The following is a 72089-nucleotide window of genomic DNA, read 5'->3' on the forward strand; positions in this document are numbered from 1 at the left end:
TATTAGTTTTATTTTATTTTGTTGGTCTTGGGGCCTGAACTCTGGGCCTGGGCACTGTCCTTCAGCTCTTCAAGGCTAGCACTCTACCATTTGAGCCATAGTGCCACTTCCGGCTTTTTCTGCTTATGAGGTGCTGAGGATTGAACCCAGGGCCTCCTACATGCAAGGCAAGCACTCTACCACTGAGCCACCTTCTAAGCTTAAATTTTTTAAAATATGTTTTTAATTGTAAAAATACTGTACAGAGGGGTTACAGTTACATGAGTAAGGTAATGAGTATACTCCTCTTTTGTTTTTCCCCTACCTTCCCTTCTCTCCCCATCTCCCCAACTCCTCCTCCTCCCCAAGTTGTAAAGTTCATTTTCAACATACTGTCTTGTACATCTCATTGTTACAATGGGTCAACCTGTATCCTTATTTCAGCATTTTGTTATTTCCCTTCTCCTCCCCAAATTAGAAAAAAATATATACAAGATGCAGGGCACCAGCATCAAATACAGTTGAAACAGGGGTTATATCATGGGGGAAGCATATAAAAGAAACAAAAAAAAATCACATAGTACATTTTAAATATGTTAAAAACAATAGCAAGCAAGAAAAAAAAAAAACGCTTGTGTCCCTATCTTGAGGTTCACTTAACATAATCTTTTTTTTTTTTTTTGGGTCTAGTCATGGGGCCTGAACTCTGGGCCTGGGAGCTGTCCCTCAGCTCTTCAGCTCAAGGCTAGCACTCTACCATTTGAGCCACAGCACCACTTCCAGCTTTTTTCTTTTTGCTTATGTGGTGCTGAGGACTCGAACCCAGGGCCTCATGCATGCAAGGCAAGCGCTCTACCACTGAGCCACCTTCCCAGCCCTCACTTAACATAATCTTAAAAAAATTTTTTTTTGTCGGTTGTGGGGCCTGAACTCTGGGCCTGGGCACTGTCCCTCAGCCCCTTCACCTCAAGGCTAGTGCTCTACCACTTGAGCCACAGCACCATTTCTGGCCTTTTCTGCTTATGTGGTGCTGAAGAATTGAACCCATGGCTTCATGCATGCTAGGCAAGCACTACCACTGAGCCACCTTCCTGGCCTAACATCATCTTATATGGTCATATGTACATAGCTTTTGACCTTTTCCTAGACATAGACTTTAGTTATTGCAAATAATGGAAACCATGGGACCTATGTTTTTCTGGGCCTGGCTTAGTTTACTCAATATAATTTTTTCCAAGTCTTTCCATTTCCTAACAAATGGGGCAATGTCATTCTTTCTGATAGAGGCATAGAATTCCATTGTATAAATATTCCACATTTTCTTGATCCATTCATCTACTGAGGGGCATCTGGGTTGGTTCCATATCTTAGCTATGGTAAGCAATGCTGTGATAAGCATGGTTGTGCTGGTAGCTTTAGTATAGCCTTGTTTGTGATTGTTTGGATAAATGCCCAAAAGTGGGATTGCTGGGTCATAGGGGAGCTCTATGTGGAGTCTTTTGAGGAACCTCCATACTACTTTCCAAAGTGGTTGAACAAGTTTACACTCTCACCAACAATGCAGTAGGGTTCCCTTTTGGCCACATCACTCCAGCATCTGTTGTTGTTAGATTTCTTGATTATAGCCATTCTGACTGGGGTGAGGTGGAATCTCAATGTTGTTTTGATTTGGATTTCTTTTATGGTTAGAGAAGTTGAGCATTTCTTAACGTGTCCATTGGAGATTTTTATTTCCTATTCAGAGAAGTTTCTCTTTAAGTCTTCAGCCCACTTATTTATCCGGCAGTTGTTTTGTTGAAGATTTGTTGTTGGGGGATTTAGTTTTTTGAGTTCTGAGTATATTTTAGATATAAGACCCATGTGCGTTGTATGTCTAGTGAAGATCTTCTCCCAAGCGGTAGGCTTTCTATTGATCTTGCTAGCTATGTCCTTTGACATGCAGAAACTCTACAGTTTCATGGAATCCCATTTGTTCAACCAGTCTTTGATTTGTTGTGTTTCTGGGTCTTTTTTTTTTTTTTTTGTAGGTCATGGGCTTGAACTCTGGGCCTGGGTACTGTCCCTGCACTCCTCAGTTCAAGGCGAGAACTCTACGTCTTGAACCACAGTGTCACTTCCGGTTTACTAGTGGTTTATTGGAGATCAGAATTTCATGGACTTTTCTGCCCTGCCTGGCTTTGAACTGTGATCCTCAGATCTCAGCCTCCTGAGTAGCTAGGATTTACAGGTGTGAGCCATCGGTGTCTGGCTGGGTCTTTATTAAGAAAATTTTGGTCTGTGCCAAGGAGCCCTAGAGTTTCTCCTATTTCTTCCTGTAATGTTTTCAGGGTGTCTACTTTGACTATGAGGTCTTTGATCTTTTTGGAGTTGATTCTGATGCAGGGTGATATATAAGGATATAACTTTAGTTTTCTACAGGTGTTTAACCAATTTTGCCAGTACTATTTACTGAAGAGGCTTTCTTTCATTTTATTTTTTTTTAGCTTCCTTAGTGAAGATTAGGTGGCTATAGGTCTATGGGTTTATTTCTGGTTCTTCAGTTCTATTCCATTGTTTCTCAGGTCTGTTCTTGTGCCAGTACAAGCTCTTTTGATTAATGTGGCTTTGTAGTAGAGTTTGAAATTTGGTATTGATATTCCTCCAGCATTGTTTTTTTTCTGCTAAGGATTGTTTTTGCTATTCGGGGTCTTTTCTTTTCCATATGAAATTTTGGGTTGCTTCTTCTATTTCATTGAAGAATGAGGTTGGAATATTGATAGGTATTGCATTGAATCTGTAGATAGCCATTGGAAGTATTGCCATTTACACAATGTTAATCCTCCCAATCCAGGACCATGGGAAGTTTTCCCACTAAGTTCTGCTTTAATTTCCTTTTTTAGGTTTTTAAAGTTTTCATCGTAAAGGTCCTTCACTTCTTTAGTTAAGTTAACTAAGATGATGTACAGAAAGGTTATAGTTACACACGTCAGACAATGAGAACATTTCTTTTTGGGCAATGTCACTTCTCCCCTTGCTCTGTCCTAGTTTTTCTGTCAATCTCTGTTGTTTCTCATGTCACTGCAGAGGTAAAGTGTGAAGCTTTCAAATGTGGTCAGTCTGGGAGGGTTGGGTAGATGGATGGTCGAGGGTGGAAAAGTCTGGGGGTAGAAGGAAGGTCTTACCTGAAATCCCTTGGATCTTTGCCTCAATCCGTTGTAACCTTTACTTGATAGTTGGTGTCTCCACATTCTGCCTTCCATTTTCTTCATTACTTCTGCCATTCCATAGTTATCTCTTACTCATTTTTCAGTACTTAGATTTAAATTCAGATCCTTGCACTTGCCAGGCAGGTGCTGTTACTATTGAGCCATGCTTCTAGTTGTATTATTTTTTTTTACTGAGATCACTATTTGATAAAATCACCATTTGAGAGAATCTCCATCTGATGATGGAATATTCTGGTATTCCTAGAAGTAGGGAGGCCGAGGCAGGAGGATTGTAAATTTGAGGCCAAAGTGGGCCACACAGTGAGATCTAATCTCAGAGATCAAACCAACCAACCAACCATCCAACCAACCAACCAACCAACTAACCAACCCACCCACCCCCCCACCCCCCACCCCTTCCAGTAGCTCAATAGCTTCTCATTATAAATAGAATATAATACAAATTCTTTTCTTTGATTTGTAAGGTCCTAATACTTTTATCTCTGTATATTAGATGCATTTTTTTTGGGGGGGTTGCTGGTTCTGGGGTCTGAACTCTGGGCCTGGGTGCTGTCCCTGAGCTCTTCAGCTCAAGGTGAGCACTCTACCACTTGAGCCACAGCGCCACTTCTGGTTTTCTTGTGGTTTACTGGAGATAAGAGTCTCCTGGACTTTCCTGCCTGGGATGGCTCTGACCACAATCCTCAGATCTCTGCCTCCTCAGTAGCTAGGATTACAGGCGTGTGCCACCAGGATCCACCAGTAAATGTTTTTATTCTGATGTTTTGACATCTAAGACCTCAGTGACACTAGGGAGACTGGCTCTCCCAAGGTCAGTTAATTCTCAGGTCATCACATTCTGGCAAGAATGATTTTCATAGGCAAATGAGCCAATACAGAATCCACACTCTAAGCTGCCTCTATTATTGGTGTCCTGATGCTCTGGGCCAGAATTCCACTCCTCCAATCATCAGGGTCAGGTACTGAGAGGCTCTTGGGAATCATGAACAATAGATTATTTTTTTTTTTTCGGTGGCAATTTTCTTCTGATCTGTTGTCCTTACCAGATCTGAATAATCATACCTACATTAATAACACCCCATTGTTGTGTGCTCTGCCAAAGCCAAATCAGCTCTTCTCTTCCCAAAACACCCTTCAAGTTCTTTTTGCATATCATCCCCTCTGGCTAGAATTTCTTACCCTAGACTTTCCCTGGAGACTTCTAATGAGGTCTTAGCTCAAATTTTACCTCTCTAGAAAGACCTTCCTTATTGAATAGTCCTAAATAAGATAAGGTACCCTACTTCATATTCTCTATCGTATTTGTTTCCATCAAAATGATGTATTTTGCTTATTTGGGTGTGCAGTGCAGGTCTCCTCTGCTAAAAGGGGGAGGCAGAGACCTTGCTTTGCCCATAGCTATTGCCTTAGAGCTTAAAAATGACTGACATAGCTTAGACAAGGTGCTTTAGACCATTTTTTTTTTGGTCGGTGTGGGGCCTGAACTCTGGGCCTGAGCGCTGTCCCTCAGCTCTTCAGCTCAAGGCTAGAGCTCTACCACTTGAGCCACAGTGCCACTTCCAGCTTTTTCTGCTTATGTGGTCCGGAGGAATCAAACTCAGGGCCTCCTGCATGGGAGCCACCTTCCCAGCCTACCCTTTTTATTTTTATTTTTTGACTGCTCATTCAAATGGGGTGGGCGGGGGGGGGGGGGGGGGGAAGGGAGGTGAGAAGGAGGCAGGAAGGGGAAGGGAATGTATGCTTTTCTATTCTGTAGTCAAGAAAGATTACATTCCCCGACCCCCTTAACAGTTCAGGTCATACTTATGATCTAGCTTCTGCTGAGCTGAAGTATCTGCAGGGCACATGAAAGCCAGAAGAAGCAAAGCGGAGGCTGTGCTTTTTATGATTCTGCTGATTCTCCCCACAAGTTTGGTTGTGGTTTGTTAGGGGCAGTGGTAGCTGAGATGTCAGCCCAGTGGATGTGAAGAGGCAGGGTTGGGGTACCCTTTGCCTGGCCTGGGTAGAGCTAGAAATGGTATGGTTTTTGGAGCCAGCAGTTTCCTGACGCTCTACTTTCGTCCTCTTGGCAGTGGTAGCAGATTGCTTGGCAGATTTGATCTGCAGTGTTGTTCCTAGCTGAGTGATGGCGGGTCACGCCCGTAATCCCAGCTACTCAGGAGGTTGAGATCTGAAGATCATGTTTCAAATCCAGCTCAGGCAGGAAAGTCTCTGTGACTCTTATCCACAATTAAACACTAGAAGACCTGAAGAGGGGCTGTGGCTTAAAATGGTAGAGCGCTAGCATTGAGCAAAAAAGCTTAGGAACAATGCCCAGACCCTGAGTTCAAGCTTTACAACCAACTAAAAAACAATAACAACAACCACAACCACAACAAATACCCATTCCTAGATTATCTGAGAAGCTGATCTTTCAGCACTGCCTTTATGACTGGTTGATGGAAGAGGAAAGATATTTGAGTCCAACCTACAGAAAACGCTGCAAAATCTGCTGTAGCTAATTAGAGATGGATTTTTTTTGTGGAATTACAATTCCAGTAAGGGGTGCCCCTAAGAAATAATAGAGAAAAGAGAATAATTCCCAATAAGTAAAAGTTTGATAGTAAACAGAGTCTACTCTGCTTGAAGAAAGATGGTCTGGGCACCATTTTCCTATTAGTGCTTAGTTGAAGATAAAAGTTTCATGAGCTTTCCTACCTGGCTGGCTTTAAATTATGATTCTCAGATCTCAGCCTTGTGAGTAGCTAGGATTACAGGTGTGAGCCACTGTGCCCAGCTTCAGCCACTGTATTATTATATCTCTTTGTTACATTAGTTAGTTTGTACCTTAAGCAAGACAGTAGGAATGAATTCTTGGGGAAGAAAATTATGGTTTGATTGAATTAGAAATTAAGGCTAACCCTGAACACATAAGCAAAAAAGAGGATACCTCATGTTGGGTTGATAGTGACTGATGGCAATTATCTCATTGATACAGGATTGTTGTTATGTAATGTAAGCAGGAAGGTACATATTCAGAACCCAACGAGGTAAAAAATGAAATAGCTCGCTAGATGGCTTACACACCTGTAATCCTAGCTAATCAAGAGGCTGAGATGTGAGGATAATGGTTTGATGCCAGAGCTGGCAGAAAAGTCTCTGTGAGACTCTTCAATTAACCATTCAAAAAAACAAACACAAAACAACAAACAAACAAACAACCCCCCAAAAACCTGTAAATGGAGCTGTCAAAGTGATAGATTGCTAGTCTTGAGCAATGAGCTCAGAGATAGCACCCGGGACCAGAGTTCAAGCCCCATGACCAACAAACACCACCACCATCACCACCACCACCACCACCAACAACAAAATGGCTATATGATACAACATAATGAAACCTAGAAACAGGGGAGGAGGGAAGAGAGAAATAGGAATGTAGGGAATGGATTCTACTGCATGCAAGTATTGAAGTATCATCAAGAAACCCCATCATATTATAAATATACGTTAACTCAAACATAAAATAATAAAGCCAGGTGCCGGTGGCCCCTGTGATCCTAGCAACTCAGAAGACTGAAATCTGAGGCTCATAGTTTGAAGTCAGCCAGACAGGAAAATCTGTGAGCCTTAGCTCCAATTCATCACCAGGAAGCTGGAAGTGGAGCTATGATTCAAATTCATGGACAAACCTTGACCTTGAGTTTGAGCTCCAGGACTGGTATGTGTATGTGTGTGCACACGTGTGCATGTGTGTGTGCACATACACACAGAGGAAAATATTCCAACCATAGTTAAGGGGCGTGGAGGGAAAGAGAAATAGTATTTCTAACAAAGACCAAACCCAGTTCCAGGGATTTATCTGGAGTGCGTGTCGGCAAAAATAGCACAGTAGATCTTTCAAAGATACACAATGTTCAGGAAAAGAAGATTTAAGTCTCCTCCATGAGGCAAAATATTTCTGGTGCTGGAAATTCTGGTGCAGTTGAGGAAGGAAAGAAGCTTCAAACCAACTACCACTTCATGAATCATTGTAGAAATAAAGATTATAGTGGGCAGCCTTGTGTTCATCCTTCTTTGCTGTGATATGTTTAGTTATGCACACCAATCAATTTTTGTCTGCATTTTAAAGTAGTGCATATTAGTGGTGGTTCACTTTTTAACAACATTCACAGTTTATAGGACATGAAGTAGGATTGTGTCTGAAGCAAAAGAGAAATGAATACCACCTAAAAATGGATGAAGTATCTGGTAAGACTTTAGATTTCTCTCTTGGGGAGAGGCCATGGCCTTTGTGAGAAGCTAGTGGATTTACATTGGGCAAAAGCCTGCCAGTATCTGGGCGCTGGTGGCTCATGCCTGTAATCCTAGCTACTCAGGAGGCTGAGATCTGAGGATTGCGGTTCAAAGCCAGCTCAGGCAGGAAAGTTTCTGGTTACGTAGGAGACTCAGGTCTTAAGATTGCGTTTGAACCAGCCCAGGCAGAAAAGTCCTGTGAGACTCGTCTCCAATTAAATACTCAAAAACTGGAAGTGGAGCTGTGACTCAGTGTGGTATATTCTTAGGCTTGAGCACAAAAGCTCAGGGACAGTGCCCAGGTCCTGAGTTCAAGCCCCACAACTGCCAAAAAAACCAAAGTAGAATGTTGAACTTTACATTGTTGAAACAAGTTCAACTCAGTCAGGCAAGTTTATTTCATTGCTGGATTCTGTCCAGAGTCATGGTAGTTTTGTTTAGAGACAGCTTCAGGAACAAAAAGAAAATGGAAATGAAATTCATATCACAATTAACATATTCCAATTGCCATGAGACTCTTATCTCCAAAAAAACCACCAGAAAACCGGAAGTGGTGCTATGGCTCAAGTGGTAGAGTGCTTGCCTTGAGCTGAAGAGCTGAGGGACAGTGCCCAAGCCCAGAGAGTTCAAGCCCCAGGACCCATTAAAAGAAAAAAAAAAAGCCTGCCAGTGTTAGCTAACGCTACTATTGGGCAACTTGAGTCCAATATTAAGAAGCAAAAGTTTTCTGAGACAGACATATGATGGTTTTCTCAACTTCCAATGCCTTTGTAGCATCCCTTACTTCTAAGTGGAAGTGGAGGCCTAAACACGATGGTTTTCCAACTGAGCCATAGCTTGGGCTCTGCACATTACATTTGTTTCTACTATAGAGTACCTTCACTAGGTATTTGGAAGGAAAATCAAGGTGGAAGCTGCCTTCTTGTTACACGATTTTGCTGGAAGCTAGAGTGAAAAGAATTTTCTATTTTTTTTTTTTTCACCAGCAGTGGCAGTAGAGATCTCCAGGTTTTACTTTGGAGGTGCAAGAGGCTTCATTTTTCTAGCATGGATCATGAGTGAGATGTATGGGCCCCAAACCAACAGCTGGGTTGTGACTTCCTGGTACTCACATCACGATGGAGGTGTAGTGTTCCGTAAGCAGCAGTTGGGAAAAAAGGTCCCTGAGTCTCTAGATTCCTGAGACTCACAGAGACGGCAGGGCCTTTTTCAGATTGGGATGCTTAATATCTAATACGTTCCTGCAGTCCTTCATTCACACAATCCTATATTAGACCTCTTCTGTTTAAAGTAGCTAGGTAGATTGCTGTATTCTGCCAGTGAATGCTGACTGCTTCAGCATCTGTGATAGAAGGCAGGTGGAAGAGTTGCTCACCCATGAGAGCCCTTTCCTGTGCACATATGAGGAAGAGGAAGTTGGTTGTGGTGACTTGGTTTTCCTTAACCTCTAAGCCATTACCCTCCCCCTTTTCCTTTCCTGTGTTTTTGTTTTCTTTTTAGATCTGTATTCTCTCCCTCCCACCTTCTCTCCTCCCCCCATCTCTCTCTGTCTGTCTCTGTCTCTGTCTCTCTCTCTGTCTCTGTACCTTCATTTCTAGCTTTTTGATAGTTAATGGCAAATAAAAGTCTCATGGGTTTTCCTGGCTGGTCTGGCTTTGAACTTTGATTCTCAGATCTTAGCCTCCTGAGTAGCTAGGATTACAGGGGTGAGCTACCAGTGTCTAACCTTACTGTATAGACATTTCAATGGCATTACATGGTAAAGATGAGCTCTATTCTTATCCTCACCCCCATAGGAAACCTTTCTGCTTGTTATTGCAAAGAAGGGAAAAGAAATGTGCCAGTTACTGTCTTCCAGATTGAGGTTTGATATGGTGAGAGCAGGTGTATAATCAATTATGACTTTTTTTGGATGCTGAGGATTGTACTCAGTGATGCATGCATTCTACGCATATGCTCTTCCACTGAACTACACCCTAAGCCCCACGACTACTTTCCTTAATAGTTACAGTTTGAGTGCTAAATTTTCATTCAGTGTCTTGTCTTTTATTAAGCAGTTCCCTTTAAATAGAGTTCCTCAATCTGTGAGTAATCCCTCAGTGCTTGGTCAATTGTAAAAAATAAAATAAAAAAAATCCTTATTAGAAGGAAATGTTTGACTAGTTCCTCAGAGAGTAATGCTAGTCCAGCAGAATTTCAGATTCTCTGCATTTTTGCATTACATGTGTGTGTAAAGGTGTGAGAAGAGGATATTCCACTAGAGGGAGCAATGTGCCTATATTATCTCTGGACTCTTGAGGCCTTGCTTTGAGAATGTTGTTCCCCTTGTATGTGCGTGCACAAGCTTTGTTCTAGTTCTCTGCCCCAACCTCTCATGCTACAGTTCCTGTGGGGATTTCTCACAGGAACCGCTTTCACACAATAATAGTTTTGAAGTGGATGATGAAGGAACAAACTTGCTAGCTACTAAGGCAGTCTACTGAGTTTGAGGAAAGGAAGAAAAATATCCAATTAAGATTGATTCAGGTTAGGCATAGAGTAGACCAGTATATCCTTTCTTGCCCTTTTTTCATACTTTCTGAGAAATATACACCTAGTCTAGGCAGTTCAGGTTAGCTTTCTTGTAGAGTGTTGCCTTCATCTGAGCATTTTATTTTTGGAACATCCCAAGGATATTGCTGATGAGAAGGTGGGAGCTTTGGAGCCCAAGTGGCTCCTTAGCTTTCTGGAGCTTTCTCTACTTTGCATAGGAAAATACCTTCAAGAAGATAGAATGCATGCTATGTACTTTATAATATTTAATGTACACTATATAATATGTAACATATACAATGTGTAATATGTCATATATAATACATGATATATTATAATACAGAATAAGTACAATATAGCATATATAATATAATATATACATAAAATTCCCAATCCTCAAAGATTTCTAAACAGAAATGTCACTTACTTAAAATAACAAGAACAATAGAATTATAGCACGCTTTTTCCCAAGGCTGACTTGACTTTGCCTTTATATACTCTTAGTTCCTTCAAATCACTCCACTTGGAGTGACCTGTAATTTGTCTATATCCTTTGTGAGTGATAAATTTGGGCTGTTTTGGGTGTTTGCTTATTTTAGTTTTCGCTTCAAGGCATATTCTCCAGCTCAGATTTACTAGTAATGAACCTAACATTTTGCTTCCTTATGAACTCCTGGGTATATTTCTTTTTTTTTTTTTCCCCTGGGTTTATTTCTTATTTGGGAGAGATCTCAGAAGGAAAAGACACATGGGCACAGTTGGAGTATGTTCTCCAAGGGTTGTTGCAGTGAAGAGCTTTGGAGAGATAAGCTCTGCCCACTTCCTCAGAAGCTAACACCCACAGTCCCTGCCTGACAGGCCCTGACCTTCCCAAAGTCCTAGAGATGACCCCTGCCCTACACATGGATTCAGATGCAAGCAGTGCAGCTCAGAAGAAAGCATGTAGTTGGTGTTGGTGAGCTCCGTGGGGAGCTCCAGGCCCAGGAGCGCCAGCACCAGCACCAGCACAGCACCAGGGAAGTCTGCAGTGACCGGAGTTGGCAGCCCCAGCAGCATCCTAACCAGGCCACCCCTGTGGTTTGACCTTGGCTGAGGTTCTGATTCTCAGTGTCTCTCAGTTCCCAACCATCTCTAAGCCTGGTGGTCTAAAAATTCCTTTCCACCCTGTGAGCCACCAGAGTCTGTTTTTCTCCAGAATTGCTCCTTCCCCTTGCCTTCTTTCTCAGCACCCCAGGGCACAGGCCCTCTGATCCTTTCTGAACCATTCCCTCCTGCCTTGTACCAGGAGCTCCTGTTCCCCAAGACCTTCTCCTCCAAATCCCACACAGCTCTCCTCCATCTCTCACCATGACATGTTTTATACTTGCCAGCAACTTTAGACAGGGAGTTCTTGTTGTTGTTTTTTTTAATGGAAAAAGTCCAGTTTTTTTTTTTTTTTTATGCCAGTTCTGGGGCTTGAACTCAGGGCCTGGGCACTGTCTTTGAGCTTCTTTTGCTCAAGGCTAGCACTCTACTACTTGAATCACAGTGCCACTTCTGGCTTTTTCTGTTTATGTAGTACTGAGGAATGGAACCCAGGACTTTATGCATGCTAGGCAAGCACTCTACCACTAAGCCACTGCTCAGCCCTACTCCAGGTTTTTTTTTTAAACATCTAGAAGCCTTGAAGAATGTTATCATTGAGGCTTGTGGGACTACAAACGGCAGGAGTGGCAATCACAGTACTATCTGAAATAAGTGTCACAGCTTTCTTATATTTACTTATTTACATATTAGCAAGTTTTTTTTTTTTTTAAACATCTTCTGCATGCCAGACACTATGCCTGCTCCCAGAGAAACATGGAGAACAGCAACAGCGGCAACCTGGCCAGTTTGGGACACTGCATTCTAGCAACAATAGAGACATCACAATGAGGAAGAAGCTTATCATGGGAAATGCAACGTGACTATGTGGAAGGAAATGACTCTCACTACAGCTGTGAGAATTGCAGAGACTCTTTTCTTTCTTTTTTTGTTAGCTGTGGGGCTTGAATTCTAGGCCTGGGCGCTGTCCCTCAGCTCTTCAGCTCAAGGCTAGTGCTCTACCACTTGAGCCACAGTGCCATTTCCAGCTTTTTTTTTCTTCTGCTTATGTGGTGCTGAGGAATCAAATCCAGGGCCTCAGGCATGAAAAGCAAGTGCTCTACCACTGAGCCACCTTCCCAGCCCTCACAGAGACTCTTATACTCATGATTTAGCTAAGGAGGGCCAGTGTTCACACAGAACCTAAGAATGGAGCTCGGGTCAGACAAAGGATTCACACGAGAAAAATACTACTTGGAGGGGGCGGTTTACTTTTTTCTAGATTTCTTCTTCAATCCTCACTTCTAGCTTCAGTTCCAGCATAGGTTAAACAGCAACTGTAAAAATCATGTTCTAGCAGTATCCTGACACAGTACAGCAGTATAATATAACTTGAGCAAGAGAAAGTAAGTTTTACAAGACAATAAGACCACATAATCTTATTTAGACTATATATGTATACATACATATACACACATATCTCTCTATAAAAATATATAGAGAGAACAGATTCATAGTAATTTCTTAGTGACATTCTAAACACCAAAATATTAATAGTTACTTTCTTTTCTTCTGGATAAAACATTCATTGAAGTTAACAGTTTTATTTTTTCAAGCTGGGAATGAAAATCAATACAATTTTCATTAGTTTATACTAATCATACAAAGCCGTGGGTTTATTATGACACTCTCACACCTGTGTATAATGTGTTTTAATCATTTTCAAATGTCCCTTACTCTTCTGTGTTTCTTCCTCTCCCCTCCCACTGGTCTCATCTCTCTTCCCAAATAGTTCCCCTTCTACTTTCTTATCAATTTTAATTCAGATTTTTCAAAAAAAAATGCTATCTAAAAGTCTTAATCTAATATAGGTTGACTCATTGTAACAATGAGATGTACAAGACACTATGTTGAAAACTAACTTTACAATATCTGGGTTGTGGGGGGGGAAAGGGTTGGGGAGGTGGGGAGGGAAAGGATGGTAGGGGAAAAACAAAGGAGGAGGTAACAATGCCCTATAGGAAATGTACTCATTACCTTACTCATGTAACTGTAACCCCTCTGTAGAGTGTCTTTCCAATAAAAATATATAGTAAAAAAAAGTCCTTATCTATTATTCTTGGAGACTAATTTCTCTGACCATTTTGCTTCTTCCTGTGGAATATAGCTGAAGGACAGTTCATGAACAAGCAAGTCCTTGCTCCCCCCCCAAAAATTAGATAGCTAGATCCCTCCAGACAGCAAATCAAAGTGGACTCCAAGAAGAAATAGGGGGAAGTTGGTTGCAAGAAATCAAAGTACCATTTTGAGTGTCTGAGAGCCAAGTTCTCTTCCCAGCAGAATCAGGGAAAAAAGGGATGTGCATTTCTCCCCCAGGCCCAGAGGAAGAAATGAAGAGCAGTCTACCAAGGGAAAGAGGGAAGAAGCTGAGAAAGAATACCAACATCTCATGGAGACAAGTACCTAGACAGAAAGCAACACCAAGCAGGAATGACACCTGAATGCCCAAAGCCAAACCAATGAATGACCCCCTGCCCATACTTCCTCCTGCCACTGAAGGCACAGACCAGACATCACACCTGGAGTAAAGGAGCTTAGGTTGGAACAGAAGTGGTTGGCATCAGAGAAAGGTTTGTAAGAAGGAGTCACTGGGAGAAGGGAAAGCACGAGGATCTCAAGAACTATAGCCCCAGGAAGTCCTGGGGGCCTCAGCAATGACCAGGAACTGAGAGATCCTCACACCAGGTCAGCAGAGTTTCCTTCCTCCACCAACCTCCCTGGGCTGTGAGTTGGCTCAGCAATGCCCTCAGGATGAAGCCGGGTCAAGGTCACATGCACAGCCCTCAGAAGCAGAGCTCTACAAACATTTCTGGATCTTGTGCTCTCTCACTGGGCAGGACGAGGAGCTCTACATGACACCACTGCACAGCAGGCCAGGTTCCTGTGAAATGTGCTCAGTACAGCTTCTCCTTCCTCCTTGAAAATGTCCAGGGATCCAGGCCTGAGCTCCAAGACCTCAGGAAGGGGTGGGGATCAAGAACAACAAAGGTACTTCTTCATGACCCTCCTCATGGCTCCTGTGACCTCCTTGTTCCTCAGGGAGTAGACAAAAGGGTTGCACATGGGGGTGACAACTGTATAAAAGACAGCAAGAACCTGGTCTGTGTCCCGAGAGGAGCTTGCCTGAGGCTTCATGTATGCAACTGTCGCAGTCCCATAAAACAGGATGACCACAAAGAGATGGGAGGAGCAGGTAGAGAAGATCTTTCTCCGCCCCTGGGCTGTTGAGACTCCAAGGATGGTTGCAAGAATGCAGACATAAGAGGCCATGATCAGCAAGAAGGGGGTCAGGATAAAAGCTATGGTGACTCCAAGGTTTCCCACTTCCCCCCAGAAAGTGCTTGCACTAGCCAGTCTCAGCACAGGCAGGATGTCACATAGAAAGTGGTGGATGATGTTGTCACGATGGAAGGGCAAAGTGAAGATAAAGAGGGAGTGAGTGGTGCCAGTGATGACACCCATGAAGTAGGAGGCACCCACCATACAGACACATGCACCCCGGTTCATCAGGGTGGCGTAATGCAGAGGCCGGCAGATGGCCGCATAGCGGTCATAGGCCATGGCAGCCAGCAGGCAACATTCAGCGATGCCAAAGAGGGCGAAGAAGTAGAGCTGGGTGAAGCAGCTGGCAAGCGGGATGGTGGGGCGGGAGGACAGGAGGTCCCTCAGCATCCGGGGCACGATGGTGGTGGTGTAGAGGATCTCGGCCAGGGAGAAGTGGCCCAGGAAGAAGTACATGGGGGAGTGCAGGGCAGAGTCTGCCAGCGTGAGGAAGATGATCAGAGAGTTCCCCAGCAGGGTGACCATGTACATGCAGAGAACACCCCAAAACAGAGGGCCCCGCAGGGAGCCACACTCTGAGAACCCCAACAGAACAAATTCAGTTACTGCTGTGCCATTGTCCACCCCCATGTCCCTTGAGTGGAGGGAGGAGGCAGAGGGGACGTCCTGCAGCAGCGGGAGGCAGCTGGGGGAAGACAGGGGCTACAGCAGGAAAGATGTGGGCAAGCACAAGGAACATCCCAGCTCTCAGAGGAAGAGGGTGGACGCCACCCAGAAATCGGCTCAGGGCAGAAGGAAGCAAAATCCAGGGAGCTGAAGGACCATGGCAGACATTCCTGAGGGCTGGGGACTTGATAGACAGCAGGGTGGTTTGTTCCACTCACCCAGGTTCCATCATTTAGAGGCAAAGATCTGGCAATGGGGGTGGCTCCCCTTGAGAAAGCAGTGAAGAAAAGCGGGGGAACCGACAGGATAATCATGGATTGGTAGAAATGGATGGAGGCTGGAGCAGAGGGTGAGTGAAGAGCAAAAGCAAGAGAGGAAAATAGGAGACGCAGGCTCGAAGGTCTGAGCTGGAAGGCCTGTGGGCTTTTACCTGCAAAGGGTCCCCAGGGCCTCAGAGCACCCCTCCCAGCAGCTCCTCACAGCAGCTCCATTCCCCCATGAGTCTGATTCCCAGCAGTGGGTAGGGAGGGAGATGGGTTGGGGAGGATGAAGAAAGGGTAATGGCTTGCCTCTGCTGCCAGTCCTTGGTGAGGAATGGTCCCTTCCTCCACCCCAACCCCAAGGACAACAGAGGAGTTGCACATGGAATGGCCTGGTGTATATCTCGGGCCCTCAGCCAGGTCTGATGGAACTGAGCTCATTGATAATACAGGTTATAACGGTGGTATCTCTCTGTTGTCTGCTTTTATAGACGGGACTGTGAGCCACTAACTCCTCTCCCTCTCACCTGCACAAGGTAATCTCAGAATTAGTCCTGGACTGCTTTCTGAACATTTTTCCAAATTCTCCTTGAAAGACAGTGCTCATCATGAAAGTGAATACTAGTTCAAAAAGGGCTGATTTTGAGAAGAATTCCCAACCCAATCCAACTCAACTCATCCAAGCCCAGAGGTTTCTTCCCCCCACTCCAGCTGCACCTCCATCTGTCCTGAGAAATAAGAAACTGTCTCTTAGACTTTAGCAAAAGAAGATGACATCACATATAGCTATGGATTTTAGGGGTGGCCCCACAGTTCTTGTTGATTGACAATTTGACATGAGAGAGACTTTGATCCAAAACTACCCAGATAATTAACCTAGATCCTGTCCAACAAATCTATGAAATAATGTGATTTTTTTGTTGTTGTTACTCAAGGTTGAACTCAGGGCTATGTTTTTGTTAGCCAAAATGTCTTGGGAATAATTTAAGCAGAATAGCTAGTGAATAGAAAGTTGTATTGATTTTTTATTTTAATTAATTTTTGTGTCTTATTGGGGCTTGGTAAAAGTCTGATGCTCAGTCAACATCCTAGACATGCCTCAAAAGGGTTAGAGTTTGAGTTGGGACAGAAAGTTTTGCTTTCACTATGGCTTATGATTTTCCCCCAAAATTTAAAATTCTGAAGTTTTGGGTCATGACTGTAAGAGAGACATCTGTCCCCCTCCCCTGTTCCATCAAATGGAAAGGTTTATTTGTCCGATTGATTCTTTTATTACAGACTTGTGGGACCAATTCAGAGAGAAAAAAGAAATGGTGTCTGGGGAATCTGTGCTCAGAAATCACTAATGAACTTAGGATATGGTTGCTGTGTGCACAAGCTGTCAGCAGGACAATTAAAAAGAATCTCCAGTGGAAATAATAGAATATTTGCTTAAGAACTTTCTTCCAAATGAGTATGTATGTTACATGACTGTTATAGATTAAGTAGTTGATATCATCTGTTGGGTAAATAGAACTTGTAAGTAGGTAAGAAGGCATCTAAGACTGCTTTGTCACCATTTTGGCTCATCTAACCACAGACATTATAGATGTCCAGCCTGTTTGGCAATTTTAATTTGGTTTTAATCCTATTGCAAACATATTTTGATCAGGTGCAGCATTATGTATGGGTACCATTGTCTATACAGTTATAGCAGCTATTCTGCTGAAAGTCAGATGACTTAAATTCTAGTTAATTGAATATATAGGGTTTGTCTCTTCTATGTGACAAAATTCAAGCACTGGGGCTTGAACTCAAAGCTTGTGCCATTGCTTGGCTTTTTTTACTCAAGGCTGGTACTCTAGGAATGGAGCCACAGCTCCACTTTTGGCTTTTTGGTGGTTAACTGGAGATAAGAGTCTTTTCTGTATGTTCTGTCTTCATAATATGAAGACAGCTTTGGGAGTAGCTAGAATTACAAGCATGAGCCACTAGCACCTGAGTAAGTTTTCTGATACTTAGTGAACATGATATTTCTAGATGATTTCTCATCCAAGGATCCCTCCCAAATTTCTCTCCTGTAGGGATGCTGTCATGATTAATAAGCTATGACTTTCCAATGATATTGGAATGATGTTTCTTAATGTTGTGAGTCTTGTTGATGTTTAAGGACTTTGGATTCAGTACGTATGCATTTTGTCTTTTCATGGAGTTTAAGCTCAGCGTACCTGTGCTCATCTTTAGCACATAGGGAAAGTCTGTCACCTTCCACAAGGGAATTGTCACATGAAGATGAAGCAGAAGTTGGCGGCCTGCCAGTGGTAGGCTGTCTGCAAACCACCCAGAGTCCTCAGAAGGAACCAGTATTGCTGATACCCGAATCTCAGGCCTTGAGCCTCCAGAGCTCTGTTGGTCAAGCCAAATAGTTCTTACAACTGCTGTGGCAGTGCTTGCCAGTTGATCTAGGAGTAGGACAGCAAAGGACAATGGAGGGGGTAGGGACGTTTTACGTAAGGTGATCAATGTGACGTTTGTGGGAAGTAGGAGTAGGCCATGTACTTGTTTACAGTATTTAGCTGCGTTTGAAGAAAAGAGAGGATGACAAGATCAGAAGATTGCAAAGGGGAATGGGGATGGAGAAATATATTAAGAAGAACAAGTAGGGGGCTGGGAAGGTGGCTCAGTGGTAGAGCACTTGCCTTGCATGCCAGAGGCCCTGGGTTCGATTCCTCAGCACCACATAAGCAAAAAGAAAAAAGCCGGAAGTGGCGCTGTGGCTCAAGTGGTAGAGCGCTAGCCTTGAGCTGAAGAGCTGAGGGACAGCGCCCAGGCCCAGAGTTCAGGCCCCATGACCGGACCCAAAACAAACAAACAAACAAACAAAGAAGAACAAGTAGGGTTTTGTGGGATGGACTTCAAGCCCTCCAGCCAGTGTTGTGAGTGACTGGGAGGTTCTCAGAGTGTTTAGGATATGGATAATATGATGTCCTCAGGATGAATGAGATAAGCCAGGCTCAGAAAGACAAATAGCACATGTTTTCTCTCCTATGTGGATTCTAGACATAAATGATGGTGATGATGATGATGATGATGATGATGATATGACATAAATGTAAAAGGAGGACTATGTGGAACTGGTGGGAGGAGGAAAGGAAAGTGGAGGGTAATGGGAGGTGAATATGACTAACACAAAAATAGCATGATAAAACCCACTAAAAACTAGAAAATAGAAGAGGAGTGGAGACACAAAAAGGGGAAATACCAGAAAGGTTGATTTTGATCAAAATACATGTGCATATAAGGAAATAGCACAATGAATCCCCTTTGTAAAACTAATATATGATAATAAGATAAAAATATCATTTTTCTCAGGCCCAGAGTTCAAGCCCCATAACCAACAAAAAAATAAAAAAATAAACAAAAATAAACAAAAATATCATTTTTATCCAAGTTGAAAGATAGAGCGGTGAATTTGGAATGAAGTGAGTCATTACCAATAAGAGAAAAATAAGTCCGGGTGCAAGAGGCTCCCACCTGTAAGCCTAGATACTCAGGAGGCTGAGATCTGAGGATTGCGGTTCAAAGCCAGCCCAGGCAGGAAAGTTTGTGAGACTCTTTTTTTTTTTTTTATTGTGAAAATACTGTACAGAGGGGTAACAATTACATGGGCAAGATAATGAGTACATTTCTTATCAAGCATTGTAGCCTCCTCCTTTGTTTCCCCTTCCCATCCTCCACCTGCCCTTGTGAGACTCTTATCTCCAATAAACCACAGAAAACCGGAAGTGGTGCTGTGGCTCCAGTGGTAGAGCACTTGCCTTGAGCTGAAGAGCTGAGGGACAGCACCCAGGCACAGAGCTCAAGCCCCACGACTGACAAAAAAAAAACAAAAACAAAGAAAAGAAAAAGAAAAATAGGTATTCCAAACATCAAATGCTTTACATAAAAGCTTATTCTCCAAAATTCTCCAATGTATTCTCCAACATTGTCTATGGTTCTGATAGCTTGTTCTCAGGATTATTACAATACAGCTTATTTCATAAATGCTTACACAGTGTTATTCTTCTTTATATTTTACTACATATAAACATGTGAATACTCTAGATAGTGTTCCATAATACCTAAAATAGAAAACAGTGTGGTACTTACCATTGAACTATGTAAACACTCATTTAAAAAAGTTCTACTCAGGCAGGGAATGTGGCTTAGTGGTAGAGTGCTTGCCTAGCAAGTATGAAGTCCTGGGTTTGATTCCTCAGTACCACATAAACAGAAAAGGCCAGAAGTGGCGTTGTGGCTCAAGTGGTAGAGTGCCAGCCTCAAGTGCAAAAGCTAAGAGGTAGTGTTCAGGCCCTGAGTTCAAGCTTCAGGACTGGTACACAAAAAAGTACCAGACACTACAAGATAAAGAGAAGGAGAGGGAGAGAGAGAGAGAAAAAGAGGAGAGAGAGAGATAGATAGAGAAAGAGAAAGAGTGGGGAGGAGAGAAAGGAGAAGAGAGAAGAGAAAGACAACAGATCTCTGGACTTAAAATGTCAGTTAAAAAAGTCACAAGCTGTGCACCAGTGGCTTATCCCTGTAACCCTAACTCCTCAGAACAGGAAAATCTGAGGACTGTGATTCAAAGCCAGCCCTGGCAGGAAAGTTTGTGAGGCTCTTATCTTCAATTAACATCCAGAAGACCAGATGTAGTGCTATGGCTAAAGTGGTAGAGCACTTGTAGAACTAGCCTTGAACACAAAGAGGCTCAGGGACAGGGCCCAGGCCCTGAGTTCAAGCCCCATAACTGACTAAAGAAAGAAGGAAAGAGGGAAGAAACTAAAATAGGAAGAAAGAAAAAGAAACAATAGCAGAATGTGGTAGCTCTCTTTCTATTAGCTCACTCCTAGCCACTGAGGAGTCTGAGATATGGAGGATCTCCATTTCAGGCAAGCTGGGACAAAAGTTCTGGAAACTCCCATTTCAACAGAAAAAGCTGGGTATGGTTGCATACACTTGTCATCTCACTTACTCCAGGTAAAATAAATAGGAGAGTTGTGGTCCAGATCAGTCTGGACCCTATCTCAAAAATAACCAGAGCATGCCTGGACACTCATGCTTGGTTTGTAATCCTAGCTACTCAGAAAGCTGAGGTCTGAGGTCTGCGTATAGCCACCTAGGGCAGGAAAAGTCCACGAGACTCTTTATTTTTATGTTTATTTTTTGGTCGGTTGTGGGGTTTGAACTCTGGGCTTGGGCGCTGTCTCTGCTCTCTTCAGCTCAAGGCGAGCACTCTACCACTTGAGCCACAGTGCCTCTTCTGGTTTTCTAGAGGTTTATTGGAGATAAGAGTCTCACAGACTTTCCTGCCCAGGCTGGATTTGAACTGTGATCCTCAGATCTCAGCCTCCTGAGTAGCTAGGATTACAGGCGTGAGCCACTGGCGCCTGGCTGAGACTCTTTTTTTAAATATGTTTTTTATTGTAGAAATATTGTACAGAGGGATTATAGTTAAATGAGTAAGGTAATGTGTACACTTCCTATCGAGCATTGTTACCTCCTCCTCTGTTTTTGCCCATCCCTTCCCTCCCTCCCTTCCCAACTCCTCCCTCTCCCCTCCCAAGTTGTAAAGTTTGTTTTCAACATAGTGTCTGGGGTCAACCTGTATTCTTATTTCAGCATTTTGTTATTTCTCTTCCCCTCCCCAAATTAGAAAAATGTCTATACAAGATGGAGGGCACCAACATCAAATACAGTGAATACAGGGGTTATACCGGTCCAGGAGATTATCTCCAACTAACCACCAAAAAGCCTGAAGTAGAGCTGTGGCTAAAGTGGTAGTGTGCTAGCCTCGGGTACAAGCCTTGGAACAGTGCACAAGCCTTGAGTTCAAGATTCAGGCGTGTGTGTGTGTGTGTGTGCCACAAAGCTGACAAAGTCTTGAGAGTTTTATTCTAATTTGAGGAACAGTAGGCTTTAATGTACATTCTTTCATTTCACTCTTAGGCAGGGAAGGAAGCTATCATGGCTGCAGTTGAGACACACATGACAAAGGGAAGAGAATGGAAGTGACTGTCATCTTTTTTTTTTTTTTTGGGTCCGGTCGTGGGGCCTGAACTCTGGGCCTGGGCACTGTCCCTCAGCTCTTCAGCTCAAGGCTAGTGCTCTACCACTTGAGCCACAGCACCACTTCCGGCTTTTTTCTTTTTGCTTATGTGGTGCTGGGGAATCGAACCCAGGGCCTCAGGCATGCAAGGCAAGCGCTCTACCACTGAGCCACCTTCCCAGCCCCGTGACTGTCATCTTGGTGGAGGTATAGTCTCCTGGGCTCCACATTCATGAGCACTGCCACCACACTTCCTCCGAATGCTGGTGAGAACATTAACTTCTTCTCTAAAGACTGCCCAGTAACCCTACATCTTCCAGTTATACACGTTCATAGTCTTGCCTCTTTTATCACTTTCAGTTCTTCTCTGCTTTCTCCTTGACATAGGCAAAATGCCTTGCTTCTGAAATTTCAATTCCCTCCTGGAAAGCAGAATTAATTCCCTTTATCTGTTCTTTTGGTAGAGTCTTATTCACCTTCTCCAATAATTTTATGCTATATTTTGATTGATTGATTGACTGATTTCAGGAAATGGGGCCTCATACTCATTTGGTTTGTTTCCTCACAGGTGGTACTCTACCTCCTGAGCCATTCCTCCAGACTGACATTTTTGCTAGCTAATAGGAGATGCAACTTTTCAGATTTTTCTGCCCTGGCTGGTTTCACACCACAAACCTTCAGATCTCTGCCTCTTGAATGACAAGGATTATAGGCATGAGTCATTAGTATTGAGCGATCTCACCTTATCTTTCTAAATTCATCCCATAAATTTAGTTTGCACTCTACTCCATATTCCTTTTTTGAGACAATTATTTATTTATTAGGCAGGGTAAAGTTGTTTAAGGAGAGGAAACAGATCTCAAATATGTGTTTAGCTTGGTGTTGCAGGCATTGGCGCTCACAACAAACAACACTACTCAATACATCATGGAAACAGGCCACCTACAACCAGGAAGATGCTGGCATGCCATTCAAAAATTAGCCATAGGGCTGGGAAGGTGACTCAGTGGTAGAGCACTTGCCTTGCATGCTCAAGGCCCTGGGTTCGATTCCTCAGCACCACATAAGAAAAAAGCCAGAAGTGGCGCTGTGGCTCAAGTGGTAGAGCGCTAGCCTTGAGCTGAAGAGCTGAGGGACAACGCCCAGGCCCAGAGTTCAGGCCCCACGACCAGACCCCCCCCCCAAAAAAAAAAAAGCCATAATGCTTAGGAAACAATTATAGGGAGCTGCAGAGCATACTAGTGTCCAGTTCACTACTTGCATTTTGTGCAGCTGAGTCGTTAACTTATAGTAGTATTTGCCTGGCTCACTGGTTATTAAGAAATGTGTCTTCCTGTATTCTAGAAAACTTTGATTGGTACATACTTCTGAATGTCACTGAAATGACAGTTTATTGCAGACATAACTAGCTCACATCACTACATATTTCAACTATCATGGGTAATAATTGATAATCTCATAGTACTATGAGTAAAATTCTATATTTAATACATTTAGCAGTGGTACAATGTACCAAAGTCACATTTTGTCCTATGGTACATACTTGGAAAAGATTCACTGAATTTTAAAATAATTGGGAGAGCTCACCTGGCCCACTGTACACAAACTGTGAGCAAAGGTAGATATATCTGAAAGTTGCTGTTAAGTATTTGCCAAATTATTTGGCCTCATTTTAGCAGATTTTCCTGACTGAGCTTGCAGAGATATATTTCAATATCCATTCTAGAGATTAGCCAAATTTTGTAAGGAGTAATATATCATGAATGCTTGCCTAGAAGGAAAAAACTATTCAGCATGAAATTGACTGATAAATCTCAATCCTTAAATCCACTGGTCTTTTCTTTTGGGCTAGGGATAAACCCAAGGCCCTCAACATGCTCGGAAAGTGCTCTACCAGTGAATTATACCCCTGGCTTCTCAACTACTTCCTTTCACAGCAGTAAGTTCTTTTTTTTTTTGACAGTTATGGGGCCTGAACTCTGGGCACTGTCCCTCAGCTCTTCAGCTCAAGGCTAGTGCTCTACCACTGAGCCACAGCACCACTTCTGGCTTTTTTCTGCTTATGTAGTTCTGAGGAATCGAACTCAGGGCCTCATGCTTGCGAGGCAAGCACTCTACCACTGAGCCAACTTCCTAGCCCACACAGCAGTAAGTTCTTATGATGAGAATTTATCACTCCACAAAGAAAATGCTATTTAAGAAGCCAGTCACAAAAGACTGGTAATGTCTGAATTTATTATATTAAAGGCCTGAAAATAGATGGATGATTGCCTAGGGCTGGGAGTGGGCGGGCATCAAGAAGAAATAAGAGGTGACTGCTACAAAGTACACATTGTTTTGGGGATTAAGAAAATATCCTAAATTTGATAGATATGAACACCCTTTACATGGGTAGTAATTACAAGGTATATAAATTATTTCTCAGCAGCAATGTTATGAAAATATCTTAGGAAAAGAAGACAGCCCCAAAAGAGAAGAAAATAGGGGGATCTCCCAAATCAAATTACACGAAAGGAAACAGTTGACAAGTTTAATACAATCAGCTTGTTTCTCTCATATTACTTTGACTTTATTATCACTTTAACCCCTGGCTTCACATTTTTAACACATTTCTAAATTATTTCAGGTAACCAACAGATTCCAAACTTTGTTCTCATGAGACAGAAAAGTTGCACAGAATAAAAATCATTGACAAAGTAATAACATCCCTTGGAGCTGTGTATTACCAAGTAGAATAGAAGAGAGGAAATTCATTTCTAATGGGACAAAATATCATCAGTTATAAGGGCACCTTGATAGTGATGCCCTGTTCCTAAAGTAAAATGTAATAAGGGTATCTTCTGACTCTTGCCTGAAGTACATTTCTTTCTTTTATTCTTTTTTTTTTTTCAGTTGAGGGGCTTGAACTCTGGGTATGGGCAGTGTCCCTGAGCTCTTCAGCTCAAAGCTACCATTCTGCCACTTGAGCCATAGTACCACTTCTGGTCTTCTGGTGGTTAATTGGAGATAAGAGTCTTACAGACTTTCTTGCCTGGGTTGGCCTTAAAGCATGATCCTCAGACTCATCCTCCTGAGTAGCTAAGATTACAGGTGTGATCTACTGACATTTCATTTTGACACTTGCATGGTATTTATTTCCTTTACACCTTTACAATTCAAGAAAAGCAATATTTTTATACTGTGTAATTCAACAAAAGCTAATATTCTCTACCAAGAAAATAATAAGCTTCCTGTGGGTTTTTTAAAGCTCATAAAGAACGCCAAATTTCCTTAAAAGCAATATTTCTGTCTCTGAAAAAATTAAACTGTATTCTCATCCTTACCTTCAGCACCATAGAGTGAAGATGCAATTAAATTTCTCCAGTGATTTTAATTTTCTAAATAAATTAAATATACGAGTTCCAACTATTTAGATCTAATTTCCTTTATGCCATTAGATTACTGAAAGTTTTCCTTCATTTTCACTATTTCACTAGAATAGTATGAAATAAACTAACAGAATTTGAATAAATGAGAGTTGCCAAAGATAAGTAGTTTTTCTTATGATGACTATTCTTTTCCAAAGGCAAGATAATGAAATCATTTTTTATCTATCTTCAACTACTCCTCATTACATAACCTAAACATTTTTGCAGCTAATGGAAGAAAACACCAATTAGCTTTGCAGCAAGTTGAGCCTGTAAAACATCAAGACAGAATTTTTGACATAAAAATTGCTCAGTGCACACAAACTCTCAGAGGAACAAGACAGTTGATAGTAGAGGGTATATTGTGGTGAGTGGGGGTAAGAAGTCATGGATAAAGTAAAAACTGTCAAATATTTGCTAAAGCTAAAGCAGAGCCACTTTTTAGGGCTGCAAAGTCACTTTAGTCTCATCAGGGAGGTTTATTTGATAAGACCATTTTAATGTCTCTTGTGTTGCAAAATGCAGCAGTCACAGTGTTTCCTAAAAGATTTCTAGAAACTGTAAAGCAAAAAAAAATCTAAGCAAATAAATAATCACAAAATTACTATTTTCCACGAAAATGCTTTCAAAACAGTGTCTTTTACAATGATGTAAATTGGATTAAATGAAAAAATTCTTTATATGAAAGATCAAAGATGCATTTCACAGATAATTTATATTCCATTAATGACTGGATAACCAATTAACAAACAAGGACCATAGACTTCTTAAAACCAGATCTAAAAAAAATCAATATAAATACTGATGAGAGGAGTGTTTTATACCCCAGACTCCACTGTTCAACTTGGTCCTGTCCTGTAATTTAATTTGTAAAAATCTTTTTTTTCATATCTTTTTTTTATTGTGAGAATACCATACAGAGGAGTTACAATTACATGGGCAAGATAACGAGTACATTTCTTATCAAGCATTGTTGCTTCCTCTTTATTTCCCCTTCCCATCCCTTCCCATCCTCCCCCCACCCCTCATCAAAGTTGTAAAGTTTGTTTTTCAACATAATGACTTATACATCTCATTGTTGCAATGGGTCCACCTGTATCCCTAGTTAAACTATTTGTTTTTGCCCTTCCCCTCCACAAATTATACCAACATCATAATTTGTAAGAATTTTAATGGTAGAGTGATTTGAGTTTTTGTAACTTCGATGATGTGTTAAAGGACAATGCATCTTTGTTTGAAGAATTTGTTGTATCCAAAGCCTAGAACACTACTTGATCATGGTGATTAAATACATACAAGGATGGGTGATTCCTTAAGGTATTAAATGTCTTATTTTTTAGCTCTGAAGTAGCATCCGTGTCTTTAAACTCCCCTACAATATGAACTATACCATAAGAGGTAACTGCAAAGGCCAGAAGAATCTGAAGAACTAGATCTATTGGCAGTGATTCATCTTCCGTTTCTGTCAATCACATATAAGAATGACGCTGCACAGCGAAAAAGGCAGCGTGGGCGAGAGCAAAGAAGCCAGTGTCTTCCAGTCCCTTCCACAGAGGGAGCGCCAGGCTTGTTTAGGAACAGTAGCCCAACAACCTAGACCATATTCTTGAAGTCAGAACATCTGATATATATGTTTATACACAAATATGCATACATATGTACACATGTATGCACATAGATGCATACACATTTTACACACATACATACACATATATAAACTTATCCTGGGGGTCATCACTGGAATACGGAAAGACACAGTACATACTTTACAAATTGAAAATGCATTTTCCATTGAAATATTTTCTTTAGAATCTCACCACCTTCTTGACACTGTCTTTAAAGGCTTGCTTCACTTGCTGGTTTCTCAGCGTATAAATGAAGGGGTTCAATAAGGGGGTGACAGAGGTAATGAGCACAGCCATGGCTTTGTTGAAAGTACCTTCTTCTTTTGCAGAAGGATTAATGTACATGAACATGCAGCTGCTGTAAGAGAGGGAGATGACCACCAGGTGGGAGGAACAAGTAGAAAAGGCCTTTGTCCTTTGTTGGGCAGAAGGCACGCTCAGAATGGTCCTGATGATGTATGTGTAAGAAAGTATCACCAGCACCAGCGTGACTACTAGAGTCATCGTAGCCAATAGGAAGACTGATAGCTCTAAGGCACTTGTGTCTGAGCAGGCAAGTTCTACCAGGGGCCCATAGTCACAGAAATAGTGATTCAGAACATTGGAGGCACAGAACTCTACCTGGCTCATCAGGATGATCGGTGGTAAGATAGCTATCAATCCCCCAAGCCAAGAGCAGAACACAAGTTGTAGGCAGACTCTGCTGTTCATAATAATCAGGTAGTGCAGGGGCTTGCAGATGGCCACATAGCGATCATAAGACATGGAGGCCAGGAGGTAAAACTCTGTGGCTCCTAAAAATATAGCAAAAAAATACTGAGTGAAGCAGCCTGCAAAGCTGATGGCTTTATTTCCTGTGGTCATGCTGGTTAGAAACCTGGGAATGAAGATGGATGTGAAGGAGATTTCTAAGAAAGAGAAGTTCCGCAGGAAGAAATACATGGGGGTTTGGAGGTGAGAGTCAAGGCAGGTGAGGATTATGATAGACAGATTTCCGAGGACACTGAGCATGTAGGTGAGGAACAGAAAGATGAATATCACCACCTGGAGTTCAGGCTGACTTGTGAGGCCCAGAAGAATGAACTCAGTGACCATGGTCCTGTTTCTCATGGTTGACTTTAAGTAGATCTAGAGAGAAAAGGTTAGGAAGAATTAAAAAGAAAAACCCAAAGAGTTTCTCAGAGTAGGAGAGAAAACACTTACTTTAACCAACAGAATCAAGTCATCCATTGTTCTCCTTCCCAGTAGCCCATGGGTCAATACTTGGCTCCATGAGTGTCTGATCTCTATCTAAGTGACCTTATTCCTAAAGTCTTCTCTAGGAAGACTTTTGTGATGTTGATCTTACCCCTGGGAACTTCACAAAATACATTACAGAATAACGACGTAGCATTTTTTTCAGAAGAATATATTTTATTTTATTCGTGTGTGTGTGTGTGTGTGTGTGTGTGTGTGTGTGTGTGTGTGTGCGTGCGCGTGCGCGTGTGCTGGTCCTGGATCTTTGAACTCAGGACATGAGCACTGTCCCTGAGTTTTTTTTTTTTTCTTCTCAAATAGAGTGCTCTACCACTTGAACCCACAGCTCCATTTCTGGCTTTTGGTCATTTACTGGAGATAAGAGTCTCATGGACTTTCCTTCTCTGGCTGACTTTGAACAACCATCCTCCAATCTCAGCCTCCTGAGTAGCTAGGATTATTGGCATAAGCCACTAGTGAATGGCTAGAAGAATATATTAAAAATTTTTAAAAAGTATCCTTCGTTTTCAAAAATTTTCAATTATCTTTCTTTTTCTTTTTTCTTATTGTCAAGGTGATGTACAGAGAGGTTATAGTTAGGTAAGTAAGGTAATAAGTACATTTCTTGTCAAACTTGTTACCCCTTCCCTCATTTTTCTCCTACGTTCCTTCCACCCAACCCCCAAGATCATTTTCAACATATTGTCTTGTGAATATCGCTGTTGCATTGGTCCCCCCTTGTCCTTTGTCTCACCATTCTGTTGTTCCCCTTCCTTTCCCTTCAGTTATCTTTAAGTAGTTATTCAAAGAGGTTTCAATTCACCATGTCAGTTCATGTGTACCAGTGCATCTTGATCAATGTCACCCTTTCCATCATTCTTTTAATCCCTCCAACCCCACCTATGGAGGGAAATGCACTTTTAAACTCAACATGTTTATGAAACTCTTCATTTAAAGCATTTTCCCTTAACTTTATTGACATCTCCTTGACTTCTAGGCTCTTAGTAAAAAGACATAAAAAGATATTCACCTGACTCATTTTTCTGCTATTTTCTTCCCTCTGTGATCTCTCGGCAGTCCTGTATGCTCTGCAGGAGAACTTCTGTGGATTCTCATCTGCATTATTCTTCATGTTTCACAATTTCCCCACACAAGCACTGTTGAAGAGCATCTCCTTTTATACATTGAGCCTTTACTTTGCATGAAAAAGGCTCAGGCATCAATGAGTCCTATGAATTTACACGTTCTCATTTGTTGGTTTCCTATTGGCAGAGTGTCTAGGACACTGATTTGGGATATGTCCCCGAGAATAAGAATCCTGAATGATCACAGGTAGCATTTCAGAGTGGGTGATGCTCAGTTGTAAATGATCTCCATCATGCTCAACTCCTCCATCTTCTTTTTTTCCCTCAATACAGAAACCAGAAAGAGAGACCTCCACCTTTTTTGACAATAATGTTGTTTTTTTTTAATCGCTAAATTGGTAGTTTACAGAGAAGAAAACTCTGTGAAGTTAATCAACCTTTAGATTTTTCTGATACTCAAAGAATATAAAAAGGCCCCATGCATAAAGTGAGAAAAATCACATCATCATTATTATCAATATGTTCATTTTTTTCCTGTACACGTTTTAGGGCATTAGGTAACATTAAACACAGACCCAGAGCTCCTAACAACTCTTTGTTTCCTGTTTATACAAACCTGTGGTCTTTGGCAAAGATTGCATTTTCTTCCAGAATTTCACAATTGATTGATTTTTGCAATCCATGTCTCCAGGATGACATTGTCACAAAATTTAAAAACATATAATGTTCACAATCTTGACCATCTAAATATCTTCAAAATCTCTTATGACTTGCAAAATCTCTGAGTTACCTAAAAGATGACTTATTTTCCATTCATTTGCTACCATTAGCTTTCAAGCACACAAACACACACACATTATCCTTTTCTCAATAGAAGCATCCAAGTTTGTTGGGTTTATTGGAAACGGAGTACATGATCTTCCATTCTAAAAAATACAAACCAGAACAAAAATCTCATTTTCAGACAGATGCAGTTCTTCACAGGTGTAATAAAAAAGAAAAACAACAACAATAACATGAATGCTTTATTCCTAAAGTCTTAGAAGACCTTCATAGATGAAAGAGTCCTTAATATTTAAATTCTGAGGAGATTATGTATGCATCCTTAGAAGTCAGCCTGTGGGCTGCAGATAGCTAGAGTGTCAGTAAGTTTTATCTACTCTCTTTAGAGAAGACACATTGGGACCAATTTTCTGATGATGTCAAAGATACCCTATGGACCCAAGTTCAAAATGTGTCATTGAAGCTAATAAATCTCAATTGCTGACAACTTTGGGAACCAATTTGTTAGCACATGGTAAGGAAGAGACACTCCAGAGAGACCATAAGATTAGGGTTCCATTATGCCACAGCATGGCATTTGTGGAGGAGTTGAGACCCAGGGAATGGGTTTGCCTAGCCTAGTCATGGTTTCTATTGTCCCTCCTCATAGAAACCAGTTAGCCAGTGCTTAATCTTGATCTAAATGAATGGTACTTTATAGTGGACTACCATCACCTTAACGCCATGGTATGCTTCATTATGATATTCAGCCCTAAACTACTGATACTTGGAAAACAGTTGGCTGTTTTGTGCTGCAGTTTGACTAACGTGTTCTAGTCAATGCATTGTTTCAACAGCATTCCAGAAAAAACTGCCTTCATCTGTGAAGAAGTAATGGACTTTCACTTGCTTCCTCATGGGTGCCAGTGAACAATCTTCACAGGCAGGATCTTCACCACGTTTTACCTTTTTTTTCTTTTTGCCAGTGATACATGTATGATAGTATATATTTTGCTGTTCTTCTATGAGGAAAGGAGGTATGCATAGGATATACAAGAATTTGTCATAAGCCTTTTGTAGTCTGGTTGGACCATGGCTTCCTACAAAATCTAATGCCCTGTCACTTCATAAAGAAATTGTGGGCATTCCCAGTTAGTCTGAGGATGGTCCGTACTGGAGACAGTGGGTGGCATCTCACTTTCATTGGCACTTACTACTTTAACCCAATACTTACCTTCTTCTACTTCAAAACGCAGCTGCTGCACGTGAGAGAAAACATGTGATCATTGTCTTTCTGAGTCTAGTTTATTTCACTTAAAAACACGAGGATCTCTGATACCATCCATTTTCCTGCCAGTGAAAACATTCTTTTTTTTGGTTAGTTCCATCATGGGTCATCTTGTATGTAAACCACGTTTTCTTTATCTATTTATCTGTCAGTGGACACCCAGACAGACCCCCTATCTTGGTTACACCATTCACATGGTGTTACATTGAATTTGAGTGTACAGGTATCGCTATCATAGGCTGACTTCCTTTGATTTCTTTGGGTATATACCCAGAAGTGGTACAGCAGGATCATATGATTTTGCTTTTTCTTTTTTTGTTGAGGAATCTCCATACTGAATACTATTGCAGTGGAATAATTTACCTTCCTACCAATGGTGCCTTTTAGTTGTGATGTCACCTCTTTATTCAATCAGTATGCCCTTCTACTTTTCTATACAGTCTCTCTTGTTATTTTAACTCTCTTCATTCACAGAATCACAGAAGAAATTTCTAAGCTGTCATCTTTCCCCAGGAGTCAAATCAGTAGCTTTTTTTTTTTTTCAGAAAGAAATTGAATATGTTTTGAAAGCCCACCCTTGTTCATGGGCAGAATTAACATTGTTAAAGTGGTTATATTACCAAAATGATCTACAGATAATGTCCATCAAAATCCTCTCTTTCATCCCAAAATTACAAAAATAGAAAAACTATCCAAAAAGTGATATAGAAACAAAAAAATACCCCAACTAACCAAAGCAATCTGCAAGAACAGTTATACTTCAGAACCATTGTGACAAAGCCTGACAGGAACACCATGGAATAGCAGGCTTAGAAAGAAATCCATGTGATATAGCTGAAGGGCTGAAAAGATAGCCTCTAATAAGTTGTGCAGGGGAAAACTGGATATTCACAAGTGCAAAGCAGAAAGCAGAATTCTTATCTCTCACCTTGTACAAAAATCAGTTCCAAATAGGTTAAAAATCTTAGTGTGAGACATGAACTTTGTTTTTTTTTGTTTTGTTTTGTTTTTGTCAGTCGTGGGACTTGAACTCTGGGCCTGGGCGCTGTCCCTCAGCTCTTCAGCTCAAGGTAGTGCTCTACCACTTGAGCCACTGCGCCACTTTCGGGTTTCTGAGTGGTTTATTGGAGATAAGAGTCTCATGGTCCAACGAGAGGTACAAGTCGTTATGTCGAAAACGAACTTTACAACTTTGGTGGTGGTGGTGGGGGAAGGAGGGTTCAGTGGGGGTGGGGTGGGAGGAGGATGGGATGGGAAGGAGAAACAAAGGAGGAGGCTACAATGCTTGATAAGAAATGTACTCATTACCTTGCCCATGTAATTGTAACCACTCTGTACAGTACTTTCACAATTAAAAAAAAAAAAAAATCTCATGGTCAACATCAACTACAGTGAAAGCAGAGATTATACCATGGGGGAGGGACATACAAAGCAACAAAGAAATCATCTTATAAATATGCTAGAAACAATTGCATGAAAGAAAAAACATTTGAATACTTATTTTGGGGTTCATTTCCCTAACATCAACTTAACCCCTTCTTTCACTATTTGATGTTGGTATAATTTGTGGAGGGAAAGGGAAAAAACAAATTGTTTAAATAGGGATACAGGTGGACCCATTGCAACAATGAGATGCACAAGTCGTTATGCCGAAAAACGAACTTTACAACTTTGGCGGGGAGGCTGAGGTGGGGTGGAGTAGGTGGGAGATGGGAAGGGATGGGAAGGGGATGGGAAGGGATGGGAAGGGGAAACAAAGGAGGAGGCTACAATGCTTGATAAGAAATGTACTCATTATCTTGCCCATGTAATTGTAACCCCTCTATATGGTATTTTCACAATAAAATATACAAAACAAAACAACAACAGCAACAAAAGAATCTCATGGCTTTTCCTGCCCAGGCTGGTTTTGAACTGTGATCCTCAGATTTCAGCCTCCTGAGTAGCTAGGATTACAAGTGTGAGCCACTGGTGCCTAGCTTGAGACATAAACTTTGAAACTATACCTAGTGATAGCTAAGATCCAAATGGCAAGAAGTTGCAAATGGGATTGCATCACAGAGTGAAGAGACAGCCAACAGATTGGGAGAATATCTTTGCCAGCTAGTCATCTGGCAGGAAACTAAGACTCAGACTTTATGATTTTTTTTTAGTGATACTGGGGGTTAAAATCAGAGCCTCCAGCTTGACATAGGTACTATACCACTTGATCCATGTTCCCAGCCCTTTTTGCTTTATTTATACCTGTGTTTAAGCCTGGCAGGACCTAGACTGTGATCCAGTTGTGTTTATCAAGTGGCTGGGATGACAGGCCTGTGGTACCATGTCCTCTTATTGGTGGAGATGGGAGTCTAATTAATTTTGTTTTGGCCCAAGATGGTTTCAAACTGTAATTTTGCCAATCTCTACCTCCTGGGTAGCTGAGATTACAGGTGTGAGCGACTTTATCTGGCCTAGAATTCTCACTATATAGCTCAGGGTGGCCTCAATTGGAAGATCCCCTTTGTCTTTGCCTCCTGAGTGCTGGGTTTATAGATGTCTACCACCACTCCTAGCTTTAGAATATACAAAGAAGAGAAAAAAATTAAACTCAAAAGAGCAGATACAACATTCAATAAATGGGCAAACAAACCAAACAGACACTTTTCAAATGAAGAATTATAAATTGCCAATGAGAACATGAAAAAAAGTGCAACATCTTTAACTATCCAGGGAATGCAAATTAAAACTACATTGAGCCGAGTCTAGTGATGTGTGCCTATAAGCCCAGCTACTTAGGATATTAAGGCAGATGGATTTCAAGTTTGAAGCCAACCTGTGCAGAGTTAATAAGATTCTATCTCAAAAACAAAATAAAAACGGAAGGGTTTTGGAAACATAGGTAAGTAATAGAGTGCTTGCATGGCAAGCATGAAGCCCTGGGTTCAATCCCCAGTACAGCAAAACCAAAAACAAGCAAGCAAGAAAACAAACAAACATTGACATTTCATCTCACATTAGTCAAAAAAAGTTTGGAGCTGGGAAGGTGGCTCAGTGGTAGAGCGCTTGCCTTGCCTGCCTGAGGCCCTGGGTTTGATTCCTCAGCACCACATAAGCAAAAAGAAAAAAGCCGGAAGTGGTGCTGTGGCTCAAGCGGTAGAGTGTTAGCCTTGAGCTGAAGAGCTGAGGGGCAGTGCCCAGGCCCAGAGTTCAGTCCCCACGACCAGACCCCCCCCCCCCCCCAAAATATATTTTTTGGATTCTTTATTCATTAGTTAATGTTATAAGACTTTATGATTGAGATTGGATGTTTTTATACTTACAAAAATGTTTGAAAATATTTAGAAAAATAATTAGCAAACCCTTTTAGTGAATAATTTAGCTAAAAGAATGTATTAGCTGTCATTTATATTGTGTCCATCCCATTAATCTTTGTAAGCCTGGTAAGCTAACATTCCAAAGAGACCACAAATGCACTTATACATGCTGACAAACAGAAAATGCAGTAATACATGCTGACAAACAGATACTAGTGATATGAAATCCTATTTATACAGAGACAGAGGTCTTTTTTTTTGTTGTTGTTGGTCATGGGGCTTGAACTCTGGGCCTGGACACTGTCCCTCAGCTCAAGGCTAGCGCTCTATCACTGGAGCCACAGTGCCACTTCCAGTTTTCTGAGTGGGTTATTGGAGATAATAGTTTCACAGACTTTCCTGCTAGGGCTGGCTTTGAACTGTGATCCTCAAATCTCAGCCTCCTGAGTAGCTAGGATTACAGACATGAGCCACCAGTGCCTGGCCAGAGCTTTTTTTGGGGTATGTGTTAGTAACTGGGACTAAAGCAGGGCTTTATAACACTCTTGCTTAGCTATTCCTGCCTTCCTTCCCACCCTCCCTCCTTCCCTTCCTTTCTTCCTTCTTTCTTTTCTTCTGTTGGCCATGGGGCTTAAACTCAGGGCCTAAGTACTGTCCTGAACTCTTTTTGTTCAAGGCTAGTGTTCTACCACTTTTTAGCCACAGAGCCACTTACAGGTTAATTGGAGGTAAGAGTTTCACAGACTTTCCTGCCCAGGCTGGCTTTGAACCACAATCTTCAGATCTTAGCTCCTAAGTAGCTACAAGTACAGGCATGAGCCACCAGTGCCCTGCCTTGCTTAGCTAATTCATTCAAGGCTAAGGCTCTACCACATGAATCACATCTCCGTTTCTGGCTTCTTTTGCTGATTGATTAGAGATAGAAGTTTTTCAGATTGGTCTGCCTGGACTGGCTTTGAACCATGATCCCTAGCTCTGTCTCCTGAATAGCTAACATTATGAGCTACTGGTGAGATTCAGCTTTCATAAAATGAAGCTATACAACTTCTATATGTATATATGTATATAAAGTGAAGCAATACAACAAGTGGACATGGAGGCAAATTTCAGTTGGTAGTTATACCTCTGTGACAAGTAGGAGAAATAAATGAGTTTTATCAAAAAAGGTGCTCCCAGGGTCGCTCTGGCAGACAGAGCCCATCATTCCTGGTCTCCATGGAGGATGTGAGACTCAGAGGGATATGCCAGTCAGTGCAAGAACAGATGAGTGCCAATATGCATCATCATAAACTGATGATATCAGAATCTCTTGATTCTGTGCACAATAACAGGAATGCTAGATGTGTGGATGATTATTGTTAAGACTAGTTCTGGGGCTAGATACCTGGATCAAGAGTGGGTTCTAGAGGTCACAGAATTGTGCTGTGATTTAAAAACAATGTCTAAAGTAGAAGTAAGAAAAAAAACCAAAGTAGAAATGAGGCATTCTTTCACATTTGTGTGTGTGTGTGTGTGTGTGTGTGTGTGTGTGTGTGCTGGTTCTGGATCCTGGGTCCTGGGCATTGTCCCCTAGCTTTTTTGCTCAAGGCTGGCTCTCTACCATTTGAGTCACAGCTCTACTTCCAGCTTTTGGGTGGTTACTTGGAAATAAGAGTCTCACCGACTTTCTTGCCAGGGTTTGGCTTCAACCTGTGGTTCTCAGATCTCAGCTTCCTGAGCAACTAGGATGACCGGCATGAGCCACCAGCATCTAGTTCACATTTTGTCATTTTCCACAGCTGCTCTTCAGTTCTGGGTGATTGAGGCAGTTCGTTTGATCATGCCTTTGAAAGCTTGAACCACTTGCTTGTTCCTCAGGGTGTAAATGAATGGATTCATAACTGGCGCGACAGAAGTTGTGAGCACCGACACCACCTTATTAACAGCTACCCCTTCTTTGGCAGATGGTTTCACATAGATGAAGATGCAGCTTCCATAAGTGATAGAAACCACAATTATATGGGAAGAACAAGTAGAAAAAGCCTTTTTCCTTTGATGGGCAGAAGGGAATCTGAGAATGGTCTTGATGATGTAGGTGTAGGACAGAGTCACACATGCTAATGTAAACAGCAGTGTCAGCACTGCCAAGGTTAAGACATACCGCTCTATAAGCTTTGTGTCAGAGCAGGTGATCTTCAGGAGAGGAGCAGCATCGCAGCCAAAGTGATCGATGACATTGGACTTGCAGAACTCAAATTCAAGACCCATGCCAAATGGTGGGATGACGATGATGAGGGCTATGATGTAAGAACTCACAAGCAATCTGATGCAAACCCTATTGTTCATGATGGTTGTGTAATGCAGGGGTTTGCAGATGGCCACATAGCGGTCATAGGACATGGCAGTCAGCAGGAAGAACTCAGTTACACCCAGGACGATAGCAAAGAACATTTGAGTGGCACATGCATTGTAGGTAATAGTATTGTCACCAGATGCCATTGTGTAGAGGAATCTGGGGATGCAGACAGTTGTGAATGTGACTTCCAAGATGGAGAAATTCCGTAGGAAAAAGTACATGGGTGTTTTTAGGTGAGAATCCACCAGTGTGAGAGTGATGATGACCAGATTGCCCACAACACTCAACAAATAGGTTAGAAACAAAAAGATAAAGAGCAGAATCTGTAGAGTTGAATCATCTGTTAGGCCCATTAGGATGAATGTAGTTATTGCTGTGTAATTGTTCATCACTGATTCCTGACTGTGGCCTGTTCTGCAATGTAAAGATAAGAGAAATTTGTTTGGAGATTGGAATTGTCGGCAGAGTTAATACTGGGTGAGGTAAGACTGTTGGTGATGGCAAATTTTTATTTGTTTCTTGTTAATAATGAGTGTTATTGGAGTTATAGTTAACCAATAATTCTATAGACAAACTCAGCCTTACACTAAAGTCAGATGACTTTATTATGATTTTTTTTGTGTGTGAAGGGCGGTACTGGGACTTGAACTCAGGGCCTTGAAGTCTTTTATCTTTTTTTTTTTCCCCATTCACAAATGGAACTCTACTACTTGACTCACTTTTGACTTTCTGCTGGTTATTTGGAGATGAGTTTCCCAGGTTTGTCTGCCTAGGTTGGCTTTGAATCATGATTTTCAGATCTCAGCCTCTTGAGTGGCTAGGATTACAGGTGTGAGCCACTGGTACCCAGCTTGTTAATGATTCCAATTACTATATTCATAGCACTAAGTTCTATGTTTAAGGCATTCTTTGATTGACAACCCCACAGAAACAAAGCTATTTTACATGATCTGTGAGACTGAATAGAAAGAACTTCTAAACCACATGTGGCTTGTGATCTGATTAATATAATAGCTATGGAAGTGCTCATCATCTTGGTTTGATGTGGGACCTGGAGTTCGGGTTGTGAAATTAAAATTATTCTGCTTTCTGCCCGGTGTTGCATTGACTTTCAAACACAAACCTCTCCAAGAAACGGTGGTGCTAGGAACTTCTAGAAATCTGACTTGAGTGTGTAATAAGTGGTTGGAGCATTACAATTTCTTTCTGAGGTATGGTAACATCTCTCAGGAAATGATCACTCTGGACCAAATGGAGAATGATGTCTGTTACCCTTCCTGATTCAGGCTTCCCGGGCCTCCATAGAATGCCTGCTCAGGTCCTCAGCCAGGTCTAAGCCCAGTTCATCTGTATCATTCTGTTTGTAAACATCAACATTCATTGGTGTCCTACTCTTGTAACAGGTACTGGAAAGCTGTTTTGGCTGAGTGGTGCTGAGTCTTTACTTGAGTTCATGGATTAATTAAAAGTAAGATAAAAGCTTGGCATTTTTGCCTTTATTTTCTAACTGTGTCTTTTGCCCCAAGCCATTCTTTCCTGTAGGCACATTGCAGCAGGAAGCCAGGAAGGAACTGTCAGGAAACAAGTCCAGTCTGCCAAGCATTAAGGATTCTTATTGTAACAAGTTCTCACTTGACCAATCCTGAGATACTGGGCTGTCACAAGTATCTGACTACCTCTAAACAGTCTCTGAATAGCACTCTTTAACTCTGCATACCTTTTGCCCCTGACCCTTAATTTTTTTCTCTCTTAACCCTATAACACATCTCTGTATCCTGAAGATGACTGAATAAGGGCTAGAATGCTATCTTCCCATGGTGCTTGTGCCATGTAATAAATCTCCTTCCCTTGCTTTTCACCATGTCTATTTGGCATATGTGAGCAAATAGGTAGACTTATAGAATCCCAGGTATTTGAATTTAGGGTCTAAAATTCCAGTTTCAATCTCATTTGAAACGTATTAGGGCAACTTGTGTAGGACACCATATGAAAGCTCATTGATTTATTGTGTTATTTTCCTAACAGAATGTTTTCAAATACGCCTTGTGATACTGTTCATTAAAGAGAGGGAATAAAGGGATACAGGTTGACCCATTGAAACAATGAGATGTACAAAACACTATGTTGAAAACGAACTTTACAACTTCAGGCATGGGGGGGCGGGGAGAGGGAGGAGTTGGGAAGGGGGGATGGGAAGGATGGTTGGAGAAAAACAAAGGAGGGGTAACAATGCTCATTAGGAAATGTACTCATTAACTTACTCATGTAACTGTAACCCCTCTGTACAGTATCTTTACAATAAAAATATATATTAAAAAAGAAATATAATTCAAGGAAAGGTTGTTTTACTAGATAATCAACTCATTTGTCCCTATTTGTAGCTTTTACAATTTATTAAATAGAAATTTCAGGTCCTTTGTGCAGAACTATTGGATAAAGTAGTTTGGAATAACCCATGAAAATATGAAAATCTGTATTAAAAAAATCTCTCTAGGTAATTAGATTTAAAGTTGGGAACTCCGGTTTATGCAATTCCTGATAGAGCCAGGATTAATCAGTATAGAGCACTAAGTAGTGTCCTCAGAACAGAAATAATAATTAAATGAATTGTATTTTTGAGACAATAATAACTGAAATTTTGGTTAGATAAATGAGTGAATATACTGAGATGTATGTTTCTTTCATGTGTAATGAATAGAATTTTGTTAATAGGAATTAGTATTTCCTATAAATATGTCTGTCAAAGCAAAGATCAGATAGTTAAATGCTTATTGCTTGTATCTGGTATCAGAAAAGTTAAAGGCCTGGTGTAGAGTGACTGCTCAATAAATGTTTCATAAGTCATTCAAAAATGTTTAAAAAAAAGAGGGAGAGGGAATCAAGCCAGGCTCTGGTGGCTCACACCTCTAATCCTAGCGACTCAGGAGGCTGAGATCTGGGAATCACAATTCAAAGCCAGCCTGGACAGGAAAGTCTGTGAGACTCTTATATCTTATATATAAGATATATAAGACTCTTGTATGGTTCAAAGTGGTAGAGTGTTATCCTTGAGCAAAAGAGCTCAGGGGACAGCGCCCAGGTCCTGAACTCAAGCCCTATGACAGATGTAGGGTGGGAGGGTGGGGGAGGGGTGCTGGTGGAAGAGGGAGAGAGAGAAGGAGAGAGAGGGAGAGAGAAAGAACGGGAATCATCCTCACTTGTAGACCTTCAAATTTAAACATTTGGTAGACATTTAGGATTGGGAATAAGAAATTTCTCCAAGATCTTTCCCTAACAAGGAATGCCTTATTCTTAAAATGTCTTTCCCAAACACTTTTTTTTCTAAAGTCTTATTAAAATCCAAATTTCACTTTTCAGAAAATAGAGTGCCATCCTTTAATTTTTTTTCCCGCCTTTGGTTGTTACTGGGGCTTGAATTCAGGGCCTAGGTACTGCCCCTTAACTTTTCTTCTCAATGCTAGTGTTCTATTACTTGAGCTACAGCTCCACTTCCAGATTTTTTGATAGTTAATTGGAGATAAGAGTCTCATAGGCTTTCCTATTCAGGTTGGCTTTTAGCAATGATCTTTATATCTCAGTTGCCTGCTAAGAATTCAAGTGTGATCCATCTGCACCAGACTTTGAGTTTTTATAGTGTTTCTTGTCAAGAAACACAATGCCAGGCATCAGTGGCTTATGCCACTGATAATCTTAGCTACTTAGGAGGCTGGGATCTGAGGATTGCTAAGCAAGCCTTGGTAGGAAAGCCTGTGAGATTCCTATCTCCAATTAACCACTAGAATACACCAGAAGTGTCACTGTGGCTCAGAGTGGTAGAGTGCTAGCTTTGAGCCAAAGAGCTTGGGAACAGTGCCCAGTTCCTGAGTTCAAGTCCTATGATCAGAAAAATGAAAGTAACACTGCTAATTGTATTTTAGGTTTTGAAACTCGTAAGTCAAAGCCTTTTGCCCTGTGACTTTCAAGGACTTGAGTTCTATATGGTCAACAGCTAACATGATGAAAGTAAGTAAATCATACTCACAATTCTGATGGCTGTTTATGGCTCCCATGGGCAACTTAACCACAAAGATCTTTAGGGGACTCTTGCCAAAGAGTTTGTTAATTCTGATGTTATCACTACACTTTCCATGTAACTGGTGCTTGCCATCACTGCCAAGTGTGTGATTAGAGATCTCCTAGGTTCCCATTGCCCATAAAACCCAAGTCTTCCTCAAATGTCCTTTCTCTCCAGCAAGTCTTATAAGAACACCAAAGGGTATGTTCTTTCTCACTCTGAAAATTTTTTGTCGCTCTAATGCCAGTAAAAGCGCACATTAGTGTCGAAAGAGTTTAAGACCAAAGCGATGACAAACATTTTAGTTGGAGTAGTAGCAGTATCTAGACCTCTCTACAGGAAGCGGGGTTGCCCTGTAAATTCTCTATTAATAAGAATGGTATAACTTATATCTATTTGGTTCTCAACAGATATTTAGTGATCATTTGATTAAAGAAAAACCCAAACTACAATACCCTTTGGGATTCTAGATACGAAAAGTGCTAATTAACCTCTAGTGTAATAGACTTTGTGAGGAGAAGAATTCAACAGCTATCAGTGGGTATGGTGCTGGTGGGAATGGGGAGATGAAACAACAGAATCATAAAGAGGAAAGGTGCAAAACACCCAGAAGAGAAAGCACCTGGTGGCTTCTTTGCCCCTTTTCTTTTCACTGCAGAGGGATTCTTCAAGGGACTTCAAAGATGCCTCACTAGGGATTCCCAGACATGTTGCCTTTGCATTAAGTCACACATCTTCTACCACAGGAGAAATAGCTTTTGCTTCGGTTTTTGAGCTCTCCATAACCCGAAGTGTGTTTCGCCCATTTGTGTGACTCATTATCATTAGTGCTTAGAAAAGTGAGCACTCACTCTTCCTCTTTCAATTAATTTTTTTAATTAAGTTTTTTATTGTGAAAATACTGTACAAAGGGGTTACAGTTACATGAGCAAGGTAATGAGTTTATTTCCTTTTTTTTTTTTTGGGTCCGGTCGTGGGGCCTGAACTCTGGGCCTGGGCGCTGTCCCTCAGCTCTTCAGCTCAAGGCTAGCACTCTACCACTTGAGCCACAGCGCCACTTCCGGCTTTTTTCTTTTTGCTTATGTGGTGCTGAGGAATCGAACCCAGGGCCTCGGGCATGCAAGACAAGCACTCTACCACTGAGCCACCTTCCCAGCCCATGAGTACATTTCTTACCCAGCATTGTTGCCTCCTCCTTTGTTTTTCCCCTACCAATTAATTTTTTTCCAATTAATTTTTTAATATACTCTCAGATCTCTCTAGTAACAAATTAGCAAAAGAACAAATCCTTATTTATTTACTTTAAAAATTATCCTTACCGGATGTCCCTCCCCCACAGTGTAACCCCCGCTTTCACTATATTTGATGTCAGTATAACATGTGGAGGAGATGGGGACAAACAAGTCGTTTAAGGATTCAGGTGGACCTGTTGCAACAATGAGAAGTACAAAATGTCATGTCAAAACCAGCTTTACAATGTCGGTGTGGGGGAGGGAGGGGGAGTATGATTGGGTGGGGGGGAGGGGGGAGGCTGGGAAGGGAGGTGAAAAATAAAATAAAATAAAAAAAAAAAAGAAAAAAAATTATCCTTACCGGGCGCTGATGGCTCACACTTGTAATCCTAGCTAATCAGGAGGCTGAGATCTGAGGATCACGATTCAAAGCCAGCCCACACAGGAAAGTCCACCAGTCTCTTATTTCCAACTAACACAGAAAAAACTGGAAAGTAGTGTTGTGGCTCAATAGTAGAGGGTTAGCCATGAGCAAAAGGAGCTTAAGGATAGCACCCAGGCCCAGAGTTCAAGGCTCAGGCCCGGGACAAAAAGGGGGTTTCAATTCAACATTTCAGTTTATGAGCACAGTATGTCTTGGTCAATGTCATTTCTTCTATCATTCTTCCCCATGTGTCGAAACCCCACTCCTCCCTTCGTATCGAAATATATATATATATATATATATATATGTATATGTATGTGTATATATATATATATATAGAGAGAGAGAGAGAGAGAGAGAGTGAGTTAATAAAAGAAGTGAAGGACCTCTATGACAAAAACTTTAAAAACCTGGAAAAGGAAATTAAAGCAGAACTAAGCAAGTGGAAAACTTCCCATGCTCCTGGATTGGATTAACTTCATGAAGATGGCAATACTGCCAAAGGCAATCTACGAATTCAATGCGATATCCCAATCTCATTCTTCAATGAAATAGAAGAAGCAACCTAAAAAAGACCCCGAATAGCAAAAAACAATCCTTAGTAGAAAGAACAGTGCTGGAGGAATATCAATTCCAAATTTCAAACTCTACTACAAAGCCATAGTAATCAAAACAGCTTGGTACTGGCACAAGAACAGACTTGAGGACCAATGGAATAGGACTGAAGACCCAGTGCTGAGGAATCGAATCCAGGGCCTCATGCTTGCAAGGCAAGCGCTCTACCACTGAGTCACCTTCCCAGCTCAGTTGGGGAGGCTTTAAAATATTCAAAGTAGCTCTGGCCTAACTCTCTGTTCTGTGATGGCACACTTGGTGTGATTCTCTGGCTTAGGACTGGTCACTGGATCACTAAAACTGCTTTCTATGCGAGAGCTTGTTTAACCTCCAGCTTCTCCTCCTCCATCTTCCCAGAACCCAGATGCTCCTCAGTAGATGAATGGATCAAGAAAATGTGGTATATATACACTATGGAATTCTATGCCTCCATCAGAAAGAATGACATTGCCCCATTTGTTAGGAAATGGAAAGACTTGGAAAAAATTATATTAAGTGAAGCAAGCCAGGCCCAAAGAAACATAGGTCCCATAGTTTCCCTTATTTGCAATATCTAGTATATGTCTGAGTCAAGCAGAAAAGGTCAGATAAGGTGATGTTAGGGAAATGAACCCTAAGATATGTATTCAAATGTTTTTTTTTCTTTCATGCGATTGTTTCTAGCACATTTATAAGATGATTTCTTTGTTGCTTTGTATGCCCCTCCCCCATAGTATAACCCCTGCTTTCACTGTATTTGATGTCGGTATAATTTGTGGAGGGGAAGGGGAAAAACAAATCGTTTAAATAGGGATACAGGTGGACCCATTGCAACAATGAGAAGTACAAGTTGTCATGTCCAAACGAACTTTACAACTTTGGTGGGGGGGGGGGAGGGGGAGCGGGGAGAATTAGGTGGAGGGGTAGGGGGAGGATGGGAAGGGATGGGAAGGGGAAACAAAGGAGGAGTACTCATTATCTTGCCCATGTAATTGTAACCCCTCTGTACAGTATTTTCACAATAAAAAAAAAAGAGAAAGCACAAAAAAATATTCTAAGTAGCTTTTCTGTCTAAAGAATGGCCATTTTGGGATCAATTGTGCTAATAAACAATGTGTTTCCTGAGGAGGGTATCTTGATATTGGGGACTAATAAAGATTCTTTGTTGCCATCTCCAAGAACAAAAGCAAAATAGATATTTAGAAGAAGGCACTCCAGAGAGACTGGAGAGCAATTGCAATGGGAGCAACAAACACAAGTCATCAGCAGTATAAGGAGGAAAGCATCTGAGTAGGAGTACTGGGCCAAATGTCATTTTGGGATTGGCTGGTCAGCAGAAGGGATCTCTAAATTTTCTTTCAAGTCTATCATTTAGAGAGTGAGGAGTCTTTATCAGCATAAAGAAAGTCATTATTATTTAACTGGAGGATGGTATTTATTTTGTATAGACCCTTGAAATTTCTTTTAAAGAATAGCTTTAGATTACAGAGAAATTGGGAAGATAATACAGAGTTTGAGCCACACATACCTTATGTGCGCCCATTTCCTTTTATTAATAATATCTTCCATTATCATGATGAAGCTGATAATGATGACTTGAACATAAAAGGCAATATATATGCACACACACATATATGTGTGCATATATATATATATATATATATATATATATATATATATACTGTTCTTTGGTGCTGGTAGTGGGGCTTGAACTCAGGGCGTAGGCACAGTCCTTTAGCTTTTTTGCTCAAAGCTAGCACTCTGCCATTTGAACCATACCTCTTCTTCCAGCTTTTGGTGGTTATTAGAGATAAGAGTCTCACAGATGTTCCGGTCCAGGCTGACTTGGAACCACAATCCTCAGATTTCAGCCTCCTGAGTAGCTATGATTACAGGCAGTGATGGTAGAAGACATTGAATGCTGGGAGCCTTGTTCTTTCTTTATTGTAGTCATATCCTATTTCAAGATACAATAATCTCAGGTAATAATCCCAGATAATTTCTGGAAAGTCCAGTGGAAATGCTTTTTGGATATTAGTTTAAAAGGAAGAGTGATCATTCTTATGGATTTTGAAATTTCACCATTAGCACCTTTTACATATTTCTGAAAAAAATGTACATTTTAAAACTATATATAAAACTGGAGGGGCTGGGAAGGTGGCTCAGTGGTAGAGCGCTTGCCTTCATGCATGAGGCCCTGGATTCGATTCCTCAGTACCACATAAACAAAAAGAAAAAAGCCGGAAGTGGCGCTGTGGCTCAAGTGGTAGAGTGCTAGCCTTTGTGAAGAGCTGAGGGACAGTGCCCAGGCCCAGAGTTCAGGCCCCACAACCGGATCCAACAAACAAACAAACAAACAAACAAGAAACTGGAGCTAGGAAGGTTGAGGGTGTGGGAGGCTGGGAAGGATAGGAAAGATGATGAGGGATGACGTTGACCAAGATGCATTTTACTCATAAATTGATATGTTGAATTGAAACCTCTTTGTACAACTACTTAAATAAAATAAAATAAAAAATTTAAAGTGAAAACAAACACAAAACAAAACAAGAAAGAGCTCTGGAGTGCTGCATTTTGCTTTACATTGTTTTTCAAGTTTCAGTGAAGAATCTTTAATTACTCTTCAACAATTTGGGCTCAATATGAAAGTCTTCTCCCAAAGTGAGGGACAGTCCCTGAGTATTTAGAGTCTGACTGTACATATGGCAAGAAGTACGTTTGTTTACTTGTATGTTCTCTTTTTAACATTAGGGATTTGGGAAATCTAATCTGTGGTGCATACTATAATTGAAAAAAAATCATTCTAAGTTAAGTTTATAAAGAAAGTGAAATAAGTTGACTGGTCTTGTTTTAGATGATAAGAACAAAAAAAAAGAAAACCACCCCTGGGGTAATAGTATATTGATGAAACTGTTCAATAGGAAGAGATCTTATATATGTGAAGTTCATGACTATTGCTCACGGTTGCTCATAGTTCAATTCCGTTTGATGCAGCAACAGGTTCTTACTTCTTTGTGAGAAACACAATCCGTTTTACTGTGTCTTTGAAGGCTTCTTTCACTTGTTTGTTTCGAAGTGTGTAAATGAAAGGGTTGAGCAAAGGGGCAACAGAGGTTGTGAGTACAGACACTACCTTATTAATGGCCACACCCTCCTTTGCTGAGGGTTTGATGTAGATAAAGATACAGCTGCCATAAGTGATGGAAACCACGATCATGTGGGAAGAGCAGGTAGAAAAGGCCTTTTTCCTTTGTTGAGCAGAAGGGAGCTTTAGGATCGTCTTGACAATATATATGTAGGACAGGACCACACATACTAGAGTAACAATGAGTGTCAATATGGCAAAACTCAAGATAATCTTCTCAATGAACACTGTGTCTGAGCAGGTTATCTGCAGAATAGGAGAGGTATCGCAGCCAAAATGATCAATCACATTTGAGTCACAGAATTCCAGCTGGAGGCCTACACCAAGAGGTGGCAGAATGATCAGCAAGCCAGCACCCCAGCAGCAGAGAACGAGTATAGTGCAAACATGGTTGTTCATGATGGTTGTATAATGCAAAGGTTTGCAAATGGCCACATAACGGTCATAAGACATGGCAGCCAGGAGAAAGAATTCTGTTGCTGCAAAGAGGACAATAAAAAACAATTGGGTGGCACAAGCATTATAAGTAATAATATTATCTCCTGTTGTCATACTATACAGGAATCTGGGAATACAGGCTGTGGTGAATGAGATTTCTAAGAAAGAGAAATTCCGGAGGAAAAAATACATGGGAGTTTTAAGACGGGAATCCACAAGCGTGAGGGTGATAATGATGAGGTTTCCAGTCACACTTAACATGTAGGTAAGAAACAAAAATAAGCAAAGTACAAGTTGTAGTTTGGGGTCATCTGTTAATCCCAGCAGGATGAATGTTGTTATTGCTGTATGATTTCTCATCACTACCTTGTGCCAAGTGACAAGTGATTGAACCTAGAGAGAGAGAGAGAGAGCGAGAGAGAGAGAGAGAGAGAGAGAAAGAGAGAGAGAGAGAGAGGGGCAGAGAGAGACAGAGAGAGACAGAGGGACACACACAGAGAGACAGAGAGATAGAGAGAGCCATAAAAATCTGGTAATGTAATCAGAATGAAGATATCCCAATTGGCCAGCTTACACACATTTAATCTTTTACTTGATTAGTTTGTTAACATAGCTTTGCAATCAATGTCCTACTAGGAGATGTTTAAAAAGTATCTCATGTAAGCTGGGTGCTGGTGGCTCATGCCTGTAATCTTAGCTTTTCAGGTGGCTGAGATCTGAGGATAGCGGTTCCAAGTCAGCCCAGGTAGAAAAGTCCTTATGAGACTCTTATCTCTGATTAACACTGGATATGGCACTGTGGCTCAAAGTAGTAGAGCACTAGTCTTGAGTAAAAGAGCTCAGGGACACTGCCCAGGCTCTGAGCTCAAGCCTCATGACTGACCAAGACTTCATGACAAAACATACAATTTATTTCTCAAGTAATTGCTCTCAGATATCCATCTTGTAAGAGAAATATGCTGAATTTACTCTCACAAGGATACCAGTAAGCTTAGGTGAAGTTAATTGTTAAATGAGCAATTTTAAGTATGGCTCAAGAGTTTTATAGAAAAGCTGTATAAGAATAATTGCTTAGATTTTTTAAAGATAACTTCTGTTTTTACTCAAAGTATATATCTGGCATTTGAAAGTCAAAGTTTGTTTTCACTGTTAAGTAAATAACCAACATCTACTCATGTCAATAGTTGTTTAATGAGCACTTATTATTTGAAGAGCATAGTATCAAGGGTGGAGATACCACTGTGAACAAGTTGCTCCTGGAAAGAGCTTTTGGGCCACCACAAGTGGCAGATAATATTTCTTTTCTGTGCATTCCAGTGACATAGTAACACAGATTATAGTGGGAATATAAACTTACATGTGTGTTTCTTGAGAACTGCCCTTAGTTATACTGGCAGCTAATCATAGCAGTTCATCTTTTCCTATTCAGGTTCCCTGGGCAATTTTTTTAAAAAAAATATTATCTTTAATAGTTGTTCAAAAGGACTTGAATTCAACATATCAGTGTGTAATCACAATACCTTTAAGCAATGTCACCACTTTTATCATTCTCCCCCATTACTCCTAACTCCACCTATTCCTTCATATTCACGCTTCCGTTTTCATGTATGAACATTCAATACTAAGACTGCATTCTCCCACCCTGCCTCTCTCCACTTGTCTGCCCTGGGTTCTTCCCTTTCTTCTAACTTGTCAGTCTAAGCTGTCACGGGATGAGAAGTTAGCAAAGCACATTGGTTAGGTTCACAGGCTTGTGATTCTTGGAACAAAGAAATGTCCCCTCTCCTTGGCTCATGGGAGCAATAGTTTACTGGAGAGATGATATTTTGCCATGTCTTTGCTACAAGTCTCTGCCAGATGAGTATAGTGATAGATCAAGTTCATTTCTTTGCTTTTTTTTTTTTTGGTATTGGGGATGAATCTCAGGACTTCATGCTTGCTGGGCATGTGCCCCCAGTCCCATTTCTGCATTTCTGATTTCTCTTTCCCTCTTTCCCTTTTGTACTTTCTTCCTTACATCACAGACTGTTTCAATAGCAGCCTTAGACTTTCTGATTCCAGCCCTCCTCTCTCCTATGGAACACTGCAGTTAAAAAAATCACTCCTTCTCCTTACCAAAATATGTATTCTTAGTCCGGCACAGGTAGTTCATGCCCATAATCTTAGCTACTTAGGAGGCTGAGATCTGAGGATCGTGGTTTGAAGCCAGCCTGAGCAGGAAAGTCTGTGAGACTTATCTCCAATAAACTACTTAGAAAAAGCCTGAAGTGGTGCTGTGGCTCAAGTGGTAGAGCAGCACTCTAGGCTCTGAGTTCAAACCCCAGGACTGGAATAAACAAACAAAATATTTATTCTTCTGTATTATTAGAAAAGTCTGAAGAATTTAATCATTATAGCATTTGAATGCTTGTTAATATTTAAAGTGTCTAAAATGTGTTAGATTTCAGGGGCATTACTCTTTAATTCACAAAACTTGTTAAATAAACACTACTAAAAGCAAAGCTAAGTACATTTATTGGCTATTAATTGATGCAAGTTTCTTCATTTTATTCGCAAATGTTCGCTGGGCCAAGGGGTTTCATTGAGATTTTTGCATATATGCAAATAACATACTTGGACCAACCCATCCCCTCTGTCACTCCTCCTCATTCCTCTTCCCTCTTCATGGGACAAATCCAATAGGCTTGATTGCTGTGTTTTCATACATAGAAACACTGTGTGTGTGTGTGTGTGTGTGTGTGTGTGCGCGTGCGCGCGCACTGGTCTTGGGGCTTGAACTCAGGGCCTGGGTCCTGTCTTTGAGCTTATTTTGCTCAAGGCTAGCTCTGTACCACTTGACCCAGAGCTCCACTTCTGGCTTTTTTTCTTTTTTCTTTTTTTGGTTAATTGGGGATACGAGTCTGATGGCCTTTCCTGTTTGGGCTGGCTTGACCAATGATCTTCAGATTGCAGCCTCCTGTGTAGCTAGGATTATAGGTATAAGCCACTATACCTGGCTGTAAAACACTACTTTTTAATAATGCATTAATCCTGTTATGGTAGATTCTTTGGGCATAACATTAGTTCATATGTACATATATATATGTACTGAACTTTGATTCAGGACTTTGTGCTTGCTTGGTTGTCACCCTACCACTTGACCCACAATTCTAGCCCTGAGTTTTGCTGGCTATTTTGGAGAGAGGGAGTCTCATGGATTTTCTAGCCAGGCTGTCTTTGAACTGTGATCTTCTGGATTTAGTTTCTTGAGTGGCTAGGATAACAGATGTGAATCATTATTATCTGGCTCATTTTGATCTTTATTTACCAACAACCATACCAGTGGTTTATGTTATATTGGGAAGATTTCCCTGGGAGGCAGAAAGATACTTATTTTTGTAGTTTGGATCAATTAAAATTTGAAATAATTTTATTAAATAAGTAATAAGCTTAACATCCTCCCTCCTATAAGTACTATTTGAATGATCATGAACAGACAACCCTTGGCGACTTAACCAATGTAGGACCACTAACTCTAAGGCACTTTGGTAATTCTGGGACAGATTACAAGTCAGTCATTTTCCTTCAGAGATTCTCTAGCAAATTCACAAACGTATTTCAAACTCTTTATTTGAAACAGATTGAATTCTGACTTCCTTGGAGATAGAGGTTGCCCTTGGACTGATTGAATAATTTAGCTTCAAAGAGTTTGAATGCTGCATCTCCCAAAAAAGTGGCAAGAATGTCATAAATACCTGATGGACAATAGGCTAAAGTTATAATAAGATCATTTCTAAAACTGATTTTGATTTCCATGACACCAATGGATATTACTGGCGGAGCTCTCTTTTCCATTGTTTGTTAAATTTCTATGAAGCAACAACTGTCTCAACAGATAGTTATGGCTAAGATAAAGGGTGAAGTAACTTTCGCAGGAGAATTCTAATTTCATGTGCATTCAGAACAATAATTTACTACAAGTGCTCATCAAAACCTTACTGAAATATAATAGTAGTGAATTGAATTCAGATTTCAGAACTGTTGACCCTCTGCTTACATTTAGAGACTATGGGAAAATATTCACAACAATTGCACATATATGTACTTACATTTTTTTTGGTTGATTATGGGGCTTGAACTCAGAGCTTGAGCACTGGTCCCTGAACTCTTTTGCTCAAGCCTACCACTCTACCATTTTGAGGCACAGCTCCACTTCTGGTTTTGGTGTTTAAAGCCACCCCAGGCTAGCTTTGAAGTGTAATCCTCAGATCTAAGCCTTCTGAGTAGTTAGGATTATAGAGATAAGCCACCAGTGCCTGGCTTTTTAAAAACAAACAAACAACAAACAAACTGCATTTTGTCTTTTCTTTTTTGGTTCTGGAGACTGAACCCAGAAAGTTGTACTTGCTAAACTAAAGTGCGTTGCCATTGAGCTATATCCCAGACCCAGATGTACTTACTTTTTGAGAGTTCTTCATTGGAGGTGCTTGACAGAACCACAATTTGAGGATCATTAGCTGGCAAGAAGGTTTGTGTGTACTCTCTTTCCACTCTTACATTTTTCTTCCAATATACATGTAAGATCTCTCTCTTTGTCTCTACACACACACACACACACACACACACACACACACACACACACACACACACACACACACACACACACACTCAGGTGAGTTCTAGTCTAGATTGGTATTGCCCCTGCTACAGTAAGATTAGTCACAGTTCTTTGTTCCCTCTCCATATCCAAAATGACATCTTATAGTATAGACTTCCCAGTTATTCTGTGACTTCAAAGGAAGAAGAGAGTGGCATAGAGAAAATGGATTTTTTTTCTTGGGCAGGGGGGCAGGCTTCCCTGCAATTTCTGTCATGGTTACACTTCTTTTATGTTGCCTGCAGTGCTCAGGGAACATTTGAGTTAACCATCAAACAGTCCTTGGTGAGTCAGTTTGAGAAATTAGTAACAAATTGGAGACAGTCTAATCAGCAACAGAAAAATTCCTGTAGCAATGGGGACAAAGTCCTCTGAGACCTCGAGGGTGGATCTGCATCATCTCAATTCTGCTGTGATTCCTCTGTGGAAACTTTAGGTTTCTCCCAGGATGAAGTGCTCTGCTTGCTATTTTAAAAATATTTTATTGCTGGTTGCTAGGCAGGTGCTCTACCACTTGAGCCATGCCTCCAGCCTGCCTGCTACTTTATAGATAAAATTGTTATCTTTAAGGTACATATCATAGAAAATAAAAAAATATATTTTTTTTGGAAATTAAAAACTTATTTGTTTTGCAAATTAGAGAACTGAAAACCCGGAACTGATCAGTGAGTATGCCCTGCAGTGCTGGTGCAGGTTCCAAACAGGACTTTATCTCAGCTCAAAGATTCTGCTTTTCTGGGATTTACACTGTATCATGGCTGTAATACTTAGGAGCATCTCCAACATCCACATTCCAGACTTGATGCTCTGGTGCTGCTGTCTGGACAGGATTTTCATCTTATCCTGCCCTACTTAAATCTTTTCAGATGAGCAATGAAGCCACTTTTGGTATTTGAAGAGCAACAAAGAAGTGTTCATCCCAATCACAGACTTAAAACCTGATTGGGACTGGGAATGTGGTTTAGTGGCAGAATGCTTGCATAGCGTGCATGAAGCCTTGGGTTTGATTCCTCAGTACCACATAAACAGAAAAAACTTGAAAGTGGTAGAGTGCCAATGTTGAGCAAAAGAAGCTCAAGGATAGTGCCCAGGCACTGATTTCAAGCCCCAGGATTGTTGTGTGTGGGCACACGTGCCACACCCACACCTGATTGGTCCTAGATGTATTTTCTGTTTTGCTCTGATCTATCACTACCCAGTGAAGGTGAATAAGGTTTCCTTTCTTGATCATTGCTGCTGCTGTTTCTGAATACAGACTCTTGATGGTACCTGATCCTGTTGTCAAATGATGGAGCAGATGCTCAGAGGTGCTGCTCTCCCCAAAGTCCCCAGTTTCCCCTCAGCTGCTCTCCCCTGTCCACTCCGCTTTGCTCTCCTGAGGTGTCTTACATGTCTAGCCAGATCACACCATTCCTGTCTGTCACCAAAGAGTGAGCAGACAGTGGTTGAACACTTTTTCTTTTGCAAAGGCTAGAGAGAAACATATATGTCCCTGTATAAGGTTTTGAAGGTTATATTTATCAATGGGCTGTGGTTGTAAATGATAATTTCCTCCCTCCTCATCTTCCTCCTGCTCCTCCTCTTCTTTCTGTTTCTATTTCTTCTCTCCCACCTCCTCTTTCTTTGTCTTCTTGTTACCGAATGCTAGCTTTTCTGAGGCTGGCAAAGAGACTAGATAAGTTACCAGCCTTTCTTTATACTGGTATCTTTGTGTGACTAAGATTGTGGCCATGGATATACCCTATGATTATTTTAAATGCTTATTATGACTGTATAGCTAGTTACTTCCCTGTAACTACTGTAGTTGCACTTTATAATGTTCCCACACATTTTTAATAATTGTTTTCCAAGTATGTTTCTTAGGAATGTTTCAAATTTATTTAAAAAAGATGTCCCCTATCTTGCCCATGTATTTGTAACCCCTCTGTACGGTATTTTCACAATAAAAAAAAAAAAGATTTCCCCTGGGTCAGAAAATGTGCTTTGTATGGTTTGAGTCCTCTTCAATTCATCAAAACTTATTATATTATCTATATATTACCTGTAGCATTTATCTATATGTTATCTGTGAATTTTGAAATAGCTTTGCTCTTCTTTGGTTGGAGAGTCTATAAGTCAGTCAGTGGGTTTGTATTGACAGAGGATATTGCTCAAAGTTTCTACATAACTACATTTCTGGTATTGGTTCAACTAGTTGACACAGGTGTACTGAAATTTCTAATTGTGGTAGTGGATTTGTCTTTTTCTCTTTGTGGTGTTATCAGGTTTTCCTTCATGCATTTTTTTCTTTCTTTTTGTGCCAGTTCTGGGACTTGAGCCACTGGCTCCCACCTTTATTATTATGAAGGAATTGTACAAAGGGGTTACAATTCCATAAGTTAGACAATGAGCACAATGCTTCTTCGACAGTATCACCCCTTCCTTTGCTTTCTCCCACTTTCCCTCTCCCATCCCTGCCCATAAGTTGTATAGCGTGTATGTGTGTGTGTGTGTGTGTGTGTGTGTGTGTGTGTGTGTGTGTGCCAGTCCTGGGGCTTGACCTTGGGTGTTGTCCCTGAGCTTCTTTTGTTTTGTTTTGTTTTGTTTTTTGGGCCGGTCGTGGGGCCTGATCGCTGGGCCTGGGTGCTGGTGCTGTCCCTCAGCTCTTCAGCTCAAGGCTAGTGTTCTACCACTTGAGCCACAGTGCCACTTCCGGCTTTTTTGTTATGTGGTGCTGAGGAATCGAACCCAGGGCCTCAGGCATGCAAGGCAAGCACTCTACCACTGAGCCACCTTCCCAGCCCGTCCCTGAACTTCTTTTGTTCAAGGCTATTGCTCTACGACTTTAGCCACAGCTAAAGTGAGAGAAGAGTCTCAGAGTCTCAGAGTTTCATGCCTGGGCTAGTTTTGAACTGAGATCCTTAGATCTCAGCTTCCTGAGTACTTAAGATTATAGGCATGAGCCGCTGGTGCCTGGCTTATAGTTCATTTTTTACATAGTGTAGATTGAATACCATGACTGTGTTTGCTCACCCTTTCTCCCTCTATGCCTGTTTCCTGCTGGATTTGATTTAATTTTACATTTCAGTTATATATTTGTCCTATATACTGCTTGAGGGAAGGGTTACTTTTGTTTTTTTTGTTTGTGTCTTATTTCAAATATTGGACATGAATGAAAATAAATGTATATATATATATATATATATATTTAATGGACAAGGTATATGTTGTAAAATGTGGATCAATAATAAAAATGAAGATGATTGTTTCTTGACTATCTTATATTTCATTAATGTCCATATTTTGTTGATTAAATTTGTTAGCTTTTGCCATTTTTAAGACAGATGTAATATGAAGTTTTTTCCTTTGGAAAACTAGTAACAGGACATCAATGTTCATGAGAAGTGAAACTATGTGACTTTACTTAGCCAAGTTGTACATGCAATAAACATCTGTTGTTGTTGCTGTGGGGCTTGGAAGCTGTCCTTGAGCTCTTTTGCTCAAGGTTAGCACTCTACCACTCTGAGCCACAGCTGTACTTCTGGTTTCCTGGTGATTAATTGGAGGTAAGAGTCTTGCTGACTTTCCTGCCTAGGCTGGACCTCAGATCTCAGCTTCCTGAGTAGCTAGGGTTACAGGTATGAGCCACCCAGCTTCAAGAAACATTTTTGAGAAGTTTTATGTGAATGAGCTTTAGATTTGTCAAAAAAAAAGATGCTTTCGGAAATTAATGGTGTGTGCTTTGGAGAACCCATCTCCAAAGTAATAATCTTTGCTGTTCCTTTACTTCTTGGACAACGAGGCCATTCTTTTGACTGAGTCCTGGAAGGCTTGTTTTACTTGCTTGTTCCTCAAGGTGTAGATGAAGGGATTCAGCAGAGGAGCGATGGAGGTAGTTAGCACTATTACACCCTTGTTGATTGCTACTGAATCCTTTGCAGAAGGTTTGACATAGATGAAGATGCAGCTGCCATAGGTGATAGAAACCACGATCATGTGAGAAGAACAGGTAGAAAAAGCTTTCTTCCTTTGCTGGGAAGAAGGAAATCTCATGATAGTCTTGATGATAAATACGTAAGAGAGAACTACACAAAGAAGTGTTGTGATAAAGGTCAACACGGCACAGCCTATAACCATCTGCTCGATGACCCATGTGTCTGAGCATGAAATCTTCAGGAAGGGAGACACATCACAAAGAAAGCTATCAATGACATTCGAATCACAGAATTCCAGATTTTGGCTCAGGCCAAATGGTGGGAGAATGATTAGCAAGCCAGCTACCCAACAGCAAAGGATGAATCTTCTGCAGACGCTGGTGCTCATGATGGTGGCATAATGCAGAGGATTGCAGATGGCCATGTAGCGGTCATAAGACATGGTGGCCAGGAGAAAAAATTCCGTCACCCCAAAAAGATCGGTAAAAAAGGCTTGTGTGGCACAAGCACTATAGGTAATCGTTTTGTCACCTGTGGCTAGGTTATACAAGTATCTAGGAATGCAAGCGGATGTGAATAAGATTTCTAAGAAGGAGAAATTCTGCAGGAAAAAGTACATTGGTGTTTTAAGGTGAGGATGTATAAGCGTAAGGGAGATAATGGTCAGGTTCCCAGTGATACTCAATAAGTAGGTAAGAAACAGAAAAATTAAGAGTAGGCTCTGAATTTGTGCATCATCTGTTAGTCCCAGGAGGATGAAGGTTGTGACTGTATGGTTTCTCATAATTGGCTCCTTCCTGGGCTTTGTGGCCTTCATGAAAAAAAAATATATTAGAATATAGGTATGAACGTTATACAGTGATGTACAATGAGAAGTAAACTAAAACAAGTAACTAGTTCGTGTGAGATTTATTCTGTACTTGGCAGCTAATATTGTCAATATTCTTTCCTTTTTTTTGATCAGTTGTGGGGCTTGAACTCTGGGCCTGGGCACTGTCCTTGAGCTCTTTAGCTCAAGGCAGGCACTCTACCACTTGAGCCACAGCACCACTTCTGGTTTTCTGGTTGATTGGAGATAAGAGTCTCACAGATTTTCCTGCCTGGGCTGCCTTTGAACCACAATCCTCAGATCTCAGCCTCCTGAGTACCTAGGCACGAGCTACATGCACCTGACTCCTGAATCAATTTTTACTGATGATACATCCAGTAGTAAGGTCTTATTTCACTCTCAGGTATTCTTCTCTATTTTGAAGTTGAAGTATTAAAGTACGCTGACAGGTTCATATCTTGCCAGTAGGAAAAATGATCAGGTAGTCTACTATAACAATAACAAGAATTGGACTTGCCTAGGGACCCTCCAAAATTTTCTTCATCTACTCATCAGTTATAAGGCATCCAGGCTATTTCCATAAATAATAAGAATGGTTGTACAGATGACTTTATTATTATTTTTTTCCTGATAAAAGCCTGAGTGGTATCACTGGATTATAGGGTAATTCTACTTTTAGGTTTTTTGAGGAATCTCCATACTGACTTCCATAGCCAATTACACTGATTTAAATTCCCATACCCAGTTGCACTAATTTACATTCCCATCAGTGTATTTATTTACTTAGAGACAGAGTCTTACCCTGTCTCACTAAAGTTTGGCCTGGAACTCATGAGCTTTTGGCCTCAGTCTCCTGAATACTGAGATTATGGGAATATCCTACAAGCCAAGGTTAATTATAATTTCATGTTCATCCTTTATAACAAAATAATATTTTAAAATTATGTTAAGCAGAAAGTTTATATATACTATGGGTGTCAAGTACATGATTTCATGTGATAATTCTTCTCTCTGTACTAAATTTGTACTTCTTCTCTCTCATTCAGTCCCAATCTCTTGGGCTGGGAATGTGGCTTAGTGGTAGAGTGCTTGCCTGGCATGCGTGAAGCCCTGGGTTCAATTCCTCAGTACCACAAAAACAGAAAAAAAACCAAACAAACCCAATGTCAGTCCTGATCTCCTTTGTAGAATTGAGGTATGGCAGCCACATACATCTCATACTGAACACACAAAGCTGATTTTATGGATTCTGTATCTCTGTATATTAATTCTCCCATGTATTCACTCTAATAAAGCTAACCACTTATTGGAACAAAACACATATGAGTATGTCAGGTGTTTTTAATCACTTCAAAGAAATCACCTGTTGGAAGCAGTACCTTTACCAGTAACTTCCCATTTTCTGCTACATTGTTCCTTAAGGGACATTGGACTCAACTTGAGGACACAAATGTGTCTTTGATATTCAGCCAGAGCACCCCTTTTGGGAAATCTTTTCAAACCTAGTGGTTGTACTGGATCCCTCAACTCCCATTTATGAACCACTGCCAAGCAATGCTCCGTTCTTTTTAAACGAAGATATATATATATATATATATATATATATATATATATATATATATAAATTGTACAAAGTAATAGGTTTATTGTGGCATTTCATATATACATGAAAGAAACCCTCATTTTTTTGTCTTTGGCTTTGAGGCACAGTCTCATCTTGTTGCCCAGGCTAGCATCAAACTTAGATCTTAATGCCTCTGCCTCCCAAATCCTGGGATTACAGGTGTGAACCGCCTTGCTCACTTCCGCAATTCTTATTCTAGTAATGACAATTACCTGGTTTAACACCTCTACTGAGATCAGAAACTATATTTTTTCCAACTGAAATGACTAAAAAACTCCAAACAAACCAACTCAACCAAGATATATAGTCAATGCTTAACAAATGGTTATTGGGGAAAATGTAACTCCATTGCTTTTCCCCTGATGCATACAAAGTTGTTTTCTTTCATATCTGGACTTACCTTTGACTTACACTATCATTGAATTTACTGGTTTAAAAAATACATTAAAGTGCAGTGTTTGATACTAAATTTGTACTATAGAATTGTAACATTTCTTGTCAATATTCATTATCAAAGCAATAAATTGGGGGCTGGGAAGGTGGCTCAGTGGTAGAGTGCTTACCTTGCATGCATGAGGCCCTGGGTTTGATTCCTCAGCACCACATAAGCAAAAAGAAGAAAGCCAGAAGTGGCGCTGTGGCTCAAGTGGTAGAGTGCTAGCATTCAGCTGAAGAGCTGAGGGACAGCACCCAGGCCCAGAGTTCAGGCCCCACGACCCGACCCCCCCCCCCCCCAAAAGCAATAAATTGGCTTTTCTTCCTTACCATAGCTATGGTATAAATGAGTAGTTAAATCATCATTTTGCTTCCTTGAGAGAGGCTGCCACCAAGAGCACAAAATAATAGATTAACTTTGCAATACTGAGTTCAGATAAATAGTTCCATTGTAGTTGTCCCCTCCATCAATACAATGCATTATGGTACTCAGCAATTAAATGCTTTCAATGAATTTTTCGTGGGCTTGCTGTTTTACTCTTACAAGAGTGATTGAAGGAATTCCCTGGAAGACTCCAGTGAAATTATTGCAAGAATGTACTGATTAAGATATTCCCTTCTTATTAGAGGATGTACAGGCTTAACTCCAATCTTATGCCAGGTTCATGTTTATGTCACTATCTCAGAGAATTATCAGAATCTTAGCTATATTGTGAGGCTGAATTTTGAAAGAAGTAGGGTGACTCAGGACTAGTCTCAAAGGATCACTTAGGATGTAATGATAATATATCAACTTCCTTTAAATCCTGTTGATTTTAGCTCACAGGTACCAAAGGCTTCACTCTGATTTTAAACTCAGTCCTGCACTATTCCACAATAAAACCATTTTTCCTGACTAGTCAGTGTCAATTTTTGGTGAAACAATTGACTCAAATGTGAATAACATATCTTATTTAATTGTCAAATATGTCACATTCACCATAGCATGTAAGGATCTCTAAGAAGATGACCACTGATGGTCCTGTTATATTTGAAAGTGTAGCACATGGCACTACTCATGTCAATAAATTATCTTACATTTTGATGGCCTCTCTAACTAGTTGCCATGAATGACAGCAACATATCTACTGTTGATGCTCTTCTACCTTTAACATTGGTTACAACTTCTGTTCACTATACAACTGTAAAAATTGATAATGACAAGTAACTAAAAATGAAGTTGCAGTTGAGATCTCTATGTGAATATGTGGTAATTTTTACTAAGCATGCTCATTGGAGTCTTTGCAAGTTCATTTTTTAAATTAGCAATATTGTCCCAAGTGACATATATACACACACATATATGTATATTTACACACGTATATATATATATATATATACAATATATATATATATACTATATATATATATATATAGTGCTAAGTGACTCACTATATATCTAGGACAATACTTTCTTCATTACCATCCAATATCTCCTCATTACTGGAATGAAAAACTTTTCAAAGTAAGTAATGTTAAAAACAATAGGGAAATCTAGTGTTTGAAATTCTCTGAGATATGAGAGGTTATTATGCTACCAATATAACATTTATAACCCATAAGTTAAAGATGTGGTAGCCTTTCTTAATACAGGTTTTAATGTTAGTAATGGATTTTCTGTATGTTGAAATTTTTGTTTACTTAGGATGCTGAGGATTGAACTGAGGACCTTGTGCATGCTAGACACATGTAATATCACTGCCCTACATCTTTAACTTGTGTGTTGAATTTTTCTTGAGCCTAATAATCATCAGTTGTGATAATGTCTTCAGAGGAGGAGTAAGCATCAGTATTGTATGTCACAGGCTTCCAGAGCAGAATTTTAAAGTGCCAGTCTATTTTTGCTTTTATTCATTGTAAGGTACTTGTAAAATACAAGGCCTGCTATTTTTGATATCTGTTTTTAATCATATGAATAACGTATAACGTTTAAAAAATCAGTCTGTTTTCTTTTCTTTCTTTTCTTTTTTTTTGGGTCCGGTTGTGGGGCCTGAACTCTGGGCCTGGGCGCTGTCCCTCAGCTCTTCAGCTCAAGGCTAGCGCTGTACCACTTGAGCCACAGTGCCACTTCCGGCTTTTTTCTTTTTGCTTATGTGGTGCTGAGGAATCGAACCCAGGGCTTCAAGCATGCAAGGCAAGCACTCTACCACTGAGCCACCTTCCCAGCCCTAAAAAATCAGTCTGATATGCAAAAATGTAAAATGGCATAAAAGAGCTAACTTGCAACATTACTTTATATTGTCTTCTGAAAATATCATTAGCTGTATTATAGCACCAACATGTAAACCTTAAACATAGAACTTGTGCAACTGAATACGTAACTTGTCATATACCAAATACTTTAAAACACCTAGTGAATTTACTTGTAAAATTGACTTGATCCATTGTCAGCTTAGTCATAATATCTATCTGGATTTTTCTCCCAGTCTTAGGCAGATTTCATCTTCTCAGTGTTGCTATTTATTCTTTCTTAACTATTCTTTAAGTGACAAATTAATGTTTTCAAAGACTCTGTTCTGAGTTTATGCCAATAGCTCCTACATATGTATATGTATACACACACACACACACACACACACACACACAAATATATCAGTAGTAATTAGTGTGTTGCTTTAAGATCTCATGTATTTTTTTTATAGTAATCACCATGTCTATAACTTTTACCAGTGAATGGAAGGAATATTCCCTGGAGGCCCCAGTTAGAGAGTAACTTGAACAGCTTTGTTTGTTTCTTTAAAATCTTTCCTTTCCTTAGTATGAGGTGCATAGGGTCAACTAGCAGATATTTGTATGTCAAGGAAAAACCCTGAAGGTACCATCTTCATCCTAGAAGGAAGGCATTTCCTGAGCTTTCTCGGGGAATCCCATAACATTCCCAGGATTGTATGGAAAAGTCAGTCAAATTGAGAGGCTCTGAAAGATTTTCTCTCCAGCCCACAGAGCCTCCTGCTAAACCTTTTCCTTGTTTTCAAGCATTTAGTTTAGTATTTAGAAGGGTGTGCAACATGGCCACTCTAATTAGAATCCCTTGTTCTAAAATATCTATCTTTTCTTCCAATCCTTTTTTTTTATTGTGAAAATACCATACAGAGGGATTACAATTACATGGGCAAGATAATGAGTACATTTCTTATCAAGCATTGTTGCCTCCTCCTTTGTTTCCCCTTCCCATCCCTTCCCATACCCGCCCTCTGCCCCTCTACCCTATCCTACTCCCCAAAAGTTGTAAAGTCGTTTTTCGACATAACGACTTGTACATCTTGTTGCAATGGGTCCACCCATATCCCTATTTAAACGATTTGTTTTTTCCTTTCTTCCAATCCTTAATATTCTCCTTTTGCAAAAAATACGAAGAGATTGCCAGGTGCTGGCATCTCAGACCTGTAATCCTAGCTACTCAGGAAGCTAAAATTGGAGGATTTCGATTTGAACTCACTCCACACAGGAAAGCCTGAGACTCTTATCTCCTATTAATCACCAAAAAGCAGGAAGTGGCGCTGTGGCTTAAGTGGTGGAGCATTACCTTGAGCAAAAAAGCTCAGAGACTGCCTAGGCCTTGACACTCACACACACACACACACACACACACACACACACACACAGAATAAGAGACAGTTTGAGAAAAATTATTGAAACTGAAATGTGACTGGCATTTCTATCTCCTCTAAATATGCATTTAGGCAACTTAAAAATGTTTTTTCTTTCTTGCTGTTGTTTCTAAGGAATCATGTATTTATAAGGAATCATGTGATTTTTTTGTTGCTTTGTATGTCCCTCCCCCATGTTATAATCCCTGTTTTCACTGGGTTTGATGTTGGTATAATTTGGAGAGGGGAAAGGAAAAACAAAATGCTTAAATAGGGATACAGGTGGACACATTGTAATAATGAGATGTACAAGACACTATATTGAAAAATAAACTTTAAAATTTAGGGAGTGTAGTTGAGGAGGTGATGGTAGGGGAAAACAAAGGAGGAGGCAACAATGCTTGATAAGAAATGTACGCATTACCTTGTTCATGTAACTGTAACCCCTCTGTGCAGTATTTTCACAATAAAAAACTTATTAAAAAAGAAAAAATATTAATACTCCAGAGGCCATTCATTATATGAATTTTTCCATGGAAACAGACATTGCCTTCATTTGGCAGTTGAAGCTGTGTTCATGTTAGGCAACAGTGAAGTGACTAGGTTAACATCTATTGTATACTATCTTGGCTCAGCCATGTTATTCAAAAGTTATGCTTTCTCCCAAAATCACAAGCCAAAGATAAGCTGAACTCTTTTTAAAAATAATATTTCAAGTAATTATTATCTGATAAATAGATATCAAATTTACTTCTCTGACAAAACCCTGATCTGATTTCTCAAGAAGAGGAGTAACTGAAATTGTGGAGTTGCCAAATGGATCAATGACCTCAAAGTCAAAGCAGTCACCCTGAAAACATTACAGGAAGGACCAGAAGAAACTTTGGGCTCCTTGGCACAGGTCAAAATTTTCTTAATAAAGACCTAGAAACATAACAAATCAAAGAAAGGTTGGGTTGCATTAAACTGCAGAGCTTCTGCATGGCAAAGGATATAGCTAGCCAGGCCAATAAAAAGCCCATGATTTGGGAGATGATCTTCACTAGCCTTTACAATAGACAAGAAAATATACTTAGAACTCAAAAAATTAAATCCCTGCCCCAAACAAATCCTCAGAGAAACAATATCCTCATTAATAAGTGGGCTAAAGATTTAGAGACTTCTCTGAAGAGGAAATAAGAATGGCCAATAGATACATGAAGAAATGCTCAACATCTCTGATCATGAAAGAAATGCAAATTAAAACAACATTGAGATTTCACCTCATCCCAGTTAGAATGGCTATAATCAAGAAATCTACTAACAACAGATGCTAGAGGAGATGTGGCCAAAAGGAAACCCTACTGCACTGTTGGTGGGAGTATGAACTTGTTCAACCACTTTGGAAAGCAGTATGGAGGTTCCTCAAAAGACACACAGAGCTCCCCTAGAACCACTTCTGGGCATTTACCCAATGATCACCAACAAGGCCATACTAAAGCTATCAGCACAACCATGTCTATGGCAGCATTATTTACTATAGCTAAGATATGGAACCAACCCAGATGCCCCTTGGATCAACGAAATGTGATATACACACACTTACACGCACATCAGAAAGAATGACACTGCCTCATTTGTAAGGAAATGGAAAAACTTGGAAAAAAAGTGAAGTAAGCCAGACCCTAAGAAACATAGGTCTCATGGTTTCCCTTATTTGCAATAATTAGTATACATCTAGGATAATCTTAGCAGATGATCAGAATAGCTTAATAGCTATGTACATATGAACATACAAGATGATGCTAAGCGAAATGAACTCCAGGACATGGACATAAGAGGTTTCTCTTTGTTGTTGTTGTTTTTAATGTATTATGTGATTTTTTTGTATGTTCTTCCCAATATAGTAGATCCCCTGTTGTTACTGTATTTGATTTTGATAACTTGGTATTGTATATATGTTTATTTGAATTAGGGAAGGGAAGGAGAACAACAGAATGGTGAGATAAAGAACTACTGCAACAGCGATATACACAAGACAGTATGTTGGAAAGATCTGGACAACTTGGGGGTAAGGGGATGTGGGGGAGGGAAAGTAGGAGAAAAATGAGGGAAGGGTTAACAAGTTTGATAAGAAATGTACTTATTACCTTACTTATATAACTGTAACCACTGTGTACATCACTTTGACAATAAATAAAGAAGACAAAAGAAATTGCGGAGTTGGACTTACTCTTCTGAGAGTGGATAATAGAGTGAGTGAAGGCTTGTATTTGAACTTGTTTCTGTTTCTGCTCAGGGACCACCACTCAGTGTGCTCTGGACTGCCTTTGTTTCTGAGCTCTTCATCTCCAATACACTGCCAAGACTTTTGCCTCAAGGATTTAATCTATTGTTAAGATGCCTCAAGTTTGAAAGCAAGATGATACTGAAGAATGTTTTGGTATATTTAGAGCCCTCTTGAGTGTTTAAAAAGATACACCTGTATTTGAAAGATACAATCTGATTCAAATAGACAGTGAGAAATTCTCGCATCAGCAAGATTATCCTTTGCTTTATTTGACAAAGCTGAAGTCAAATGAATAAACAAAAAGGACCTTGGTGACCCAATTTCAAAAATCACTAATGAATCTTCTGTGTAATGAACTTGGCAGAAATCCTGAAAAACAGCACAGAGGGCAGTGTCCTTAGAGACAGACTCACTCACTCTCTCTCTCTCTCTCTCTCTCTCTCTCTCTCTCTCTCACACACACACACACACACACAGAGCATTGCAGGAAATGGAAGACAGCATGCAGCCCTGAAAACCAGATGAATAAGTGTCTGTTCTTCATGCATTTATTCCATATGTCCATGAGGGCTTACATTTTCATCCACATTCTATTTTTAACTAAAAGAAGTAAAAGTATTTCAGACCATTATATGAAAATATGTGAAGATTCACTATCTTATACTAAACTTTCCAAATTTTCCAGTGCAGTGAATGGGTACATTCTATGTATTATGAAAACTACTTCAAGTCCTTAATTTGAGGTGATTCATATCTGTAATCCTGGCTACTTGAAGGCTGAATATTGAGAAGGATACCATTCAAGGTAAATCTTGAGTTGAAATGTTCACTAAGTCCCTTCTTAATGGAGAACTAGATGTGCTGGTAAGTAGGCTGTACCTCAGGCATATGGCTAGGCAGGGAGCAAGAGCTTATCTGGAAACTAGCTAGTTCAAAACAAGGTCTTACCAGTAACCAGGGCACCTTACCTAGCAAGTATGAAGTCCTGAGTTCTAATCCTGCTATTGCTAAAATATAAAACAGGCCCCCTGACTAGTTTTCGATGTGATTGTTTTTCATTTTTGATAACTTTGCAACAAGAGTCTATCAGTTTTTCCATCCCATTCCTAGGTCTTCTCAGATTTTCTGCAGTGACTCACTATTATTGAATAAATGAGTATGTACGACTAAATCGAACAGTTGTATAAACTACTTTTCAGAGTTTTTTTCCCCCCTGAAAATAATCCTTCTACAAATACCTTCACAAATCTAGAAATAGACTAGATTTGGAATGCCTGGAATAAAGGGCATTCACATATGAAGGGTTTTTGATTTTTTTTTGTTTTGTTGGTAATGGGTCTTGAACTCTGGGCCTGTGTGCTGTCCCTCAGCTCTTCAGCTCAAGGTGAGCACTCTACCACTTGAGCCACAGCACCACTTCCAGTTTTCTGGTGGTTATTTGGAGATAAGAGTCTCATGGACTTTCCTGCCCCGGCTGGCTTTGAATCGTGAACCTCAGGTCTCAGCCTCCTGAGTAGTTAGGATTACAGGCGTGAGCCACTGGCACCCGGCTTATATGAAAATTATCAAAATCCTCTCCAAAAGACCATGCTGATGCTGTCAATGGAAGAGCTCCTGTATTCACATGAAGTAAAACATTGTGAATTGTGTTAGGATTTTCAAATCCATGAACACTCATTGAATATGTTGAAAACATCTTTTTTATGTATATATCTATATATTTTTTATTGTGAAAATACTGTACAGAGGGGTTACAATTACATGAGCAAGATAATGAGTACATTTCTTATCAAACATTGCAGCCTCCTCCTTTGCTTCCCCTCCCCATCCTCCCCCGCCCCCCCCACACCGAATCCTCTTACCCCCCCTCCCCCCCTCACCAAAGTTGTAAAGTTCGATAACGTTTCATACATCTCATTGTTGTAATGGGTCCACCTGTATCCCTATTTAAACTATTTGTTGAAAACATCTTTTGTTGTTTTTAAAAAAATTTTTGTTTATACTTATTTAAAAGAAGTCGGAGACAACAGATGGTTGGGTTTTGAGTTTTGATTTAACTTGCAGTTGGAGTTTTTGATCAGCAAATTGAGTTCATTGATAATGACTGTTAAAATGGACAGGGGTTTAGTTGTTCCTGCCATTAATTTTTTTCTGTGATATATATATATATATATAATATATTTTTTCCCCTTTTGCATGGCTATACATTTTGTGGAATTTATTTTCTCTATTTTTTTCAGTTTTATGTTGACCTTCCTTTTCTGTGTGCAGTACATCTTTGCATATCTTCTATACTGGTGGCTTAGTTGTGATAATTATTTTAGCTTTTCTTCATCATGGAATTATTATTATTATTAGGTGCCTCTGCTTGAACTCAGAGCCTGAGCATTTTCCCTGAGATTTGTTGTTCAAGGTTGGCACTCTACTACTTTGAGTCACAGCTCCATTTCTGGCTTTTTTTGGTCGTTAATTGGAGATTAGAGTCTCACGGACATTCCTGTCCAGGCTGACTTCAACTGTGATCCTCAGTCCTCAGCCTCCTGAGTAGCTAGGCTTACAGGTGTGAGCCCACCAGCACCTGGCTGCACCTCTATTGTTTGATCAGGATTTTATTAAAAGATTTTTTTCCTATTCAGTATTGCCTACTCCAGTGAATCTTGCAGACTTTTTTTTTGAATAATTTTTTTTAATTGTGAAAATACTGTACAGAGGAGTTACAGTTACATGAGCAAGTTAATGAGTACATTTCTTATCAAGCATTGTTGCCTCCTCTTTTGTTTTTCTCCTACCATCCCTTCTCTCCTACTTCCACAACTACACTCCCCCTGCCTAAATTGTAAGTTTGATATTTAAACATTTTGTTTTTTCCCTTCCCCTCCCCAAATTATACCGACATTAAATACAGTGAAAACAGGGGTTATACCGTGAGGGAGGAACATACAAAGCAACAAAAAAGTCACATGGTACCTTATAAATATGTTAGAAACAATAGCAAGAAAGAAAAAAACTACTTGTGTCCCTATCTTGGGGTTCATTTCACTTAACATCATCTTATCTGGTCATATGTACATAGCTTTTGAGCTTTTCTGCTTGTCCCAGACATATACTAGTTTTTGTAAGTAAGGGAAACCATGGCACCTATGTTTCTTTGGGCCTGGCTTACTTCTCTTAATATAATTTTTTCCAAGTCTTTCCATTTCCTAGCAAATGGGGCAATGCCATTCTTTCTGATGGAGGCATCACACACACACACACACACACACACACACACACACACACACACACACACACACGTGTATAAATATACCACATTTTCTTGATGTATTCATCTATGAGGGACATCTGGGTTGGCTCCGTATCTTTTTTTTGGGGGGGGGGTGGTCCGGTCATGGGGCCTGAACTCTGGGCCTGGGCGCTGTCCCTCAGCTCTTCAGCTCAAGGCTAGCGCTCTACCACTTGAGCCACAGCGCCACTTCCGGCTTTTTTCTTTTTGCTTATGTGGTGCTGAGGAATTGAACCCAGGGCCTCATGCATGCAAGGCAAGCGCTCTACCGCTGAGCCACCTTCCCAGCCCCTGGTTCCGTATCTTAGCTATGGTAAATAATTCTGCAATAAATATAGTTGTGCTGGTAGCTTTAGTATGGTCTTGTTTGTGATCATTTGGGTAAATGCCCAAAAGTAGGATTGCTGGGTCATAAGGGAGTTCTATGTAGAGTCTTTTGAGGAACCTCTATACTGCTTTCCAAAGTGGTTGAACAAGTTTACACTCCCACCAACAATGCAGTAAGGTTCCCTTCTGTCCACATCCCTTCCAGCTTGCAGACTTTATTTATGACTGCAATCTGAGGGTTTATTGTGGAGTTAGGCTCACTGGACTGTCCTTAGATGAGTCTGATGGGGGGGTTCTACCAGTACTTTTTTTAAATATATATTTTCATTGTAGAGATACTGTACAGAAGGGTTACAGTGACATGAGTAAGGTAATGAGTACATTTCCCATCGAGCATTGTTATCTTCTCCTTTGTTTTCCCCTTACCATCCCTTCCCACCACAATACCAGTACTTTTTGCTGTGGATATTTCATGAAAACCCATGTGGAAAAGTAGCCACCACAGAATTAAAAAACAAACAAACAAAAAGCCCAAGGCAACCCAAGATACAAGAACAAACATATTACTTCTTATTTTTAGAGATTTGAGATTTAATGTCCACTACCCTCTAGTTTTTATGGCCATCCTTTTTCTGGTATCTTCTCCTAAGTTAGCTTTTCCTGTCATCTACATACTTGTTGCAGGCCCAAGGGGATGAAATCTGTGTGAAAAGGATGCTTGTCAACAATCTGGCTTCTTGACCCCAATATCTATAAGTTTACCGCTATTACTAGTTTGCAATTTAAATTTTATCAACCTGACTTATGTAGCTGTAGCCCATCTGTACATCACCTTTACAATAAAAATTAAGAAAAAATATTGGAAAGGGAATAACAAAATGCTGAAGCAAGGACAGAGGATGACCCATGGCAACAATGATACTCACAAGATACGATGTTGGAAATGAACTTTACAACTTGTGGAGGGTCTGGGGGAGGTGGGGAGGGAAGGGGCAGTAGGAGAAAAACAAAGCAGGGGGTAACAATGCTAGACAAGAAATGCACTCATTACTCATGTAACTGTAACCTCTCTGTATAGCATCTTTATGAGAAATTAAAAAAAGAAAAAAGAAAAATAGATATCAAATATACTCATTGTGATAATAAAACTTACATATCGGTTAATTTCAACAGCATTTTTATTAATAGTAAAATGTAGTGAATTCTTTATTTTGTTTAAAATGTAAAACCATCTTCTTTACACAAATTTGAATATGTTATTATATATTTCCCTTTCCATGTATTATAGGATTTAGTTTGTTAACTTTCCAGATTGATCAGTAATTTCTTTCTTTAATTATCCTTTTTTTGGGGAAATCTTTGTTTTTTATTGTCGAGGTGATGTATAGAGGGGTTACAGTTACATAAATAAGGTAATGAGTACATTTCTTGTCAAACTTGTTATCCCTTCCCTCATTTGTCTCCTAATTTTCCCAACCCCCTCTTTAAATTCTTACCATGTTTTGGTACTCATATTATTCTGAGTCCTTAATTGAGAATGCCCTGCATTTTTTCTCCAGTCTTTTGAGGACTTTGTGTAACATAGATGGTATTTAAAGAAATCTACTTGGGATGCTATTTGGTGTTTGAAATTATGTTATGGGAAGGTTTTTCCATAAAGGTACATGCTTTTGTTTTGAATATGGAACTAACAAAGTCTAAATTAATATTATGTCATTTTTGCTGAATCATGATTTTCTAGGTGATTACCAGTCAAATATATATCCAACCATTTGCATAAATTTTAGGTGATCATTTTTTGTAAAACAACTGCAAGATGATATACCTAGTGATATCTGGGCCTTTGTCAAAGATAAAATGACAATCTAGATATGTGTTTATTTGCGGACTTGCTTTTCTGTTCCATTAACTTTTTTTTTTTTGTTGGTTGTGAGGCCTGAACTCTGGGCCTGGGCGCTCTCCCTCAGCTCTTCAACTCAAGGCCAGTGCTCTACCACTTGAGCCACAGTGCCACTTCCAGCTTTTTCTGCTTATGTGGTGCTGAGGAATTGAGCCCAGGGCCTCATGCATGCAAGGCAAGCGCTCTACCACTGAGCCACCTTCCCAGCCCCATCTCACTGACTTTTTTGTGATCAAGTACTCCCCCACACTTTTCACTGGACTGAGGTTTGACCTTAAGGCCTTTTGTTTACGAGGCAGGTACTCTCATACTTCAGCTCCACATTCACAAGGGCTCTTTTTTCCTCTCTTTGATTTTTGAATAGCTGGGATGACAGGTATGGACTCTCATACCTGGCCTCTAGGATAGACAGTTTCTCTAGATTTTATTTGTGGGCTCTGTGGTGGAAAGGACTTTCTATGTAGATGAATGACATTTCAATTGAGATGTAAATGAAGACTAGAAACTAGAAGGAAGAATGAGGGAAAGATAATTTTTGTTTGATAGAGGTAACAGGAAGTATAAAATCCCTAGTATCTCATTGTTTAAGTATAGGTATATATGTATATATTTTCAATGAGTTGGACAAAAGGGTTTCAATTTGACGTGTCAATTTATGTGTGTAATTCATCATGATCTGAGTTATCCCTTCCATCATTCTGAATCCCCATCTATCTCCTCTTACCCATCTCCTCAAGTTTCAGTTCAGTTTCCATGGATATACTTGAGTATAATGGCTATATTTGTCTACCATTCCTCTTTGTATTCTTCCATACTCCCTCCTTTTAGTTCTTACCTCTTTCATTCAAGACATGTTTTAGCTTCCTGGTATTCATTTTGTTGAACTACCTGTTAATTGTTCAGTGGAGTTATACTAATGTGTTGATTTCAAAATTTCAACATTTCATATGTGTACAAATATATACACAAGTATGAATAAATTTTAGGATCCTATACAGCAAATTCTGTTTTATTTTGAATATATTTATTTGGACATGCATTTATTTTTGTTGTTGCTACTTTAAAATTCTATCATGACACTTATTGAGAAAGGTGATTAAATAACTTCTCTTATGGTAGGTTATTAATGAGCCAAGTAAGATAAGGGACATTGAAAATTTCTTTTGTATCTGTTTGAATGCCAAGAACTAGGCTCTCAAAAAAATTTTAATTTAATCCATTTAACCTTTCAGCAACATTTTGACTGGAAGAAGTAAAGAAAACTCTAATTAAATCACATAATATTTATTGGAAGCACAGTACAATTCAAGCTATTTGCTCCCTCCTCCTCCTCCTCCTCCACCTCCTCCTCCTCCTCCTCCTCCTCCTCCTCCTCCTCCCCCCCCCCCTTCCTCCTTCTTTTGATGCCAGTCCTGGGGCTTGAACTCAGGACCTGGGGCTGTTTCTGTCATTTTATACTCAAGGCTTGTGTTCTACCACTTGAGTGATTTCTCCATTTCTGGTGGAGATAAGAGTCTCACCGACTTTCCTTCCCTGGGCTGGCTTCTAACTGCAGTCTTCAGATCTCAGCCTACTGAGTAGTTCAGATGACAGGCATGAGCCATTGACACCTGGCTATTTGTGTCTTTGTTGTATTTTCGTGTATTATTTTACTTTGCTTTTGATTTTTCTAGATAGGAATAGAACCATTAACTTCAAAGAATTAATGCAAATTTTAATAAAAAAACAAATAGTAAGAAGTTGAAAAATTTCTTGTCTGGGGCATAGGCATTAGTGGGAGAGGTGCAAATGTGGAGGGAAAGAAGGAGGAGGTAAGAAAATACTTTATATTACATGCATGAAACTAGAACAAGGCAACTTGATGAGACTGGTTTGGGAAAGGAGAGGAGGGAGGATGCAGAAGTGTAGAGGGTGAGTATGATTTAAAAAGTACACATGAAGGGATTCACTGAAAGAAACCTCCCTTGTAAAAATAACTGAGGTCAATTAAAAAAATTAAAACAGGAGGAAGCTAACCTCAGGAAAAAAGTGAAATAAAATCATTAACAAGAGCTGGGTGCTGATGGATCACACCCGTAATCCAAGCTACTTAGGAAGCTGAGATCTGAGGTTTGCAGTTTGAAATCAGACTGGAAAGGAAAGGCCATGACACTCTTTTTTTTTTTTTTTGGGTCCGGTCATGGGGCTTGAACTCTGGTCCTGGGCACCGTTTCTCAGCTCTTCAGCTCAAGGCTAGCACTCTACCACTTGAGCCACAGCGCCACTTCCGGCTTTTTTCTTTTTGCTTATGTGGTGCTGAGAAATTGAATCCAGGGCCTCTTGCATGCAAGGCAAGCGCTCTACCACTGAGTCACCTTCCCAGCCCCATGACACTCTTTTTTTTTAAATAAGTTTTTTATTGTGAAAATATTGTACAGAGGGGTTACAATCACATGAGCAATGTAATGAGTCCATTTCTTTTTTTTTTTTTTTTTTTAATTTAATTTTATTTTATTTGTGAACATACTGTACAGAGGAGTTACAGTTACATGGGCAGGATAATGTGTACATTTCTTACCAAGCATTGCAGCCTCCTCCTTTGTTTATCCTTCACATCCCTTCCCAGCCTCCCCCCTCCCCCCCTAATCCCAATCCTTCTCCTTCCTCCCTCCCCCCAGCCCCCCCCCCCCCCACCAACATTGTAAAGTTCGTTTTGGATGAGTCCATTTCTTATCAAGCATTGTTGCCTCCTCCTTTGTTTTTCCCCTACCATCCCTTTCCTCCCATCTCCACAACTACATTCTTATTTCCAATTAACCATCAAAAACTTGGAACTGGAGTTGTGGCTCATGAGGTAGAGCACCAGCCTTGAGTCAGAAAGCTAGGGTACAGTGCTCAGGCTCTGAGTTCAAAGCCCCCTGTACCAACACACACATTTAAAAGCATCATTAGCAGAAAAA

At 40.3% G+C, this 72089-nt stretch overlaps 5 protein-coding genes, 1 long non-coding RNA gene and 1 pseudogene across 6 annotated transcripts; 1 reads left to right on the top strand and 6 right to left on the bottom strand.

The window, feature by feature from the left end:
- Positions 1-14084: 14084 nt before the first annotated feature.
- On the bottom strand, positions 14085-15023 carry LOC122124297 (olfactory receptor 9-like). The gene has a single exon (XM_042699035.1). It carries the CDS (start codon positions 15021-15023, stop codon positions 14085-14087), a length of 939 nt encoding a protein of 312 aa, XP_042554969.1.
- An 8200-nt stretch (positions 15024-23223) lies between these two features.
- On the top strand, positions 23224-23693 carry LOC122124182. The gene is made up of 2 exons (XR_006150501.1): positions 23224-23326; positions 23537-23693. It is a non-coding gene; the product is annotated as an uncharacterized LOC122124182 (long non-coding RNA).
- Positions 23694-25959: 2266 nt separating this feature from the next.
- LOC122124298 lies at positions 25960-26553 on the bottom strand (annotated as a pseudogene).
- A 3-nt stretch (positions 26554-26556) lies between these two features.
- On the bottom strand, positions 26557-27525 carry LOC122124299 (olfactory receptor 6C4-like). Its single transcript, XM_042699036.1, is given in 1 exon segment — positions 26557-27525. A coding segment is annotated over 1 exon segment (969 nt).
- Positions 27526-35867: 8342 nt separating this feature from the next.
- Positions 35868-36806, bottom strand: LOC122124181 (olfactory receptor 6C2-like). Its single transcript, XM_042698886.1, has one exon. The coding sequence runs from the start codon at positions 36804-36806 to the stop codon at positions 35868-35870; it is 939 nt and encodes a 312-aa protein (XP_042554820.1).
- Positions 36807-45725: 8919 nt separating this feature from the next.
- LOC122124180 (olfactory receptor 6C2-like) lies at positions 45726-46664 on the bottom strand. The gene has a single exon (XM_042698885.1). It carries the CDS (start codon positions 46662-46664, stop codon positions 45726-45728), a length of 939 nt encoding a protein of 312 aa, XP_042554819.1.
- An 8038-nt stretch (positions 46665-54702) lies between these two features.
- Positions 54703-55638, bottom strand: LOC122124237 (olfactory receptor 6C2-like). The gene has a single exon (XM_042698965.1). It carries the CDS (start codon positions 55636-55638, stop codon positions 54703-54705), a length of 936 nt encoding a protein of 311 aa, XP_042554899.1.
- Between the last annotated feature and the right edge of the window lie 16451 nt (positions 55639-72089).

Source organism: Dipodomys spectabilis, unplaced genomic scaffold (genome assembly GCF_019054845.1).
Source record: "Dipodomys spectabilis isolate Male_0828 unplaced genomic scaffold, ASM1905484v1 ptg000234l, whole genome shotgun sequence".
Taxonomy (NCBI): domain Eukaryota; kingdom Metazoa; phylum Chordata; class Mammalia; order Rodentia; family Heteromyidae; genus Dipodomys; species Dipodomys spectabilis.

Bases quoted from the DNA above. Each gene is read 5' to 3' on its own strand.
- LOC122124237 (XM_042698965.1), bottom strand. From the start codon at position 55,638: ATGAGAAACCATACAGTCACAACCTTCATCCTCCTGGGACTAACAGAT.
- LOC122124297 (XM_042699035.1), bottom strand. From the start codon at position 15,023: ATGGGGGTGGACAATGGCACAGCAGTAACTGAATTTGTTCTGTTGGGG.
- LOC122124180 (XM_042698885.1), bottom strand. From the start codon at position 46,664: ATGAGAAATCATACAGCAATAACAACATTCATCCTGCTGGGATTAACA.
- LOC122124181 (XM_042698886.1), bottom strand. From the start codon at position 36,806: ATGAACAATTACACAGCAATAACTACATTCATCCTAATGGGCCTAACA.